Source organism: Rhipicephalus sanguineus, chromosome 7, assembly GCF_013339695.2.
Source record: "Rhipicephalus sanguineus isolate Rsan-2018 chromosome 7, BIME_Rsan_1.4, whole genome shotgun sequence".
Classification (NCBI taxonomy): domain Eukaryota; kingdom Metazoa; phylum Arthropoda; class Arachnida; order Ixodida; family Ixodidae; genus Rhipicephalus; species Rhipicephalus sanguineus.
Window position 1 is genome coordinate 102,512,290 of NC_051182.1, and position 72,089 is coordinate 102,584,378.

At 45.1% G+C, this 72,089-nt stretch overlaps 1 long non-coding RNA gene across 1 annotated transcript; it reads right to left on the reverse strand.

Annotated features, from left to right (window-relative positions):
* Window positions 1-26,082: 26,082 nt before the first annotated feature.
* LOC119399681 (uncharacterized) lies at window positions 26,083-57,930 on the reverse strand. The gene is made up of 5 exons (XR_007416905.1): window positions 57,840-57,930; window positions 54,832-54,918; window positions 48,431-48,514; window positions 44,676-44,879; window positions 26,083-26,128 (listed from the first exon to the last, which is right to left on the reverse strand). It is a non-coding gene; the product is annotated as an uncharacterized LOC119399681 (long non-coding RNA).
* Between the last annotated feature and the right edge of the window lie 14,159 nt (window positions 57,931-72,089).

Here is a 72,089-nt window from a genome sequence, read left to right on the forward strand (position 1 = left end):
ACCAATGATGAACCGCGCTGCCGATAGGAACAGCTCGCGCCGGTCTATCTCGTTGTCGTTCTTTTCTTCGTCTTGTTGACCGTGATGCCACTGGTACGTAGCAATATTGTAATGCAAGACTCACTTTCTTGTTTCAAAAACAGAACTGTAGTTGTTTTGTAGTGTTGATTATATTTATCTTATTTCTGCCTTTTTCGGTAGTCTCGTCTTGTAATATATTATTATTCATCCCGCGGAACTTCCTCCTTGAAATGTGTATTCCCTCTGTTTTTGCATGTTCTAGTATTTGCATTGTACATCTACTTTTCCTTTTTTATTATTTGTTTGTTCGCATCCTTGGTTTATCATTTTACCTGTATGCATTATACTTTCAGCGTCATGTATTTTCTTTGTGTGTCTTTAAAGATACTATGTTTCTTTGATTCAGACCTGCTATTGTCTCTTCTGAGACAGCGGTATACATAAATAAATGAATATAAATAAGTAAATGTTGCCGTACGATTTGCTGAAGCTTCTAGAAGATTGCTGAAGATATGCTTGGAGATTTCCTTAAGATTTTTTTCCAGATTCTGTAGTGCAATTTGCACGTTCATGTCCACGAACGTGGACGCACGTAACGAAATTAGTTTTTTTGACAACCTCTTTTTCCACCGTATAAAATGGAAATATACGTTCTGCTACAGAAACCGGCTGTTCATTCAATTCGGGTGACAAAAACTAAGTTCATGCATGAAGATGTCTGTGTTATTGCGGCTTTTGCAATATAGCGAGACGGCGATCTGAATTTCCTAGGCACAATTTCTCCCCCAGCTCTAAGAGTATCTTCAAAAAACAGCCGAGGTTCGATCACCTTCACTGCTCTCATTCACAACGTAACGACACGTCTGCGCCCTCGCCTTTTACATTCAGTATATTCGGACGAATCACCCCTCAGGTAGCACGTTTCGTTCACATTATTCTTCAAGGATCCAATTGACACCGCACCGCAACCTGCAGCCACACAGCTTGCGCTAATTATGCCAGTCAGAACGGTGTTGGGAAGTGCTTTGTAAGTTTCTTGCTACAGTGTGCCTGTAGATACCCGTCACGATGGCCAAGTGGTTACTCTGCTCGACTGCTGACCCGTAGTTCATGGGATCGAATCCCGGCCACGGCGGCCGCATTTCGATATAGGCGAAAATCTAGAGGCCCGTGTACTTAATTTTAGCTGTAGGTTGAAGAACACAAGATGGTCAACATTTCTGGAGCCCTCAGCTATGGCGTCCCGCATAATCATATCGCGGCTTTGTCACGTATAACGCGAAGTTATTATTAAGCCGGAAGCATGAAATGCTTCATCAAACAAGGAAATCGAGCAGCGTCGGCATTCCACGTCGGCGGCGTCAACACTGGTGCTACAAAAGTCATTATCACGTGAGGATGTCATCATATGACGTCATCATGATGCCACAGACTGCCAAAACTCGTGACGTCATCGTGATGCCACTACATGACATCATTACGTGCTCAAACGTGGGCCGATCCCCGAGGTGCTGCCAAACAATATGAGGGGAAGAAATCTTACAATGCCTCCGATTCTGGAGGCATTGAAACACCACGTTAGTTGAGAAAGCTTTCGGAGGGGGGCGCAGGACGTTCAATACATCGCATTACAAGAAAATAAAATTACGGCATCTTCGTACTCATGGTGCCAAGCTTGAAGGAAGTGCGGAGGTTGGCAGCCTTCCTTGTATCGCTTCGGTTTTCTCTTTCTTTTCTCCTCTCTTTCTTTATTTCTTTTCCGGTTTTTCTGTATTTTTTCTCTCTTTTTCTATTTATTTCTAGATTTCATTTTGTTTCCCTTCCTTTCTCTCTCGGCCTATTTATCGCTTGCTTGCTCTTTTTTTCTATATTTATGCGTGGTTTTGCCTGCGTTACGCCAAGTGACGACAGCATACGGCAGCCCGGGTGCGGACTTTTGGGTCTGCAGTTGAGGCTGAGCACCTAATATCCTTATCGAGACGCTCGAAGAAAAAGGGGGAGAAAGCCTCTTGGTGCGAGCGCGCGCTCAATACGATACAGATATTTAGCTATACGGGGTTTTGCTTGCGTTACGCCAAGCGATGACAGCATGCGACAGCCCGGGCCCCTAAAGTGCTCCACATTTAAAAGAAGATGGCTTTCGCCTTCGAGTCGACTGAGACGGATACATAAGGGACCCTGTGAGCTTTTATTAGAATCTACAAAATACCCCTCTTCTGCATTGTTTGTAGGAGCACTGGGGCTTAGTAGAGATAATCAGGCATGGCATAATCGTACAGACCACAGCTAAAAGCTGAGGCACCATCAAATGTGTTACATAACAAATGACAGCCTGCAGAATGGTGGCAGTAGGGTTCTTGCTTGTTGAGATGAAATAATTAACCAATACCTGAACATTAATTTGGCACCCCTTGCTTGCATGCCATGCATGTTTCTGACTTCTATGTCAGGAAGCGAGCCAATACGCGTTACCAGCCATCAATACGAGCCATCAGCGTTACAGATGTACGTACGCTCTCGTGCTTTCAGGCAAACCAGTTCTTAGGCGCCCTAGAAAACTGCATGGCGAGTGTAGTGTTGCAGCAGAATCAAGAAGCCACACTCAAATAGGTAGCAAACGAAGGAGGTCCAAAGTTCTCTTGACATGATTGATGCCGGCGAATATTTGGGATTTTTAACCGTAAAACATTGGTAAATGTACAACACCTTTTCTTTGAAGGCGTAATGTCGGGTGTTGAGCTGTTCCTTCAACAAAGATGGCAATTTTCATCTCGCTGGAATAAAAGGAATACAATTTCCTTAAATCATTTTAAGAATGGTGCAGTTCATTCATTTAGTATGCGACTAAAAAACGTACAAACTAAAGTTACTGCGAATAACTGCGTAACTTTGAAGCAAGTGTTTTTTTCACCGCATCGCTTTTACACAAGTCGAGTAAATTGGTTTCGAGTCAGCTGATAAATGGCGGGCAGCTCACAAAAGAGACGAATTGTCATCCACCTTAGCTCCTCTGGATTTTCCATATAAACATGTTGCTCTACTTAGGACACACTTTTTTAGATTCGCACAAAGAAAAAAATTATTGTTACAACTTGCGTTATTTCTATCTTTCAGTGGTTGTAGCATCTTGCCTGTATTAACAACTTCTCGTTGTAAAGATCAATTATTTTGCGTACAACTGGGTTTTCTATAATGTCGGCTCCAGGCAAAGGCTGCCGTTGCGACTGTGTTTACGAAGTCCGGCTCTTTATGCGAAAGACACAGGTGCGATCACAACCACGGCAATCCGTTTCCATGGAGACCAAATGCCAGAGGCTGGTGCACTGTGCGATGTCAGCACACTTTAATAACCTCAGGTGGTCGAAATTAACCGGATATTGGTATTGCGGCGTCTGTCATAGCTTAGGTCGCTTTGGCCCTTCGACCAAGTGCCACTGGACCACGCTATGCCACAGAGCTGATCAGCACGTTCAGATGTCAAGCCCCCACCAGGTGGGTGTTTTGTAAATGAGCTAGGTTTGGCTACTTTGCACTTATCTAGGTCGGTGTTAGCAGGAAAAACGCATTGGCTACTCCTTGGCTACATCTTGCTCCTTCGATTTCAACCAAATGGTCAATAACAAGTGATGTCGCAGTTGAGGCTGTTCAAGTATGCAGTGTCAAAACAGAGAGGTTAAAGCGTGTTTCCAGCTCCTAAAACTTAATTTCGCACTAGCGTTACACAACAGAAAAGACTGCTGGATGCATGGCTGGGACTCGGGGAAAAGCTGTTGCATAGAGCAAGGATTCGCAGACCACCTACCTTAAACTTTATTTGTATGTGAACAGGACAATCAAAGACCTCATTATCCAGGCCGCTGTGCACTCGTTCACATTATAAATTCAATATCCGATGAAATACTTGCGTTATTTTTATTTCCTTGCATTATAGGTATGCACTGTGACTCAGGTATATAAACCGCTCCTACTTCGGTGTCACGCAAGAAAAATGGCTGCGAATAAACTACAATTTATGCTTCAAAAACCGCAAATGTCATTTTCTGCACACTCATGCTGATCTCATTTTTTTATTGTTGCCACATGTCGTTACCTCAAGTAATTTTTCTTTACCCTTTACTGCCCATCCCGAGATAACTCAGGCGACCCCACACGCATATGTCCTGCCAATCAAAAGTATGCTCGCTTCGCCTTTCAAAGTCACTCGCTGCTAAAATAATGTGCCCATGTCCGGCAGTCTACGCGTAGGAAATATAAACAGATACAATTTGTAGTAAAACTTTCACATCAGATGGAGCCATTGTTTCTAAGTCCGTGTCTGTTGGCGTCTCTCTGGCAGCGTCTAAGCAGTGCAGCCACGGCGAGTAAGCCTGCCTCAAGCACGCTATTCGACGGACGAAGGAATTCAGGATTTCTTGAAGTATTCGAAGTCCGAAGAAAGTGGATAATTAATGCCACTACCACTTCGGATAAGTGGCAACTTATTTTTTTAGTGTGTTGATTTCGTGAAATTACCTTCTATTCGTTCATTCGCTTGTAATAAGTTCAACATTTCCTTTATGAAAGAAGTTTACATGTCGTAAAAAGCATTGCTGGTGCAAAATTTCCGCATGCAAAATAATGGTAGGAAGTGAGCGGTAGTGCAAAAAAAAAACAAAAAAAAACAACGGCATTGGAAGTCACCCAAGAAGCATTAAGAGTCCTGCACATAATGAGTACTAATGTCAATAATTTTACCTTGAATCTCAGCCATTGTGATTGTCAAATGTTCATGCGTCACTTATTTACATTTTCAGTGAAATGCTTATGCGTTTAGACAGTTAAACAAAAACGTCGCACTCGTTTCCGCACATACGTGGCTACTATTGCCTTTTCTACTGCCCTTGGCTAAGGTTGGCTGGTTTTTTCAAGTTGTTAAATACTTTTTGCCTTTTAGTGCTGGCAACTCTGCATGACATCCGCATTTGCGTCAGTTGATCTGCTGGGCCCTTTTCCTGCGTACGCTACAGGGAAATAGGTGAATGGCAGTACGAAGCGATTCTGCAACACGATGCGCGATCAGATGGGCTCTTTCAACTAGCTGTGCAACCGATGTTGCCGACTTCCTACAACACAAAACCCCTCGCCGGCTCCTCACGGACCGAGGCCGCTACTTCCTTTCCGAAGTGGTTGATGGCCTCCTACGCTCCCGTGCAGCTAAACACAAGCTTTCGACTGCTTACCATTCGCAAATGGACGGCCTAACCCAGTGCCTCAATCGAACACATTATGACATGCTTTCACATGTACGCTTGCGCCGACCACTGTGACTGGGACACTAGCATTGCGGCCGAAGAGCGCAGACAACGGGACGAAGAACACAAAGGACAAGTCCCATTGTCTGCGCTGTTATTCGACAATATTCACGAACAAACTAGCCCATTTAAGAACCCTTGGGGCACTAGGTTCCGTTCGTCACAGTTGCCTAGAATTGCTCTCAAAACCATATCGCTCGGTTGTTGCCATTTTTTCTCTGGTGCGGCCGAAATCTTATATAACCTTTCCACACAATACACCGCATGTCAGAGTACACTCGAAAAGCAACAACAAAAGCTGAGAAGGCGCACGATGTTGTTCAACGACGACTAAGGGACGCGCATCACAATCAGAGGCGTATATATTGTCACGAGGGCGTGACGTCGACGAAGGCAGCAGTCAGCGTGCCCAAGATGAAACTCTTTATTTGGCCGAACTTGTGGCGGGTAAACGAAAAGTCAAACTAGAGCAATACACACTGCACACTGATAGCGGCGAACAGAGAGTCAGCCGTCAATAATCTACTCTGCGGTAAGGCACTTCGACATTTATACATTCGGCATCGAATATTCGAGCTTTATCGCTGGTAGCCGCGTTAGTTCCAGAATAATCGCAACTGTTCGCGTTTGTGCGCTCAAGCCTATAACAAGATTCGAAGATAATCTGCAAGGTTCCCAGTAGTTAGGGCGCGGCTTGCGCAAGGCGGCGGCTACACGTGCAGCGGACTAGTTACATATAAATGACAAAAAAGCGCGCGTGGCATTGTCTCCTTCTGAAAAAGCATCGTCGCGGTGCCCGTATTAGAAAATAGAATGGGGGAAAATAAGTGCATACTGAAATAAAGTACAACGATAAAGGAAAAAAGCAGTCGTGAGGTTCGCTAATGCGTATAAAACGGCCTAAGTCGCACGACATGGCCGACTGAGGATCATGCGCGGCGCCGCTGAGTTGCCGTTAGGGATGACCTTGTAGTTTATAGCGCCGAGACGTCGCAGAACGTTGCGTGGTTCAGACACAAACACGGTTGTCGGGCTGGTATTCCACGAAGCGTCGTCGAAGATTGTAACGGCGACTGTCGGTCGTCTGCAAATTCTTCATGCGTAGGCGGGCGAGTTGTCGGGCTTCTTCGGCTCGCTCAAGGTAGACAGTCACGTCAAGGCTTTCTTCGTCGGTGACGCTGGGTAGCATGGCGTCGAGCGTCGTTGCCGGTTACCTTCCGTACACCACCTTGTATGGCGTCATCTGCGTCGTTTCTTGCACGGTTACGTACGGAAGGATGGCATCCCACGTCATGTGTTCGATGTAGACGTACATTGCCAGCATGTCGGATATGGTCTTAGACGGTCGGTGAGGCCACTGGTCTGTGGGTGGTAGGCTGTGGTCCGACGGTGGCTTGTTTCGCTGTATTTGCAGATCGCCTGAGTAAGGTCAGCAGTAAAGGACGTACCTGTGTCGGTGATGAGGACTTCTGGAGCATCATGACACAGCACGGTGTTCTCAACGAAAAACTTGCCTACATCTGCGGCACTGCTTTTGGGCAGCGCCCTCGTGCCGGCGTAGCGGGCGAGGTAGTCAGTAGCAACGACGATCCACTTAGTTCCGACAGTCGATGTCGGGAATGGCCCCAGTAAGTCAATACTTATTTGCTGGAACAGTCGGTGAGGGTTTAGATGGCCTCAGAAGTCCTGCTGGCCTTGTCGGCGGTTTCATGCGTCGCTGACAGTCCCGGCAAGCCCTCACGTGGCGAGCGACGTCGGCAGTAAGGCGTGGCCAGTAGTACTTTTCCTGTATCTTCGCGAGCGTGCGGGAAAAGCCGAGGTGGCCAGCCGTCGGGTCTCTCGCAGGGCCTGCAGAACTTCTGGTCGCAGTGCCGACGGCACAACAATAAGGCAGTTGACCCGGGCCGGAGAGAAGTTCTTTACGAGGACGTCGTTTTTCAAGAAAATTGACGACAATCCTCGCCTGAATGCTTCCGGAACAACAGCAGTCCTGCCCTCGAGGTATTTCACAAGGCCACAGAGTTCCGGGTTGGCTTGCTGTCACTCAGCGAAGTCGCCGGCACTTACAGTTCCAAAGAAGCAGTCATCATCGTGGTTGTCCGGCTGCGGTGCGTCGACGGGGCCATGAGATAGGCAGTCGCCGTAGGAGTGTTTCCTTCCGGACTTGTTAACGACGGCAGTGTTGCATTCTTGAAGTCTTAGGCTCCACTGTACGAGGCGACGTGAAGGGTTCTTCAAGTTGGCTAGCCGACACAAGGCTGATGGTCGCTCGCAACCTTCAAGGGCCCGCCGTACAGGTAGGCGCGAAACTTGGATGTAGCCTAGATGATGGCAAGGCGCTCCTTTTCTGTTGTGGAATAGTTGGCTTCTGCCTTAGATAGCGACCGGCTAGCATAACTGATAACCTTTTCCAGTCCGTTGGTCGTCTGCACAAGGACGGCGCCGAGTGCTAAGCTGCTTGCGTCGCTGTGGATTACCGTATCGGCGTATTCGTCGAAATGCGCAAGTATCGCAAGCGTCTGCAGGCGTCGTTTCAGTTCTTGAAATACCTCGACTTGCGCCGTTTCCCACTTGAACTCCACGTCGCTCTCCGTGAGGTGAGTCAGGGATTCGGCGATCCTTGCAAAGTCCTTCGCGAATCGTCTGTATTAGGCGTACAAGCCGAGAAATCGGTGTACGACCTTCCTGTTTCTAGGCGGCTGGAAGGTAGCGACGGCAGCTGTTTTCCGCAAGTCCGGGCGAACTCCAGATTTGCTAATGACGTGGCCCAAGAAGTGCTCCTCGTATGCAAAACGGCACTTTTCTGGCTTCAGGGTGAGTCCGGAGGTCTCGACTGCTTGAAGTACAGCTTCAAGCCGCTGGAGATGCTCGTCGAAGTTTGAGGCAAACACAACGACGTAGTCCAAGTACACAAGGCACGTCTGCCACTTCAAGCCAGCCAGCGCTGTATTTACAACTAGTTGGAAAGTCGCAGGTGCCGAGCAAAGACCAAAAGGCATGACCTTCAACTCGAACAGGCCATCCGATTTTATAAATGCAGTCTTTTCTCGGTCTGTCTCGTCGACTTCGATTTTCGAGTAGCTTGTCTTGAGGTCAGTCGATGAAAAGTACTTCACGCTGTGAAGTCGATCCAGGGCGTCATCTATGCGTTGGAGAGGATACACGTCCTTTGTGATGTTGTTCAGGCGACGATATTCGATGCAGACACGTAGGGCTTCATCCTGTTTCACTAACACCATGGGTGGCGCCCACGGACTCTTGGACGGCTGGATGACGTCGTCGCGTGGCATTTCGTCGACTTCTTTCTTTACAGCCTCGCGTTCTCGCGTCTAAACTCTGTAGGAACACTGACGGAGTGGTCGAACATTATCTTCTGTTATAATGCGGTGTTTAGCAAGGGGAGTTTGTCGGACCCGTGATGACGACGAGAAAGAGTCCTTTTATTCCTGCAGAAGGCATCGAAGCTGCTGCTGTTGGCGAGCGGGAAGACTTGGGTTTACGTCGAAGGGTGGCTCAGGTATTGGGGTCATCGTCGTAGCTTCGTCAGAATCGGAAAAGACAAACGCATCGCTGTTGGCCAAGATTTGTTCGATGTGTGCAATCGTCGTGCCCCTGCTCAGGTGTCTGTAATCTTGGCTGATATTCGTTAGCATCACGCTTCCTTTTCCTTCATGCAACCGAGGAATGCCTCTTGCGACGCAAATGTCACGGTCAGCAGCAAACGCTGATCACTCTCGATGACACCTTCGATGCATTGAGCGTTTTCGATGATGTCGGGAATTGTGGTGCTGGAGCGAGGCGGAATGGTAACTTGAACCCACGCTCAGGGCACATTGACATGGATTCGTATCCGGCGGTATTGTTTTATCCCACGATATTATCGACTTGGTTCTTAAGTCGATGACGGCGCCGTGATGGTTTAAGAAGTTCATGTCAATTACGACATCTCTGAAGCAGTGTTGCAAGATTACAAAACTCGCAGGATACGTGCGATTATTAATTGTGAGTCGTGCTGTGCAGATTCCAGACGGCGTTATTAGATGGCCTTCAGGGGTACAAGTTTCGGGGACTTCCCAAGAAGCCTTACCTTTCTTCAACTTCGCGGCGAAGGGCCCACTGACGACGGAATAGTCGGGTTCAGTATCGACGAGAGCTGTGACCGTCAATAAAGACGTCGAGGTCGCTTGCGCGCCGTCTTGCGGTTCGGGTAGGTCGTTGTCAAGTCATCAGAACTTCATCGGTGCGCGAGGTTTCGTCGTCAGGAGACTGTCTGGTTCGCGTCGTGTTCTGAAGGTTTCGTCGTGGCGTCGTCGTCCTCGGACGGTCTTCGATATTTCGTCGTGCCGCAACCACGCCTCCATCGGTTGCTGCCCTTAGTTTTCCGGATATGGGCTCGTGGAACGACCCCGGTTAGGGCCGATGTACTGCTGTAGTCGCTGAGGGGACCGGTAGCGTCCAGGCGACGGCGAACGCGGCGTATGTCGAGTTGCCCATTCAGTAGTGGCCAAGTAGTGGGCGTTGTCACGTGGCAGCTCACTATTGGGGAGGCGGCGCGTTGACGGCGAAGCCACGTAGACCTATCTAGCGGTACTGGCAGTGGCAGTAGGTGTGGTCGGCTTTCACGCAGTGAAAGCAAAGCGGTCGGTTGTCAGGGACACGCCAAACGTCGATCTTTCGGGGGGCGTAGCATTGGCCTTCAGGCGGGCGTGATGGGGTAGGAGGTGGCGGCGGTGTCTGGCAACGGAACTGCGACGGCGCGGGGTGATTGCGTGGATTGGTGACAGCATGGCGTGCAACGGCAGCATAGTTTCTGGCTTCGGGCTCAGGTTGCGGTGGTACAGCAGCTCCCGCGAATACTGAAGATCCTCGCGAATGACGTCGGTTATGGAATGCGCCTGGGGTTGCGACGCAGGAAACATCTTTTGCAGCTCTTCGCGCACGACCGCCCTGATCGTCTCACGCAGGTCGTCGGTGCCCAGCGCATGTGCTCCCTCGTAGTTCGTCGTCGGCATGCGACGGTTGTATTGCGTCGTACCCACTTGAAGAGCCTTTTCAATCGTTGTGGCCTCCGAAATGAACTCCGTGAATGTCTTTGGCGCGTTGCGTACTAGTCCGGCACAGAGCTCTTGCTTCACTTCCCGCATCAGGAAACAGAGCTTCCCCTCAGACATGGAGGGGTCGGCTGACGGAAGAGGCGCGTCATTTCTTCGGTGTGCACATCTCCACGTTCTCTTTTGGGAGATGCACATGGCTTTCCAGCACGGCTTCTTGCCTTTCCTTACGCACGATGCTTGTGAAGGTTCCGAGGAACGTGGTGTCAAATAGATCCCAGGTCGTCAGGGTGGCCTCTTTGTTCTCGAACCAGGTTCTGGCTCCATCTTCAAGGGCGAAGTATACGTAACGAAGTTTCTCATCACAGTCCCAGTTGTTGAATCGGCCAACTCCGTCATTTTTTTCCAACCAGATTTCCGGGTCTTCACACAGTGATCTGCGGAATGTCGGCGGCTCCCTGGGCTGATTTATGACGACTCGTTGAGGTGGCACAGCAGCCTCATGGCGCCTGTCGTCTTCGTCGTCGCGGTCTTGGTCTTGTCGGGTGGGGGTCCGCATTCTGGTGGGAGACCTTGCTGCCTGGGGCTCGCTCGCTTGTTGGTGTCGATGCCCCGTTTACGGTGTGGGCTTGGCTCACGGTTGGCTCACGGTTCGGTACGTGGACCGGGAAGTACCTCCACCAGATGTCACGAGGTCGCGACGTCAACGACGGCAGCAGTCGACGTGTCCAAGATGAAACTCTTCATTTGGGTGAACTTGAGGCGGGTAAACGAAAAGTGAAACTACCGCAGTACACACTGCACACTGATAGCGGCGAACAGAGCGTCGGCCGTCGATAATCTGCTCTGCAGTAAGGCGCGTCGGCATTTATACATACAACATGGAATATTATAGATTTATCGCTGGTGGCCGCGTTAGTTTCAGAATGATTGGAACTCTTCGCGTTTACGCACTGAAGCATATAAGAAGAGTTAAGATAATCTGGAAGGTTCCCAGACATTAGGGCGCGGCTTGCGCAAGGCCGCGTCTACGCGTACAACGGACTAGTTTCATAAAAATGACAAAAAGAAGCGCGCGTGGCAATATGGTGCCCGCCATTGTGGCGTTCACTACGCACCCTGTAGGCTGGTGCTGCTTTGGTCCCCGTCACGCCGCGTTACACTTTAGGAGAAGTTGCTTCCACGCTATCCCGGCCGTTACCGCATCTTACGCCAAGTGACATACCTCACCTACGAAATCGCCTCTAGTTACCTCACCCTAGTTCACCCTCGTACTGATATTGCACGCAGGCACAACTAAATGAATCGAACAGACAATTAGATTTATTTGGCTCTGCCTAACATATAAAACGAACCACTCAGAAAAAATTCCGCTCCTTTCGTTCATTGCCATGGCGCATGTTACGCACCTCAAGCCGTGTGTGTTCGACTGCCTCTTAATTATTGCCGCGCCGTTGCTGCAGCCGCCAGGAAATATTATCAAGGGTTGAAGAGGACAATGAAGACGACAGGAAAAGAGACCACTTCTTGGGACGTCGGGAACTGGGGGCGATTCAGTCAGCTGCTGAAGTTATTGTATTTATAGCGTAAGTATATTCTTCTCCCCGTGTCATTATGGTTATTAGGTACATCGTACTGGCGGACACCGCAAGAGGCAAATATAGAGAGATGAAGGAGAAGGCCGGGAGATTAACCAGATATTAGCAATTGGCTCGTTACCCTGCACTGGGGTGGGGATATAGGAGCAAGAAAGAGCGTTTAGAGAGACAGAAAAAAGCGAAAACACGCACACACAAAGGAAAAATAGAGCAACACACACACATGAAGGGCATTTTGATTACAGTAGTTCAGAAAAGGCGGTCGATCACAAGAAGCGTAATAGCGCCTACAATGCCTTCTTCTGTATAAATGTTTACCGCTTAGGCGCCTAGAGCTAATTATGCAGGTGTTTTTGCACTTCGCCGAACTGAAATGCGGTCACATTTGCCGGAAGTCGGACCCGCGTCATCACGCTTATAGGAGCCACACCTGAACCGCTAAGCTAATATTACGGCCATCGCCGGAAGTCGGTTAATCTCAAGGTTGTAAGGTATGATGAAGTCAGAGAAAGCATGGAGCGCTCGCTTTCCCAAGCCTGCGTTGTCATTGCAGAGTTGTGCCGAAGAGCACTCGTGGCGGTAAAACCAGCTGCATTCATGATTTACTTCATGCACATGCCGCAGTGATAAATTATAATGAACGGAAATATTTACCCCAACTTCTTTGTCTGCTAATCATGGGCAGCAGTTACTCGATTTGCCTGACACTTAACATTCTCTAGGAAAGCTTCATAGCTCTGATGATTATTAACTTATGTCCTCGAGTTACCCATAGATTTTTATTTTTTTTATTGAATTCAGTATTAATATTAACATTCATGTTGAGAAAAATGCATAAAATATTCTTCCACATTTCCTTGAAAATTTTAGAGCTTTGAAGGATGGTAGAGTGCTGCACTCCAGAAAAGGTTCCTGTACTGCACGTGCCTAATGTAACGTATGCAGCCCCAACTTTGTGCCAGTTTTCCATAACAGTCAAATCTGCGGTTTCGTTTCTTAGGCATTGCCGCCTTATGCGGTGCAAGTTATATAATCAATCTGTGCATCATAAAAGAAAAAAAAAACAAGTTTTGCTTGACTCACTATTTTATCATTACGGTGATAGCCCTGAAAGAAAAAAAAAGACAAAATGATTTCAGTTTTTCAAAATCATCAATGTTTGAGTGGTGCACTATAACTGCGCCATGACCGAGCACGGAGCATTTGTAGACCACACTACCAGTAAAGTATCAAGGGAAAAGAGTATTCCAATTCCACCAAATTCGCCGGCAAAAACAAAACCGAATCACAGATGCGCGCAACTACCAGACAACCACAATGATGCCAGTTTTCACAAGTATTGCAGTGCCGTTAGGTATTCTGCATTCGTTAACATATGAGACCCATTTCTCCTATAACCGCAAGTTCATATCATGCACCTATATACCGAGTTCGATCGATGGTCAATATAACGACTCACGTTCATTCTGGACGTCTCAAAAGAGTATGGCAGTAGCTCTCTTTCGCGTTTCGCTTACGGTTTTACAGGCAAAATTGATCGGATTTTACTACTCTAATAATATTACCAGAGTTCGGTTTTGGCAATATTAAAGCTGCCATGGGCTCCTCGTAGGAGGTCTTCCAACTCTCCCATTTGATCCGAATGCTTGTCCCCAATAATTAAAATTGAATTAATATAATATCTTACATAACTACCGCAACCATTGCCTCTAGTCATGTTAAGATGTCTGCCACCACAGAAAAAGTAATTATGAAAAAATCGAACGAATATTGCATTTTGCTTCCTTTTTTGGATTTGCGCGCAGATTTCTTGAAGCATCATGTGCCGCCGCTAAGTGGTGTGCTTCATCACGATCCTAGCACAGACTACCAGGGGTGCCAGGTAATTATCTTCTCCGTACGCTTCTCTTCATACGCTGGGTATTAATGGTTTCACTGACTATTTTACAGTGATTGAATAGGCTATATGTTGGCGATTATATGACCAACTGCGTAAATTTGTATGACGCGAGTTATTCAGTACTTTAACCTAGCCTCTATGCGAATAATCATTTGTGTAGCATCCTGCAACAGGATCTAAATACTCATAGACATACATCGGCGTAATACCTCGCAAAAAACCTCCTTTTCCTCATTCTCTCTAAACAATGGCGATTCTCTGCTAGGTGAATTTACTCCGTGAAAGAACTCAGGTGTGCAGAAAACCACGGTATTTTCCTGACACACTATTAAATACCACGTATTTAGTACCGCTAAATAATATCACTTCACCTCCGTAGGAACTTATTGAGAGTATCATTTGGAATATATATATCTGCCCTATGCATGAAATACTAAGTGTCTGCACAAATCAGATATACTCAAGCTGAACCGTAGTGCACTCCTTTAATTCCTGCAATTATCCCAGTCTTTAAAATGTATACTGGGAAAAAGGCATCTTTATTAGTCATGAAAATGGCCCTTGTGTCTGCCTGGTGAGCCGTTATGTTTCGTGATATGCAAACAACTGCATGGAATAAAAAGTACATGGATGTTTGCACCTTCCTTGCCAAGAACGACTGACTGCAAAGACATCCCCGGCTACACTTTCAAGGTCATTAATATTTACTCACTATTTAAGTCTCCCAGCAAAGACTATGGTACGCATTAACCATTGAATGCCACTATATACTTTTGATCTTCTTGACTGCTCCCTTCGGTGACGATTTTCAGCGTTGAAGGTTTTGGATGAAAAAATAAATAAATTGTATCAAATAAAACTAATCTATAGCATCCATTTGATTCGTTTTTTTCTCTCAGTGAAAGTGGGTGCTTCATCAGGTTTAGTCTTGCTCACTAGATACTTCAAACACAATTTGAATATTTTCATCATTTCAACACACGCTTTGGCGATGGAAGAAGTCCCTTCCAATGATTTGCAATTCAGTCAGACATGTTCTAGATAAGTGCATTTTACTCGAGGAAACTTGTCCATTTCATCACTGCACCCACACGCTGTCGACCTTGCCTCCATTCCACGACCTTTGATGTGCAGTTTGTTGCTTTAACTAGCCGTCTGTTGTCTGTCATGCGTATTGCGTGGCACGTCCATGTGCACTTTGTTCGCATATTGTCGCGTAGAATATCGGCGACCAGTGTTTGCTTTCTGATATGTTATGCTAGCTTCCGCTCTGTTAATATTAAGGCTATCATTTTTTCTTCCATCGCACTTTGCTTGGTCGTTTAGTATTAGCGCCATATGGTACCACTCGCGGTACCAGACGATTGCACACTCTTCGCAAGTCTAGACAGCCGTAAATTTCCTGTGATGACTTGGAAATCCTTGTCTTCTGAGGTTCAGACCATCCTTATCCTTGGGGCATAGCAGACGTTTCACTAATTTCGCACTCTTGTTATTTCGAGAGGTTCTTGAGCATACCCCTTTTCACCACATTCAATTTAACCTTTTGCTTTTACTTTCTGGGTTCATTTCTTAAATAATTTATGGTAGTTATGTCTTAAATGTAGAATGTCAACTGGAAACTAAGCGTTCCTCAGAATTTATCTGTTAATTTTTTTTCTTTTCAATATAGTCGTTTGAATGCCGGCGAAACCGAAACAAAAGCGCCCATAAGTGCAACTACCACGCCCTAACTGCCGATCATAAGGAGGTCACTGTTTCCGACAATGACTGCAGTGATGTTAGTTTTGTATTTCTTAACATATGCGCGCCACGCTTGCTTACGTCACATGCGCAGCCTGGGCACTCACAAACCGAAATGTAGAATCGGCTGATATTGAGACGCTCGCTCATTTTGGGCGTCTTGAAAAGGTATGGCAGTTGGACTCTCCTGCATTCCGGGTCTGGTTTCACCGGCAAAATTGGTCGGATTTCATCACTCCGGATAAGTTACGAGCGCTCACTACTATCAAATTTCAAAGTGGCAATGTGCTTTTCGCAGGAAATACTTCAATTTTCACGTTAAGGCCGACCAGCTGCCTTCTATAAATGAAGTGCTAACTATTTTAATTACTCTAATTACTCATGGGCGTTTGCGGGAAACAGACCCTCACATGACCTTTCGACTCCCGGCTCAAATAAAGCGACGCCGCTCCAGTCTGCTGCACCGGATTCGACTAGGCGTCGCCTTCACTCGACGCTACGCGCACCTTATCGGCCGTGCGGACAGCCCGAATTGTGAGCCCTGCCAAGTAGATGAAACTTTAGCCCATATATTGTGCGACTGCCCTCTGTACGTGTCCGAACGGAAGACGCTGGCTTCAACGTTGGCCGGCATCGGTGTGAATACTCTAAGTGAGACTAATCACCGACTGCTACAAGGGCATTCATAGATTTTTTCAAGAATAGAGTACTTGACGATAGACTTTAAGAAGACCACTGTGCTACGTGTTTATTGTACATACGCATTACCTCTTCCTGTCCCCATCATCATCTTCATTACTCTTTTTTCCCCTTCCCCTTTTCCGCTGTGCAGAGTAGCAGGCTAGAGCGCTGAAGCTCAGGCCGACCTCTCTGCCTTCTAATAAATTCGCTCTATCTATCTATCCATCTGATTACTGTTGTAATTGATGTCCTCAGTAATCTTAAATATCTGTCATGGACATATTTCTCGATTTCGGACATATTTCTCGAAACACCTGGTACAGTGATTCGTTCTGCCCTGCAGATGTTTCTAGTTCTTGATTTGCTCACTTGGCTACGATTCATTGTGGAATACCTCTCTCTTAATCAAGATTCCTCTCCACGATGTTTAATTTGCATCTCTTATCATATTTAAGATACTTTCTTAAGTATTTTTACAAAACTAAAAGTGAGCTGTTGAGTCAGTTTTCTTCGTATTTCGCATCTGCATCCTTACGTATATGCTGGGCGTGTTCTCCCAGCTCACAGGCGCCTTTAAAACCTTCAGGCATTTGTGAAGCATTCCCCCAGCTTCTCAAATAGAGTAACTCCGCCATTTTTAGTCAAATAAACTGTTGTGTCGTCTTCTAGAGCGGCTTTTCAGCCGGGCATATCTCGTATTTCTTTTGTAGCCTGAATGCGAATCATGCATGAAAGGTTCTTGTTCTATTCTGCTTTGAATATACTCCAGGATGGATGACTTATCTGCGCAATCTACTGTTCGGAATGTAAAACTTCTATCACTTGAATTGCTTCTTCGTGCATATCATGACCTTACCCTCCTTACCTCTAAGTGCGTGACCTTTGGTTCCTCGTACAGAGGGCTTCTGTTCGACTATTTTAATACAGCCGCTTTTTCCACTGCTTGCTCTGTCTCATTAACACTACATTTCCGCACGTCAAGGAGTTTCTACCGATTAGCTTTGATAGCTCCGTGAATAATATCTTATCCGTTGAACCGCAAAACTTCGCTTGTTGTAATTCCTTAATTATGCCTTTTCTAACTTCAGAGAGCTGGCTAATTTCCGTTGTGCTTAACGCACAACTTCAATTTCTGCTTCTTGGTACGATCATTGATACGGTTCTGTCCATTTTGCTTGTGCCGTTATCTTGTTCTCGTTCTAAGCAGTGCATTGGTTCCCAAGAGCCGTTCTAGATCTATCTGTTTTTTAATAGTATGGTGAGCTGGGCGAGTTGGTTTGAGGACATTCTTGGAAACATTTCGGCGCGCACACAAAAGACGAAAACGAAAGGCGTCCTTGTTTGTTTGTTTGATTCTTTTTACGCACATGCGCTCTTGAGCTACCCTGGGTTATATATTTCATGTACTTCCTTCAATAAACTTAGTTGTGATTCGCGCCCGTTTCTCTTCTCGCCTTTCGCTTTCGTCTTTTGTGTGCGCGCCGAAATGTTTACAAGAATATCTGTTTTTATCCAGAATATATCTTGGTTGGGCTGTCTTCTAGTGGTTAATTTCTCTCTTGTTTTTTTTTTTTTGAGATCCGAGTTATCCTTAACCAATCTTCGGCCACTACGTTTTACGTTGCACGCTACTTCTATGTTCTCTGCAAATCCATATTCATAGATAAATCGTTTTAAAAATGAATCTCCAATGCTCACCCAAACGTACGGATAACGCTCCATGACAGCGTGCGAAGAACAGCTGAGGTTGTAAGAGTTTGAACGTATTCAGATTCGATGCAGAAACAATCGGTACTTAGCGATTCATTTGACGCAATTAGAACTTGCACGAGCTTTTCCCTTCTCTGAGTGATCTGTGTAAAGAAGAGCTCATGGGTAATAATAATTTCCAATTCTTGAAATATATCACAATGTAAAAAATAATTTGACCTTTATGTGTGCAATGGGAACATGTAGTTTCTAGGTGGACCATTCGCTTCGTTTGGAGTTTACGTGCGTATTAGTAAACTCGCATCATATATATACAAATTCATGAAGGAATGTTCGTTTTCGTAATGCCCTGCACGCACCGTATGCACTCACCACGTGCTTAAAGTAGTAGTAATGACGAAATTCTTGCAACAATACTCAGCAATTTGAGATGTTTCTATCAAATTTCTCTAGGCCACTGCCAATACCACAAACGCACCAAGAGCATCAACCTGTTATCAAAGCCATCTCGAAGCTGACTGTTGTTTAACATTCCGTGTAGTACGTTTTCCTGAACAGGTGGCCACGGTTCATAAGTAGCGTTCCTGGCACGACATGGTTAGCAAGTCATGACTATGATCACTCTGTGTGCTAGGATGACAAAAGTTATACGCACTTTTTAGGATGAAATTTTGAGAAAATCAATACATTAACGTGCCTCGATGCTTTTAGTCCTCTACAAAACATCTTTTCTGGGATCTACGCTTTTACCAAGATAACTTTCTGCATTGCATTGGTACAGAAGGGAGAGCAAAAATTTCCCGAACACTTCCTGGCCACCTGGAGACGCTGTACCATCGTCTTTGACTTAACGTGGCATACACGAATAGTGATCTGTACCGCACAGGGCGTAACACTAGTGCCTGCGGTTATATCTGTGGCAGCAAAGAGACAGCAGATCCCATATTACTTGAATGCCCGGCGTAGCGCGACGAGAGACAATTGTTTGAGCGGCAAATGGACATGATTTGCCACGATCACTTAACGTTGCACATCATATTAGGCCCGGTGCACGGCCCTCCAAAACGGCGGCTGGTTTTAGAGTTACTAGACAATTACCTGGTCACAAATTGGCCTTGTCGGAGAGCTTTAATGATGGAATATTTCACATAGGAAAACGGTAACTTACCCGACACCCTAGTTGTAAATATATTTGTCAGGTTCTCTTGTGCATTTCATCTTTATTTGTAATAGTTCTTGTTACTATTATTTTGTCTCTCCCTTCTGCAATCTTTCCATATCATTCCCTATCCGTACACGGAGTAGCATACGAGCGGTATATAGACACCGGCAAAGATCTCTGGTTTTCTCATTGAGAGTCTCGCTCGCTGTCTTTTCTCCTATACGCTGCATACGTTTCTTGCTCTCTTTGGGGGCGTGTGTCGTATGTTCAAAATAAGATGGTTCATTAGGCAAGTAGACTAACTACGCAGCGTTTCCGAGTTTCAGCGCCTGCTCAATAAGTCATCAAACAAACCCGTTGGCATCGTACTGAGTACCGAAACCCACAGCGGGTATTTGTTTACACAGTTATTATTAATCTTACTTTTTAATGATTCATTATTAGCTGGAGACTGCGCTTATAAAGCGGTAAGAATTACGACCGTGCTTTGGATGCCGAGATGTTTTCGCACAAAGGAATAATTTTAGTTCTTGAAAAATAAATCCGTTCATCAGGCCACAGAAGCATGTACTCGTTCGTGGAGTTGTTTATACAGATAATAAAAATTTTGTTTTTTCGTGACTAATTACTACCAGAAGATGAAATTTTATTGATTTGAACAGTGTGGAAGTATTACCGTGCTCTAGATGTGGAGATGTTCTGGTACAACGAAATAATTTTATTTAAAAAAAATTCTTCTTTGCACTAAGTCGCGCAAAGCATGGCGCACCGAAGCACGGGCCCGTCGCCGCTCTTACTGCCCGTCGACCAGCACGTCTAGCTTCGAGATGCGCGGCTTCCTCCTCGGGAGTACGCACTTTTTTAGAACGCCACAAGACTGCCTGGACACGGTCGGGCGGTTCGTGAAGATCTGTTTCTCAGCAACAATTTCTGTCTTTATCTTTCTTTCTATCTTTTTTATATCTCTACTTCATTCTCTCTCTTTCATTGATATTCGCAGTGTTTCTCTTTCTTTTTGTTCCTGCATTTCTTGGCTCTCTGTTCCTCTCTTTCTCATTCTTTTTGTTTTATGCTTTACTTCTGCCTCTTCTCCTTTCCTTCCTACTGACGATCACATCTTTGCACCTCACGCTCACTTCACTTCCCCACTCCCTTGCTACACTATTCTATACACGGTTATGCTATTCTCCGCTGCTATGTACCGTGCCTGGATATCTGAGTGCTTAGGACGCTCGCTTTCAGATCGAGAATATGCGAAAAAGAAATTTTCTTCGGCAAAAATTTCGCTCTTTCTTTTTCTTTATGTCTGTGTTTATGTTTCTTTCTTTCTTTCTTTCTTTCTTTCTTTCTTTCTTTCTTTCTTTCTTTCTTTCTTTCTTTCTTTCTTTCTTTCTTTCTTTCTTTCTTTCTTTCTTTCTTTCTTTCTTTCTTTCTTTCTTCCTTTCTTTCTTTCTTTCTTTCTTTATCTCTCTCTCTCGCTGTACTCGTCATGTCACCCGTCGTGGTTATTACAGGCGACGGCGTAGCGTTGAGTAGTGAGATTTGCCCAGTTTCCGTGACACATGCCTGTTTATGATTATGATAGTATTTCGGCAGGGTCAACATTTTACAGCTGGCTTAAACAGCTTTGCTGTTAAAAAGAATTGGCCGCCACACCGTTCTGCGAACGTGAATGTCCAGCGAAGCTGTATCAAACACCACCATAATTTAGAGTATTGGTAGTCAAAATCGCTTTGTGGTCGCTGTGGTTGACGGTGATTGGTTGCCCGACCATTGTCAGGCACGCGCATTTGTTCCTGTCGTCGAGCATTGTATTCATGCTGTTCTTGTGGTGTGTTCAATTTCGGTGGTCTACTCAGGGCAGTCATAGGATTGATTGGATGAGTTACTAGACGGGCCTGCCTTTCATATATGAAAGCGGGAAGCACACGCGGGTAGAAGGAAAGGCCGTTTGACTTCATTCGAAGCCCTCGCGTGAAGTGCAAAGCAGCTGCCACCTAATCTTTATCGGGAGCACGTTGAAGGGCGCCTTATGATCCATCGCGCGGATTTGATGCATGTTTTTTAGTTTTCTTTATTGAACGAATACTGATCTCTATGCTGTATGCCTGATTACAAAGAGAGATATGCCGTCTGCCTTCAATTGCTAAAGTGCCTAGATAGCCGAGTGGTTGAGGTGTTGCATTCGGATCACGGGTACTCGGGTTCGAATCCCGCCCCCTTGTGATAACGTTTTTCTCCTCTCTTTATCTTTCTTTCCATATCTTTCCATATCTTTCTTTCCACACCCTTGCTATACGCCGCCCATCTGTTGCCCAATTACTGGGGCACATACCCGTTCATGATGATGATAGTGTTTGGTGTTTACGCCATGAAATTTTCCTACCAACGAGAGGTATACAGCTTCGCTGTAAGAACAATGTTCTAAAAAGGTGTCTTTAAGTGATAACCGAAGAAGCACTCTGTACAGATGCTTAACCAGCGGAGCGTAAACGTGCGGCCCTGGTGTTTGTCACTGGTGTAACGCCGACTTTTCATTAAAGTCTTTCTACGTTATTGGGTGCATCTGTCCTGATATCTTAACTCGTCTTTGCCGTCTGTGTGCTCAATTCTTCTTTTTAGTGGACCAAACACTCCGTATAGTTGGTCGACTAGCGGAGCCGAAACCTGCGGCCCCGGTGTTTGTTACTGGTTTAATCTCGACTTCTCATTAAAGTGCTTCTCAACGCATTTCATCGGGCACTGCATTCACACTGTTCTACTGGTTTCAGTCCTAGCAACATTTTAGGCTAGTGCAAAAAGCTTGATGGACTTTGTGCAAGGAATTTTCTTTGATGATGGTGATGATATAATCTTTTATTAGGCAAAATGAGAACCGAAGACCACTGATGAAGATATTGGGGGAGGGTAAGGGCTTGTAGGCCTACACTAAATCACGCCCACCAAGCCGCTACTAACCAAAGTGGGCTAATGTGACAAGCTGGTGAGGATGTTCGAGTATGTCTTTTATAGTGCTTCCGAATGGGGATGCATAAAGTGGCGCTGCTCCTTCGATGAAGATGTAGAGCAGGACAACCTAAAATGAGGCGCTCCATGTTGGCTATGCATGAACAGCGGCAACAGGTAGTACATATACTGGGGGCGGAGGTGTTTATGGCCCTCTTCTGATTAGCAAGAGTCTGCCATTGATGAAATGTGAGGGGTATTGACTGTGTTTGCCAGCACTTTGTTAATAAATATTTCCTGGTATAGGCTGAGGGCGAGGTTCTTAAAGATACGAGGAGGAGTGACATCTTTGAATATCTCCCGGTTAGTGTACTTGACGAAGCATTGCAGTCGTGCCACTTCAGAATGAGAGCTCGGTGGCAAATTTGCGTAGGAGTGGCTACCAAGATCTCCAGCATGTGAGCACGTAGAACTCCGGCATGTGAGGCGGTGAGACTCTGTGCCACATCGTTACCTCCCCCTTGGATCTCCACGGGACCCGGCGTCCAGGCGACTCGTGTCAATGTCATTCTTCTGTTTGTGCAGGAGAATTTTGCGGATTAGCTGCGCCTGAATAAAGAATAATATGGTCTTCTTTGTGAGGACGCTGTTGCTTCGTGTACATATACCTATTATCTACTACATTTCTTTATCTTAAAGGCAGTTTGCATAATTATCAGCAGAATATATGAAATATTTTACTTCATTCAAATGTCATAGCAAAATTTACTTTCCGTAAAAGCAACAATTTACTGAGGAGACTCTATTATATAGAGGACTTAGGAGGCTGCAGTATAATATTCCTATATTACTGTTTTCTCTGGCGTCCTTCTTCGACAAGCTTCGCCAAGTAGGCTAGATGATTGTCATGTACAAACATTGTCAATGCTTCTCACGTACTCATCAAGTCAATGCCGTACTCCAATGTTCGTTTTATATAGCATGCTATGCTGGTGGTATGTTGCATTTGATAATGATGCGTTGAGCAAATATTCAAGTGCAAAATCCTACCTTCTTTGCGCCTTCCAGGTTGTCATTTTCATCAATGACTTTTGTTGTACCTAAAAGAGCAAAGGATATCTGAAAACTTGTGAGATATTTCTACCTGCACAATCACTCTGTATCACAGTATTCCTTCCGGAATGCGGGGAAGCTTCTCAGTAAAACATTTCTCTAGAACGTTCATCTGGCTCAGAAAATTCCTGCCCTGTTTTTAGAACCCATGTGCTCCCTTGGCACATCTGCCCCACGTCCGCTCAATCAAACAATGAACTTAATGCCAAGCTGCCAGGGACGGCTTACGTTCATGGACTACAACACTATTTCGATGGCTACGAAAGCTGTCTGGTAAGCAGTGGTAAACCAGTCCACCTACTCGTTTTATTACTCTAATATAGTCAAAATTAGTAGACGAGTGCACCCCATTGTGCTATTTATTCTAGATAATGTTTTTATATTATGGTAATAATTAAAGAAGCTTACTGGAATGATTAACGCATACGACTAGACTAATTGGTTTTGAACGGGATTTCGATGCATCTTCTAGCGCACAAAACACGCATGGACAGAGTATAAATAGATACAACCAATATCGGCGTTCGTGGGGTCCTTTTCTTCTCTGTCTGTGCGTGTTTTTTGTGGGCCAGAAGGCGTGTCGAATTGCTGCATTGAGCACATGCTCCCCGAAATGTTTTCAGCGGCTTGTGCAGAAGGTGAGAATTATGGAATGTAATTTAGGTAATGAGAATTGTTGTGCATAATATTTTTCTGCAGTTTGTCTATGCTGATATATGTCGCGCGACTCACTGAAACTCGACTTTCTCATCGCTATTGCTGTTATAGCATCCACAACAGTACCGACGAGCATCTGTCCACGTATGACTGTCATTTATATTGCTACCATGTCGCTACCATTTGTTATACACATCTGCAGCTCTGCCTTCAAGATCCTCACATAATATTGCACTGTCAGGAATTTTTCACTATACTTGAAAACGTGATAAAGGGACAACAGTTTGTCAGGAAATTTTCACCTACCCCAAAAATGAAAATTTTGTAAAGACAGAGCTCATAATGCCTGATTGAATACCTACACATGTAAAAATTGTCACTTCATTGGTGATGTAACTCCGTCATCCGGAAGTTAAATGCTTGGGGGAGTATAAGGTATGATCCCCCGCACGCCGCAGTGAATTCACTGCCTCTCTTCTCTGTTTTTTTTCTTCTCCTCCCTCCTGCCTCCCTCTCTCACCTTTTTATTCCCCTTCCCTAATCGGACTGTGTAGGGCAGCCGACCGGAGCTTTTTCTAGTTAGCATTCTTTCCGTCTCTCTTTCTGCTTCCTTCCTTCCTTCTCCAGATACAAGGCTGAATGTCGATAGTACGTCGTCCCTTAGCTTCGTTATCAAATGACACAATATTGCACCAGCAGTTGTAGCACGAGGGGCACAGCCTGTGTTGACTTTGTTAGGAAAACACATTCAGGGGAAATAAAACACATCAGGCCGCTTAACACGCTCACCTTTCACGCGCTAAATTGTTAACGGCCTACTGCCAGCATGGTCGGCATTTTCCAAATATTGCACGTGCCACTGCGGAGGCTCACACCCTTGCAGCTACTTTCCACTGTCTATCTTCAAACTCTACACTTCGCCTTCATCTTCAACAATTCTGTAGAAGCGTTGGCTAGCTTGCACACGTTACGTCTTTTTATCCACTTTCTTGGTGTGTCTATACTGATTCCCTTCCCAACCCAGTGGAGCTTGTGTCGATCCCTGGTCCCGATCCCGTATGGAGACAGTCAGGTCGAGGAGTTTCCTTGTGGCACGCTAAATGCCTGATTGGGCAAGTTGGTGATTCATGATACTTGGAAATACGAGCGCGTAACTTACCGATCGCAGCGCCGATTGCCGATCTACCGAGACTACCGAGCCCTGAGACTACCGATCGCAGCGCCTAAGGGAATTGACCCTGTTTGGGCTTCACTTTTTGTACGTTGGTGCTGCCGCCGTTCCGAACACTCCTCTGTTCTAGATTACTCTACTAGAAGTAAGCTGCTTTCATCGGCCAACGTGTTATGCTTGGTTGAGTTTTTATTATGTAGAAAACCATTCTTACAGTGAAAGCAGGTGCACAAAGCATACTTAAGACCAAATTGTGTGGTCTGCGAGATGAGGGATAAAAAGCCGTGCCATTAATGTTTTCTGTCTGGGATGATTACCTCAAACAACTATATGATTGACTTGGACTGACAGCGAGTAATGTTTGGATCCTCTGATAGTGAAATAAAATCGCGTATGAGCATGCGCGAATGCTGCCTACAATAGGCGACGGACAAATTGATGCCAGACGCAGTGTTGGCGTTTCTACCTGCGCCACTGCGTCGAATTTATTACTTTGCAATTTGCAGCGTTCCTAAAGTATCCGAGTAAGCACGTTAAGATAGATATATAGAGGCCTCAACCAATTATTTTTTAGATCGGTGTTTGAGTATATGGGAATTCGCGTAAAGCGGCCTGCGATAGCAAGGATGGACGGGCGTTGACAGGGGGAGGGGGGGGGGGCTTCAAATTTCTGACTTTCCGAAAGTGTTCAATTTTGCATCTATATAGAAACACTCACGCATAGAAAAGTGCGTACGAAACGGTCGCATGGTTGAACCTACCCCCTGACCGAAAACCATTCTAGCTAAGTTGCTGCAGGGATACATAGTTTGCGTTTATTTCACCAAATTTTCTCTGCATTGCTTACACTCTAAAGACACTTATAGATATTGTGTAATGGAAACTGTGGTGTGAAATGCAATGAAAAAAGCTGCTAATCAAACGCACCCCACAACCCAACAAATAAAGGCAGAAAAGTGGCCGCAATCAAACGGTCACACGGACATAACACACGTAAAATACATATATATTTGAACTGCAGCTGAAAGAATGACCCCACCTTTACTGCAGGGAACCTGCTTCCCTTGTTCTTCACAAAATGAACCTGAAGGAGGAAAGAAACATTGTGAATTCGAAAATAAACATACCGGGATGCGTGGCCTTCATGACAAAAGGAGGTCCGAGAATGGACGAATAATACATCAGTCATGAATTTCCACTAAAAGCTTAAAATGCATCACTTTACGTACAGAACACTTCAAGATGTGTAACCACAAGGTGTCCCCGAAACCAACCAAGATTTAGGTTAGCCAATAGCAAGTGTTTCTCTCATTTTGCCTACCTTTGATGTTTTTGCTACAATACTCCTTTGCGACATAGCTCTCGTTCGCAGGCATGATAGAATGTGGAATGCTTTTTAAATGTGTTAGCACAGAGCTGTTATACCGGGATCCACCAAGGCTTCACTGACGTCATTTACGTCACGGAAATGACGTTGGTGAAATGCACACGAACATATGACACAGAAAAACTAGAGGTAAAGCTTTGTGCGCACGGATGACCTTGGGCGTCGAACGAACGACCTCTCGCTCCGCGGAGATAGGTATCGGGTGATTTACCCACTGCGCTACCGACACACATACACGAGCCTGTACAGACGCGCCTTGTAAATCGCGCGCCTTGTCAGCGAGAGACAATACCAGCGGGAAGTGAAACGCCTTCGCGCGTTTCACTGCCTCTCGAACAATGCCTCTCGCGCTCCTAAAGCTCTGTGTGGTAGTGTATGCATGAGCAGCGGCGCAGGTTACCCTATTGCTAGCGAGCGTACACCTTCCTGTTTCTCCCCTTGAGTGACGACACTTTGAATGAGTGCATATCGAGTAACAGTGTTTTTGTGTGCTTGTTGGTGCCATATTTGCACGGGATTCACCACATGTGGTGTCCAGGTATATGCTAACAACTTCAGCTACCGCAAGTGCTAGATCATGACCATGGGCGTTAGTCTTCGGGGCGGAGTTGTGCCACTGCTCGTCAATGTGGGTGCGTCCCCATCAAGCTGTGCTATATCTGCCAAACACCAATGGACATTGTACAAGCTCTCATATTTCCATGCCCTATGAGCAATCAAGTACTACTGTGAAGACACGTTTCACTTTCGTGTTATACCGATTCCTGTGACATAGGGATGAGCCATGTTTTTTGTTAAGACCTGCTATATGAAGAGCATTGCAATTTTGTACAAAGGTAGCTATCAGCGCTTTACAGAAGTGGGACTCAAATTCTGAGCTTAAAACAAAAAACACATTTGTAATGCTTTTTCACATTTGTCGATGTGTAAAAATTGCCACTTATGAATGGGTTTTTTGTACTAAAATTACAAATACACCTAGGCTATTGGTTATAGTTCCAGTTACGTACGGGCCACTAGTTAACACGGGTGGGAATTTGTGCTTGTTTAGGCGTCATAGTTTCGGAGAAAAAGTCAACAAACTACGAAAAAACGCAGCGATTAGGAGATACACCCACATTACTCTCATCGTGTCGAAGAAAAAGGACCAACATTTCTTTTTGAAACCGTCAGTACCCAAGTGTGATATATTTTCTGAAAGGTAAGGAAATTCTCTATCAGCTAATTCTCTACCCAACCTTGAAACAACCCCCACACATTTTCACAAATTTGGTATGATTTTTCACATTGAGCAATGCGCCGCAATGGTGAACAACGTATCAGTTGCTGTTAGTGAACTCAGGATGCCATGTCCTAAGTGAACTGCGCACTAGCTAGGTGTTAGTGTCGACATATTTTCACAGTGCAAAATTAACGCGGATGGAACAGTACACCACACAAGCGCCTGTGTTGTGTTCTCTCTACGTTCCCGTTCATTTTATGCTGTACAAGTATGCCGATGCTAAAAACGCATCCAAGCAACCGTTCTTTCAGGTGTTAATGGCTCTTTCAAATGGAGCTTTCTCTAATTATTCCTATCTGAGGGCAATGCAACAATTCAAGAGAATGCAAAATTTAGGTGCCCCTATATACATGCGCCTAAGTGGCGCAATGTTCAGTTGAATTTTTCAGTTATTTCAATGCCTGTGACTTTGTTGCAGATACATGAACATTGGCTTACAACAGATCATACAATGTGTTATACACATCAGTTGGCAGTAGGAAAGATCTGCGTTGGTGTAATCAAATATGCATACTGAAATAAAGTATTCACACTGCTGCTTGGATTCGTTTTTAGTGCCTTTTGTGGGTCATCAGTTCCACATTGTGTACAGATTTCGCGTTCACAGTAAACTGTAGGGCTATCTTGCCTTCCTTCTGCTCTGGATATCACCTACTGGGGTTAGCTCTGTTGTGCCACGTGAGGGCGTGTTTTGCACGCCAGAACGTCACTGCATACCAGAGTGGGATAAATACTACCACACTAACCTGATATGACTTGGGCTTAGACACCGCACCAGGCTGGCGTTCCCCCCAGTACACTACACCAGCCTGCACATGTTCCCACCAGAATACATCATACCAACCTCGTGTTCCCACGAAGAAACACCACAACAGGCTCGTGTTACAACCAGAACACGCCACCCCATGCATGTGCTCCCACCAAAACGCAGGAGACCAGGTTAATGACGCCAACAAAACATACGACACAGAGCATGTGTTCCCACCATGCCACAACACACCAGACTGGTGTTCCCCAAGAACGCGCTAGTATAGTCCGGTTTTTCCACCAAAGTACATCACAACACACCAAACCCTCTATGGTGGGTTTAAGAACGGTGCACTAACGCACGCTCAAGACGAGCAACGCCTCGCACTGCTGCTCAGCTCTCCTGGAAAATAGAAATGGTCACACAAGCCACGTGCAACGCCGAACTGGTTCCCCATAAAATCCCTTTGAAACGTACACGTTCCCACGAGAAGCGACGCAGGTTGGCGGGATTGTGTACACGTCGACGGCTCGCCTTGTGGTATTCCGAGTCCTTGACGCGCGATACGCTTAGCTTAGCGGCCTGGTCATTCTCTTTACTGTCCTCCCGACGCCGGCGTCCCCATTCACGTTTGTGTTGCCGATGTCGCTGTTCAGGGGCATGCGCTGTTCTTCCTTCGGTGTGAGTGTCCGCCGTTGACCCGAGCCGTCGACCAGCATGGACTCGGCGTTAGCAGCCTCCCGCCGCCTTCACGCCCATTCCGGCTTCTGCGTATGCCGTTTTTGTTCCTTGGTACGCGCAGTACATGGCCTACCTATTACACGACCTCTCACAAATCAGATAACGCCCTTGGCCTGCGCGCGCAGCCATCCACTGAAAAGTAGCTGAGAACAACAGGCAGCAGCCATGACAAGCACACCGCCGCAGCAGCCAGTCGCGAGACGGCAACAACTGGGGCCGAATTCACAAAACTCACTTACGAGCAAATTGTCGCGTAAGAGAAATTTTGTCGCGTAAGTCGATTCACGAAGCGAAAAAAACGTCGTAAGAGGCCATCGTTATCACATCGGCCGCTGCGGTAAAGCGCGCTGTGACTGCCCAGGAACATGTCAGCGATGGTGATGCAGTTGCTATATTTGGTGACGTCACTGAAAAAGGCTCGTAAGTGGATTCACGAAGCAAAAAATTGCGCGGAAACAGCGTGGCTACGAGAAAATCCCAAGAGTGGTCCGGACCACTCTTACGAACAATATGGCTGTTTAGAACATGCAACTGCGGCGGGTATCTGGGTGCCGTGGCTAATTTTGAGCTAGTTCACGGCCATTTAAGGCTTCTTGACGATTGCTGGTACGTTTTAATTTATTTCGGCGCTTTGAGTTTCGTGTGTTGTTTTGCTTGTACGCTATGGACTGTATTGGCACTCGTAGTCGTCCAATAAACTGGGAGTCGCAGTAATTAAAGAAGCCTATTGGGTGTCAATGGCGAAACATTATGCATGCAAAGACTTGTGGTTGGATTAAAACCAAAGGTCTACATGAATGGTCGATGAAGTCGAAAGAGGCGCGGTATTTGGTCAAGATTTTTTTGTTATGTTGTTGTGTTGCGTCCGACTTCCTCCAATGAGACGTCCAACTTATCATGATGTACGCAGCATTGGTCGAAACCACCACCAAAGAGGTTCAGAGGAGCACATCAGCTGCACGCTATTGGAAATAAAATTGAGCGTAGCATTTCAATTAGCCGTTATTAAAGCCTATTATGTGATTCCACAACTTGTCTAGTTGGATAGGCTTTAACTGCCCAATAGGCACGATCGCTGAAACGCAGCTGTCGCTATGCGCTTTGGGTCGATCGAGAGCGGGCTCGTACATTGCAAATCGCAGCATATTATAGATGTGCGAGATTATGCATGAAATCTCAAACAAATCAAGCTTTTCGATCTTCACTGTTCGGAAACCGAAACGGAACGCGTTTATACGGCGAGCAGTCAGAAGTAAATGGATCCAGTAATTTGAAATGGCATCAAAAATATGTGCGAATGCTCACGATTCTCGAGTATAAACAAGCCTTTGCCGGATTCACGTCCCTTTGATTACTAACTGCCATTTAACATGGCGTGAGAATATCAATTGAAGGTGGCTTCACCCACTCATAAATGTATTTTGTGCTCATAAGCGTCAGCTTGACCTAGAAATCATCGCGTAGATAAGGCGAAACCCCCGCTGGAGGCTACTATCGTAGCAGACGACAAACGATAGCAGACGACGGCTTGGGCGAGAGGTGCAACTCGTGATTGGTTGGGAAGCAGTACTCTCTACAACAGCCCATCTTATGACGTTGACAAAACATTTCTTTCATCGCGCACTCCTGTCGTGTTCGTCATATCTTCCCCCTCGCACATAAGAGAACTTTTTATCTTCTCGCGATCAACGCGCAAGAGCTTTTTATAAGTTGTCTTAGCGCCTACCCCCTGCTGCGCAGTTTGTAAGAACAACATGGCGCCGTAAACTGTAGGTGTCGGCGCCGATTTTCGCAAACGCATGAGTTCCTTCAGCGTTCGACTGGATGTGCTGTGAATACCGCTGCTTTTCCGGTGCGCGCAAGCAGTGTGAAGACCGACGGCAGTGTCTCTTGGTGTGCCGTGAAGCGTAGCGAAGTCTGTGCCACGGAGTGTTCATGAAGCGGGGATCGGCGCCTGTGTACCGACGGTAACTAGCACTGGAGGAGCCTGCAACGTGTGTTTGAATGTCGGTAACACAGTTCGTTTGCATCGCTTTCCAGAGTCTCAGTAAGGTGCAGTGCGGCATTTAGAATTGACAGCATTTTGGCGCGTTACTTGAGTGATTCCGTGCTTCCGTGATTCCGTACGGTAACGCATGAACTACGCTCTGTATTTGGTTCTTGCTTCGCCAGTGGTTAGCCCGTGCGCTTCTATTTTCTTGTGAGCAGTCCAGGCAAATGTAGTGTTCGGGAGTGAAACGATGTGCGTTGTGAACAGTGGTGCTGTGTTGACATTTCCAAGACTTGTGAAGAGGCTGTGCCCGTGTGACAGAAGATTAAAAGCGTTGATAACCGTGTTTCGTCCTACGAAGTTGCGATGGTGCTTTATGAGGGCTTTAAGGATTTGGCGCTGGGCTTGGCGCTTTCTTTTTTAACTCGTTGCTTCTCCTTTTTGTGATAACCGTAATTCGAGCGTCATAACGTGTCGAACCGAAGTCGCTCGCCGAGGCATTGTGCTGTAAATGTGGCTGCTTTGGCAGTATGCCTTGACTGTTCTCCGGTGAAAACTTGGACTTGTACCTGGCAGCGAAAGCACGCGGACGTCACGCTTCGCTCCGGACAGAACACAATTCTCACTGGATGCTTTGCCTTGGATGAAGTCGTAGACCAGCACCTGCTAACTACAGGTTTTCGAGCCCATCTGTCGTGTCGTTTTGCACGGCACTGGAGTCTTGACTACAGCGGCCCACGGCGATTTCTCACGCTTCACCAGTGGACGTACACTGTCAATTTTTATGAAAGGGAACACGCGAGCGTGTGGCCGGCGAGCTCCGGCGGCTGCTTGTAGCGCCTTCAGGCGTGCGCGAGAGCAACCACGGTCGCTTTTCGCGTCATCTAGTGGCGAATAAAACAACCAGTCATGGGTAAAATGCAACTAGCTGCAAGATTTCAACCCCCTCCCCCTTCAAGCCGATTACGCAAGAGGCCGGGCCAGCGGCGTGTCGTCTGCTGCTTGTAAACTGTGTTTGGCACGCGGGAGCAATCGAAACGCCGAAACTCTGCCGCTTGGCTTTTGGTGAAACGCCGAAGCTCTGCCGCTTGTCATTAAAGAGGAGTGGGAGAAGCTGAGAAGAGACAGGTCCCTAACCGCCGCTCTTTATCAATCCCTACCAGCTAGAATGGCAGCTGTCAGGGCCGCAAACGGTGACGCCACCAGGTACTAACAATTCTCATAATCTGTTTTTACTTTTAATGTTGACGTCAAAAGCAAGACGACGTTTTTCCAGTTTCAATAAACGCATTGAAATTTTTTTCATGTTTCATGCTCACGTCATTTATGTTACTGATAATTATCGATCAAAATCTTTACAACCATGACAAAGCCTTTTATACTTCTCTTTGATGTGCAGTGCCATTTCGCGCTCTCATCACGAACCCAGCGTAAGTCACTATGCATGACTTTAAAGCATCGAGCTCAGACATGCCAGTACATTTTTTAACGACAGGTGACACGTTCTCGGCCAAGTGGGATTCTACTCAGAAAAATGTTTTCCACAGCATTCGATGCGAGATTTGAAAACCGGAAACCAGGAACGAAAGTTCACTTGACTGCACCGCTGTCGCTTAAATCGCTCTAAATCGGCCGAAGTGCAACGCGCGAAAGCCAAGCGGCAGAGCTTCGGCGTTTCGATTGCTCCCGCGTGCCAAACAGTTTACAAGCAGCAGACGACACGCCGCTGGACCGGCCTCTTGCGTAATCGGCTTGAAGGGGGAGGGGGTTGCAATCTTGCAGCTGGCTGCATATTACCCATGACTGGTTGTTTTATTCATCACTAGATGACGCGAAAAGAGATCGTGGTTGCTCTCGCGCACGCCTGAAGGCGCTGCAAGCAGCCGCCGGAGCTCGCGGGCCACACGCTCGCGTGTTCCCTTTCATAAAAATTGACAGTGTACACGTCTTGCTAGCGTTGCATTTCTACGTCAACGGCAGCTTCCAGTCCACGGACGTCTTTTGCCTGTGGCTGCAGAGCACATTCCATTCCCGATGACGCTGACGGCTGCTAATATCGTTGTGCCATCGGTGAGTTGAACTTGCGCAACTAATTTCGTTGCTATTCGTGTAGTGCTATAACGTACGTTTGTAAGTTTTTCATCCCAGCAGATGTACTGTCACCCCATATTAAGTTCCAGTACGAAAAGTATACTACCGCTTTGTATATACGTATATATGGCCAATATACATATATTGCAATATGAGCAAGTACACCAGCAGTTTTTATGATTTTGCTTAAGCAGGCTTTTATCTGATTATTAAGAGGAGCCTGTCTGTTTACCACGCTTGACAGTTGAGAGAAAAATATTTGATACGAATTTATCTTTCAGGAGCCATTTAGCACTTTTTCAGGAATTCCCTTTATATTGCAAAATTACTTGTATAGAAGATTACCGCTGTGGCAGCACTATACTTTACCAGGACATATACATTACAGTATGTAAAGCTTACATGGGGCTTTAGTTTGTTTCAAATTGAATAAAGCATATTTGATAGCTATGACTAAGTGATAATTTTTGTGTTTCTGCCAAATATGTATTAAGAGCGCTTTCAATGATGGTTTTTTTAATATATCCTTTTTGGCCTCTTCACAGATTGCAGATTTTCGTAAGATCGTGGGATACATCGATTGCAAGCACTGGCAAATCAAGCCACCTTATGACTTGGAGCACCTGTACAGAAATAGGAAGGACTTGTGCTCCCTAAATCTACAAGTCTTTTGCAACGGTGGGGGTGTTATCATCCAGCCGACCTCAAAGGGGCCTGGAAGCACGCATGGCAGCCTCATCTGGATGGACTGTGCACTACCTGGGAGCTTCAAGGGTAGAAAACTGCATAATGGCTGGTTGCTAGGTTAGTTTTTTTAGGTGTTTTAGGTGTTTAACCACAGTAAACACCGGTTAATGTACACACCTTCACAACCAAAACATTGTTACTAACAGTGGATGCCTTTATTATTTTCACACAGCGATGCTAACTGGACGCGTAAAGAGAAGCAAATTATAATAGAATTGACAATGTCGAAAGTGTAAAGTCTACAGCTTATGAATTTTACTCCATACATGTGAGACTGGAAAGTTGTGCTTTTGAAATAGCACAAGTACTTTTATTGCTTATTGAGCTCTTGTACTTGTCACTCACACAGTGTATCAAGTGCTCTGCATGGAAATAGCAAGCGGGAGAAAATCGCCTGGCTGTTCGCAACATGCAGGGAGAAAGAACTCTAGTTCAAACCTCAGGCCACACAGGAGCAGTAAATGCGCATTTTACCTGCCGTAGCTTATCTTTTTTCAATGTTGTGGCACGTTGTATTTCCGCCGTACATGTTCTCAGCACAATTGCATAGTGGCACGGTTATTTCTACAAATCGTATGTGACCTGAGTACACGCTTGTTGATCTCTGAAGGTGACTCTCGCTATGCCTGAGAGCCATTGGTGCTCACCCTCCTGTCCGTGGCTGGCCCAGCTGAGCAGCAGTGCAGTGCAGCCCCCACCCATGCAAGACAAGTCATACAGTGCACCTTTGGTGTTCTGAGAAGGACCCAGCGTATCCGTCCGGCATGGCATTGACATCAATAATAATGATGGTGAGTGTTTGTGGAAGCCATAAGAGCCCATTAAAATGCATTTATGGATTATGAGTGTGTTTGTTGCTCGCAATCATTTCTCCTAATCAAGTGCATTTTTTTGCAAAGTGTAATTTTGATGGGAAAAACAGTTTCGAGCAACAAAAACACACATAATCCAATAATGCTTTGTGTTTTCAAGTCTTCAAAATTGCTCCTTCACACTGTATGATGAGGTGGCTATGTTAGATAACTTTAAAGTGATGAACAATAGCTGTTGTCTTGTAACATAGAAATACTTGAGTACACCCTAAGAACAAATCGTGTATTTGGGAGTATTTCTGCTACACAGCAGTAATCAAAATCTTGCTTGCTCGCATTTCCTTTTTTCGAAACCCCGCTCTTGGCACTTTTCTATCAAGAATGCTATGTCACTTTGATAACACGCGCGTCATTCGTGACCCGGAAGTCCCGGGACCGTGGTGATAACGCGAGGAAAGTACGTGAGATGGATGACGTTTATAGTTGTGGGGTAGCAACACTCCCCAAATACTTGTTTTTAAATGCGAAGCATTTCTTAGCGAACTTCTGCGAATTTGATCTATCTATCTATCTATCTATCTATCTATCTATCTATCTATCTATCTATCTATCTATCTATCTATCTATCTATCTATCTATCTATCTATCTATCTATCTATCTATCTATCTATCTATCTATCTATCTATCTATCTATCTATCTATCTAGCCGCCTACGACTTTGTGCTCTCCTGGCCGTTTCGTTAATCGGATGTATGCCAAAATTGGTATGTCATAACATGGCCTTATTACGAACATAAATGACAGGTCATATCATGAAAATCATGACACGCATGTCATGAACAGCACGATTTACATTCCAGGCCTTTGGGCTCTTGCGGCCGTTCCGTTAATTTCGTATATACCAAAGTTGGTACGGCGTGACAAGAGTTCATGACGAACATAATGACAGGTCCTAACATGCAAATCATGACGCATGTCATGTGCAGCATGATTTACATGACATGGTCTCGGGGCGCTCGCGGCCGTTTAAATGAAGGAATATATACGAAAACTGGTATGACGAGACATTTCTGTATGACGAACATAACTGACACGTGGTAACATGAAAATCATGACATGTATGTCATGTACGACATGATTTACATGCCACCTCATGGCGCACTCGCGGTCGTTTCGCTAGATTGATATGCACCAAAATTGGTATTGTGCGATGTGACTGTATGAAGAACATGAATAACAGGTGGTAGCATGAAAACTATGACATCCATGACATGTACGTCACGATTTACATGCCACGCTCATGGTGCATTCGCGTCCGTTTCGCTTGCATGATATACACCAAAATTGGTATTGCGCGACACGACCGTATGACGAACGTAATTGAAAGGTGGTAACATGAAAATCATGACATGCAAGTCATGTGCGACCTAATTTACATGCCACGCTCATGGTGCGCTAGCGGGCGTTTCAGTAGATTGATATACACCAAAATTGGTATTGCGCGATGTGACTGTATGAGGAACATGAATAACAGTTGGTAAGATGAAAACCATGACATGCATGTCATGTATGTCATGATTTACATGCCACGATCATGATGCATGCGCGGCCGCTTCGCTAGCTTGGTGTACACCAAAATTGGTATTGCGCGAAGCGACTGTATGACGAACGTAAATGACACGTGGTAACATGAAAATCATGACATGCATGTCATGTACGACATGATTTACATGCCATGCTCATGACGCACTCGTGTCCGTTTCGCTTGCTTGATATACACCAAAATTGGTATTGCGCGACGCGACTGTATGACGAACATGAATAACAGGTTGTAACATGAAAGCCATGACGTGATGTCATGTATGTCATGATTTACATGCCGCGCTCATGGTGCATTCGCGGCCATTTCGGTATCTTGATATACACCAAAATTGGTATTGCGCGACGCGACTGTATGACGAACGTAAGTGAAAGATGGTAACATGAAAATCGTGATATGCGTGACATCTACGACATGATTTACATGCCATGCTCATGGCGCACTCGTGGCTGTTTCACTAGTTTGACACACCAAAATTGGTATTGCGCAATGTTACTGTATGCCGAACATAAGTGACAGGTGGTAACATGAAAACCATGATATGCATGTCATGTATGGCATGATTTACATGCCACACTCATGGTGCACTCGCGGCCATTTCGCTCGTTTGATATACACTAAATTGGTATTGCGCGATGTGACTGTATGACGAACATAAATGAGAGGTAACATGCGAATCATGTTATGCATGTCATGTACGGTATGATTTACACGCCACTGTCATAGCGCGCTGCCAGCCGTTTTGTTAACTGGATATATACCAAAATTGTTATGGCATGACACGAGTGCGTGATGAACATAAACGACAGGTCATGCATTGTATATACCAGAATATGCGTTTCATTGGCATGGTATATACTAGATTGTGTATGCATGCGTGCATGGCAAACATGCGATATATGGTGGACTAGATGCCATGGCATGAATGATTTCATTTGGCTCAAAGGCAAACAGGGCGATGTATGCAGCTCTTTGCTGGCTGCTTCGCATTACATCGATTCCCACAGTGCGTGGGATCTGCCAGATTTTTTTTCTTAGATTGTAGCATGGTGAACTCATTTTTGGTCGGCTTCTTGCACCTAGTGTAAAGTCGAAATAGAAGACAATTTATTGGCTTATGTCTCACTATTGGGCAGAAGTTTGTTGCCTTCAAAATGAACATCGTGGTTATAAATTTATATCATAAAATACTTTTTGAAAGTCTTCATTGTTGATGGTTCTACGTTCAGACCTTTTTTCTTGTTTTTTATTATTTCTTCATACTTGTCATCGGCTTCTGAAAATTCGACAGCTAGAGTTGTTAGCACATATCAGCTGTCCATTTTTACACATAGCACGGTTGTAACAATCATGTGTATTTTTCTATATTCCAGCAGTATCACTGGATCAGGTGCCGCACTGTCATGTAATTGCACAGTGTATCTCGGACAAAACACACAAGGCCAACAAGTAGAGAGCGACTACCAGTGACTGTGTCCTGCTGTTCAAAGTGCACGTCAACAGAAAGAATGCATTGTGATAGTTGGAACAGCTTGAATTGTATGGTGAGAATCTGCACAGCTGCAGTTTAATCGTTCCGCAGTGCATCATTCAGCAATTCCTTGCACCTGAGCATTCAAAATTAATTAAATTCTGCATTTAATATACCAAACCTTGACGTTAATGTAAATCACACTGTAGTGGTAATGTGCAAATTAATTTCGGCTACCTTGAATTTTTAACATGCACGTAACTCAAAGTGCATGTGTGTCTCTGCATTTCACTGCCATTAGAAACAGCAGCCATGGTCGGCAACCAAAACCGTGTTTTCATGTTTGGTAGTGCAAGAATGAAACCATTGAAGCGGGTAATTTTGCACTTGGTCGATATAGTCGTTCAGGATACGCGCATTAGTATAGCACAAATGATTTTCTGTTTATATAAGCTCTGGAAAGTCCTTCTCCACGGATTATTTAGATGCAAGAGGAGCGTCACTATTCCTAGTATGTCCAACAGGCTTTAGCACCTCTGTAATGTTATCCTATCGCATGCTTGTCCTCTTCAACGGTCAACCTTTCTGCATGTACTTTGTAAGTTTTAATTTTTTTTCATATAGTGTTTGCTGCCATAGGTTTCTCCATAATGTACTTGTATACTCTGCAAATAGTTTATCATCTATGCAGCTTTGCTCATATTACTGCTGAAAGTATTTATTGCTTTTTGTATGGTGACTATGCATGCATTTACTTATGCCTTTTGATGCGCCTGTGCAATGGTTTGGCCTGAAGAGGGCTGCTGGTGTGCTCTAAACTTGAAACTGGCGACTTCGAACAAATTTGAAGGCTGATAACCATTACTACTATATTCAGAAAAGCTGCGATAGCTCCTCGAAAATGTATTTAAGATTCTGTAAACTGTGCCAGGTAAATGTTCCTAAATTCCTTTATTGTTGTCCATGTTTCATGCACCTGAAACATAATTACTTTGTCATGGCACATTATAAAATGTTATTCTGCCCATTTGTGCTGATCAACATTGCAGCTGAGGCCAGCAGCAAGATATACGTACATGCAAGGTACTGAATCTTTGCATCGCATTCCTTGCCCAGCAGTGCACTGAAATTTTTTTCAAGCGAAATGAGAGACTGCTATACAGCAGTCTCTCATTTGAAGGAAGTCGGCACATGTGCACATTTTGAAACCTTTTTGAGGAGTGTTTTCAGAAGAAGGAATAGGGTATTTACATGTCAACAGCAGCATTATTTGTACCGAGGAGCTTAGTAACAGTGAATTGTTTTATTTATGCATTGTCCAGAATTTGTCCGAGCTGTGCCAATCTTCCAGCCCACGTCACCTGACATGGCTTGTTATAGTGTTGTCAATATGCCGGACTATGTAAATAAACTATGTGTCATCTTGCAGACATGTACCAAAATGTGATGCATTGCATTTTTCCTTGACATCACATTGTCGGGGGCTCTTTTCTTATATATCGTCGTAGGCTGCCGCCCACGAAAATGTATAAAAACTGCTTGTGAGTGGGCAGAAGCAAAAACTATACATGAAATTGTTCCAAGAGGGTTCGAGAAATGCCGAGTTGGCACATAAGAGTGGTGAGAGATTTCTCTCGTAAGTTACTGCCTTGAAACCTCATGTGCTCAAGACTGCGTGTATCAGCATTGTTGTTTTATAGCAGTTCATCCTATTAACTACTACTCAATGTATGTATGTATGTATGTATGTATGTATGTATGTATGTATGTATGTATGTATGTATGTATGTATGTATGTATGTATGTATGTATGTATGTATGTATGTATGTATGTATGTATGCATCCATGCATGCATGTATCTTTTAAACAAAAACTTACGTTTTTTGTTCAGTGTAACTTTCATAAAAATTTTACTATTTGATTTGTAGTTCTTTTTCTATCTCATTTTCATTTCTCAAATATGTTTTCTACTGCGCAAAAATTAATGTAACCTTACAAAAAATGTGTGCATTCAAACAAGATGTTTCACTTAACAACGTACAGTTCTCAGCAAGAAGTTGGGAACTTTGCAACCAACCAGCAAAAATAAGTTTATAGGACAGCTCCTCTGTGTAACATTGCTTCTACACATTGCGTTTGTCGAATATGTACAACAGACTTGTCGACTTCAACCAGCAGAACCAAGCTTTCGCCCGTGGCTGTACATACTTTTACATATGTGCGTGGTATTTCTATGTATTGTCATACGTGTTGCCAATTACTATTAAGGGCACAAAACTAGTCAAGCTGAATATGCGGATTTTCGTCTGTTCACCTGTCATCTATACTCTAACTGCTGTCGATAAAGAATAAACTCGCGTTTAAAATTTTCATGTACTTACAAGGGAAGAGTAGCCCTTTATGACCTAAATGAATTTGCCGTAATGTTTTCGCAGGCGTACTGTTTTGCCCTCTCCTCAGAACTCGATAGCCTGCTGGAGTTCTTTATAACCATTGACAGAGGCATTACACGGAGCTGCGCAACACGACAGAGACCGAGAGAGAAGACACAAACACATCACTGTGTTTGTGTGTTTTCTCTCTGTCCCTGTCGTTTTGCGCAGCTACTTGTAATGAATCCCACCCAACTAGCACGGAAACGTGTCCCGACAATGGCAGTCATCTTGGCCGCAAGCATTTTGGCCGCCGCGTGTCTCCTGATGTTCTTGAAAACACCGCGATGTCTGACCGGCGGTCGAATAGCCAGAGTCGTGAAAAGTAATGCCCAGGTATGATAATTGGGTTTCGGGACTGCGCACCCTTGCGATAGTAGTGGTTAGAGCAAAAAAAAAAAAAAAAGATACTCTTATTTCTATGATCCGTGAGGGAGCACGGCGCAGCGCATTTGGGTATAAAGGGGCGTGAAAGAAGAGAGCGGAAAGGCCACCTTCTCAAGAAAAGAGTGCTCGCAACACATAACCTCAGGCCGTGCTATCCATTTTTCCATTAAAAAAAAATACGTGGGTGCTTGGCGACACTGCGAATCGAACCCAGTACCTCCCGCATTGTAGTCTGACGCTGTAACGGCTCGACCACCGCTGCAGTGTTTCAGAAGAGAGCTGGCCACTGTAACACTTACTTCATTGTATATATATTATCTTTCCCTCGAAAGACACGTAATTCAAGACGTCCGGTGAAAGTCGATCAAAAAAAGAAGAAAAAAGCTCGAGATCCTAATGTATTCGCCTAAGGTGACTCGAAGGTTAAAGCCATCAAATGGGGCTATATTACCGTGCACTTTGTATCGAGTGCGACATCACTGATTAACTATCGCTAATTGACTGTCACTAATGTCACTTTCACTAATTGAATATTCAATGTGTTTCGATTATTGTCGTTTAAATAAACTTTCACTAAACAAATCACTACTCACTTAATTTGCTTCGATTCTCATATATAAGCACAATCACGCGTTCGCTCGTTTTTGTATGGCTTTCGCTCCCATAGACGTTAGTAAGTAACGCGAACGCCGTCTCTCTTTTTTTTTTTCTTATTAATCGTGCGAACGCGCAGCACGCGCGCCCTGTGAATCCAGGCGCATGTGTATAGTCATGTCACTTCAGGCCGAGACAACACCGCTTCTTTTATGTTTGCTCACGCAAACTCCGCAAGGACGAAGTGACTGCGCCGTGTTTTCTGAAAAACATTAGCACGTAGAAACCTCCCGACGAATCTTCCTTCTTTTACGCGTGCACATATCTAAGCGTATATGATTGCTCTCTCATTCCAGCCCTGTCAAAATGCTGCGGTGAATCGGACCTGCGGCATTACGCTATGATACCTTTCTTACTGCTGTTTGTATTTCTGTACAGTTCTCCGTAGGCTCAAAAGCCGCTCCTATGTCTTGTACTGAGATCTTCGTAAGAAATGCAGCATTTTACGTCTAGCTACAAAACACCCTAATGGCAACCACCATACCGTGCTCGAACATGCCTAGTTAGTTTAGTGGCAGCGCAGCTTCATGAAAATGTAACTAAACTGGTTGTGGTAAAGAGGGGGAGACGTTTCGGTCACATCTTCAAACCTTCAATGTTTCAATTTACGCGCGGTTTAAAGATGCAGTGTGTCTGGAGCGTTGTTCGCCTGCACTTGACGGGATAGCACACGGATTATTAACGCCATCGAGCAACTAGATTTTTGTTAGCTATGGTCATCGATGAAACCCGAGCACTGGGCTTCGCGCAAGACCCCAGGACGTCTGCGGCAACGCGGCAACGCGTAAGAGCTGTAGCAGACGCCCGGAACTGGAAGCTCAGATGCAGCGAAAATACATTGGCTATCATCGTACACCCTCGATGCTAGACGCTTCGCGTGCTGCCCCTCTGTCACCTGCGCGCACTTCATTCTTTCCTTGTCGTTTTATCGGCCTTCGCGTTGCCTCCTTGCCCTCAAAAGTGGCTGGTAAGTTAAATCCGTACCATTGCTATCGTAATCCCTCGAGATACGAGAATTCTTGGCTAAGAAATTGCGTAGGCAAGAGAAAGCTTTGTGAATTCGGGCCCTGTTGTTTTATTGCGATATATGACACTGCAGGCGCACTTATGACGTCGCCTTCATGATCTGTGTGTAGTCCAAATTGCTGACATCGCCCTGCGCGTTGTGTGTTCGTGCACTCGCGAAAGCTTGCGAAGGCTGAAGGCAGGCGCGGCTCGGGCTGAAATAAAACGCGCAGCCCGGTGCCGTAGGGCGAAGGAGCATGGGGTGGGCGTAGCAACTGCGAAGTTTGATCGAAGGAGCGTGCTTGGCATCTTGACCACTAATAAAAAGACAACGAAAGTTGAAGGAAGAACGGCTGGCGGCCGCTGTGAATACACGCGTGGCGAAAATGACTCCGCAGAATAACCATGAAAGGTACCTGTTGACTGTCCGCAAGAGTGTTTCTAGGCCGTCTTCTATGAGAACTCCATCCGCTATACAGAGGACTTTGACTTTACCAAAGATAATGACCTTCTTATTTTGAAAGCAGACGCGCTCGTTTTGCATCGATGAATCGGGTTCGAGTGCTTTTGAAGTGGTTGTTTGGCGCTAAGGCCTCTGTGGTCTTGAGGAAGAATTTTAAACCTATTAGACGCTCTCACGTCTTAGTAAAGAGCAAGATTGTAAATACGTGGAAGTCTTTTATTCTAGATATATTAGTCAGAGACATCCATAGCACTTTGAGCAAGACGGTAATTGGTTTCTTTATTGCGAAGATACATAAGCCCGATATTTCATTCAGAACAACTGTTAGGGAGCACAGCCATGACAGCCTCATGTTAGCCGCTTCCTTTTTAAAGAACCCTAAAAAAACCTCTAAAAATACAAAGAACGTGCTGTTTATTTTCTCCTGGCGTTCCCCGTGTTTTCAGCATAATTCGCGACGCCAGCAGTCTGTCCACGTGACATCATAAGGAAGTGAGCTCTCGATTGCTCCATATACGAGGGATATCGGTTGTGAATTGTATCCTACAAAACTCTGTCATGCAAGCGAAAACTAAAGGCAGCGTGAGAAAAACGACGACAAAACCGACTCGCTCAAACCTACAAGTTGTTGCTAACATCTGTCATGCAGTGTCGCGCCCATTCTGCCTCGTCTCGCATGACTATCACGAGCGATCAAGTGATGCCACTTCTTTTTGTTCATTTTTCATTGCGCAAGCGAAGATAACAGGTGTCCGAGAAGGACAAAATCCTGATCCGCTGAGCGCTTAGTGCTTATATTGTCCTCTTTTTTATGGATCTATAATTTGCAAGGAGGACAAAGCTTCTGTAGGAAGGGTAGTGAAGGTAAAAAGAAAGCACTCTCTCGTTTTTAACTGGGGTGCTTTAGGGGCCTGATAAGAGTTTGAATAGACTGGATATAACCGATTCCTCTTTGACTAGAAGCTCGGTTGATGTTGCTCTTTTGAGGGGCAAGCAGGTCAGAGGCCTAGCCTTTTCTGTACATGTAAAAGATATTTTAGACCGCAGCTCTAACGCACCCGTTCTTCCGTTGAGTGGCGTCACCATCGTCGGCGTAACCGATAGAGCGAACGAGGACAAAAGAGAGCTAACGCCGAGCACAGCGAGCCGCTGCGTTAGTGTGTGAAATGCCCCGTGCCTGCTCGCGCTTCTTGTGAGAGCGCAACGCATGCCTTTCGCGCACGAGCAGGAGAAAGTGGTTTGACGTGCGATGCTTGGGAGAAGACGTGCGTTGGTCGAAGGAACACTTTGTGTGTCCTAGCGGACTCTTAGATTTTGCATCTAGTTTTCCAGGCACAAGTTCACCCATAATAAGCAAGAACACAGCTCTTCGGTGTCCGTTCTTGCGTTGAGAGGCGTCGGCGTCGTCGTAACCGGCAGAGCGTACGCGGAGCGCCGCGGATGGTGAAAGACGGTGACAGCAAGCAGAGCGCGAGAAGCAGGGAACGATAGTGGCGAGACGACAGGTCTGCGGCCGCCATTGCTAGCCCCTAAAGAGCTCTGCTGTTAAAACAATGCGGCGCGCTCGGGAGCAGCCCGGTCTATGCAGGGTAGTTTCAGTTCTTCTTTTCTTACTGAGTCTGGAGCGGGAGTATTCCAATCGCGGATACAGAGCGTGTGCTCGGCGCCGGAGAATCGTACCATACGCAAGAAATATGGCGACCGGCTGCGGACCTGCCGTTGAAATTCAACATAGGTTAATCACAGCGTCAATTGATTCAGTCATAATATATTTGATTATGCAAAGCAATTGTGGAAAAGAAACTGCAAGATCACTCACCATTTACGACACTGAGCATTGTCGGCAAGCATAGAAGAGTCCCGTAGAAAATATGGCTTAACATTACCACGGGCATGTATATGCGATTTCTGTGGTTGCAAAAAGTGAAATGATTGCACTAGTAGTTATTGAGTCAGGATTGTTTACCACAACTGTCAAAACTTTGCAGAACTTTCACCGTAGATAGGCGTAGAGGGTTCCCTTCTGCGCAAAGATGTGAGAGGTAGAAAACATATTGAGAATTTCGGTAAAAGGAGCTGAAAACAAGCCGTCCCATTTCACGCAACAAAATGCAGTGAATAGCTGTTCATCCTGCAGAAGTCAAGATGCATGTTGTCACTTTATGAGTAGAACAAGTAGGCGTATACCATATTTACTCGAATCTAGGCCGGCCCCGATTCTAAGCCGACCCCCGAAATTCGCAAGACCAGAAAAGTAAAAAAACCTATTCATTGTACTCGAATCTAAGCCGACCCCCCGCCCCCCCACTTTCGCACATCGTTTTTTTCGAAAAAAACATCGGCTTAGATTCGAGTAAATACGGTATTACCTTTCGTAAGATTTTCCATGATGGTCGTGTGCTGCCACTCGATTATTTGTTGGACCGAAACAAACCTTCGGCTTGTGATATGACCTTTCACAATCATGCGAACCCCTCACTGGCGCCAGCACGTCGCGTTCACTATCTCGTGAAGGATAGGAAAGCTGTGACGAAAGAATATTTTTGACCGCACTAAATGATATGCATGGGCGTCTCCCCATATGACCTTTAATCAGATGGACGTTGCTCCCATATACAAGGATCTATTTCATGAGGTGAATTTCAATCATTGTTTCTCCTTAGACCAGTCAACCATGCACTATTTCTTCATAGGGAAACCACACTTTACACACACACAAGTGGAGAGAGAGCAGCTTTTCGATTGGCAACTTTTCCCGACAGTCGAAAAGCCACTGTGAATTAACGACAAATTACGCTGACACATGTCAGAGCTGAGCAAGCGTTTTCCGACTACTGGAGTGTCAAACTCCGATATGCGGCGACGTTTCGGTGGGTTTGAGAGCTATTTTACAAGACTGCATTGTCAAATATTACAGCTATAAAACGACAGAGACTACTTTAAATGTTTTATGGATGATTTCATTTTTCGCGTGTTTTATAAAACGCAACAGCGGATATTTAAGTGTTCTGACGCGGCTTAAATTTTCAGTGATGTTTTCCACAGCCAAACGGGAAATGTTTCAGAAATAAATCGAGCTTGAAATTGTCTGGTTTTCCAAATTCAAGGAAATAATCGCCAGGCCTGCGCTGAAACCGCAGCACAGTCACAGCGAAAGCTAGAAGAGCGGCGTTTCTAGAGCCCGTTGTAAGCTCTCTTGGGGCTACAATACAAGTACACTAGAAAGGTACCCACTACGCCATAAAACACAATTTTTGTGAAGTTGGGAAGCACCTACTAAGCCATTATTCGTCATTCGGCGGAGAAGTGAGGCACCAGCTACACGTCTGTAAGGCATTAGGTGCACTTTGTTGACGCGACGACTGATGACGATGAAGAAGTATGGCTCAGCCCTTTGTAATGGGTTGGAAGCTTTAAACGGCCCACCAGTTATGTAATTTGCATTGGGTGACGCCCGGTCGCTATTTCACTCTCCGATCATGCATACGTTGACGTGAGAAAGAGAGACAGAGAGAGGAGGGAAGAACTTTATTGAGACCCTGAGGAAATGGATGATGGGCTTATGGGCTTCCTTGGCAACCAATGCAAGTGCACTTGCGAGGAACCCACTACGCTATAAATCATTGTAATTTTACTGAGACCCCGAGGAAATGGATCATGCGCTAATGGGCTTCCTTGGCAACCAATACAAGTGCACTTGCGAGGAACCCACTACGCTATAAATCATTATAATTTTACTGAGACCCCGAGGAAATGGATCATGCGCTTATGGGCTTCTTTGGCAACGAATACAAGTGCACTTGCGAGGGACCCACTACGCTATAAATCATTGTTATATTTGAGAAGTAGGGCAGCAGGCACTGTGCCATTTTTCGTCATTCTACGGAGAGCCGTGGTACCTGCTAAACGCATGTCAGGCATTATGCGCACTTTGTTGATGCTGTGCCTGATGACGATGAAGAATTATGGCAGAGCCCTTTGTAATGGGTTGGAAGCATTGAACAACCTACTCGCTGCGCAATTCGCATTGTGTGACGCCTGGTTACAGAATTCGCGTTGTGCGACGCTTGGTGCTTCTTTTACTCTTCTACCCCGCTATATTGCATATGCTAATGTGGTTCCTTCCCGACATGAAGCCTGTATAGGACCTTTTTGCAAAGCAGTTTCAAGCACCGGCATGGCTCAGAGGTTGAATACTGGGCTCCCACGCAAAGAGCCCAGGTTCGAACCTCGTTCCATCCTGGAATTTTTTTCTTATTTCGTTTTTTTTATTTCGAGCGATACTGGTTACGGACACCGGCGGCGGCGGCGGACAACTACGGCGCCAAAAACGGCCGGTGAAATGATCTCATAACAGCTTTCGCTGTAAAAAAACAACTGCTACGTAGAACTAAAACGCTTTTGCTCAATTCGACAGCTTAACAGCTATTGTAAATTTGCATGCACGTAGATACCTTCGACAAACGGTTATTGCGGCCATAATTCGAATACTAGAGATACGATTCCACTTTTTGTAGGATAGGCCTTGTCATGCCCTTAATTTATTTCGTAACCATTAAAACCATAAAATATTACTTGATGAACCTAAATATCAAAGTGACACTGTGGTATCTGGCAGAGTTCGTCGTTCACCTCTTCAGATCCCATTTTTTTAAAAATATACGCAATTAAAGAGCTCCGATATAATCCTGAATCTTAAAGGAACTGAACTAAAAGACCCAAATAGGTTCCAGGAAATGACATTCTCCAGAAGCACACATTTGTAATGTGTGTACAACAGAGGCTGAAAATGCTGACCCTCTTGATCACTAATAGTTGTCATCGTAATAAAAGTGTTACGCCGTCGAATATAAAAGCCCCAGTTCGTTAGATCCACGCTGACTTATACTGGATAATTGCACCTACACCAGAGCAGCCTGCGAACACTTCGCAGTGCGCCTTCTCAAAAGAGATGTCCCGCTCCCTAAAACACTGATCTTATTAGATGCTCACTAAAGCAAGCTGGACTTCCTTAAGTAGAACTCTGACTAGGACTTGTAATATTTTTGCCAGTAATGATTGGCACAACATGCACAAATTGCTGCAATAACAGCTTAGCAAACGGTGCAGGGCTAGTCGGTTCATTGAATTCGCATATATCGCATATATATATTCGCACTTTGTATTCGCATATATCGTAATACAAAGTGAATTAGCGCACACACAAAAAAACGAAGTGTCAAGAAAACAAGCAACGAGAGCTATAGTTGACATTCTCTGCGCTCCTCTTTCTTCTACCCGTTTTAAGACTATTTTTGTGCAATGGGTTGCCATAGCTCTATCAAATCTTTGAATGCAAGTTCGGCCCACACGAATTTTGAGCTAACATCTTAAAATCAATATTTCGAGGTATGATACTGAAATAAAGAATGTACCAACGCCAGCAGCAGCTACTATACCCTAGTAGAACGCAATGATGCCATAACGGTGAAGCAACTTTCTAAATGTGTCGGCAACGTTGTGGCAATACTTGGTCCTACTGGGGTAAGAGCTGTTAGTGCTAGCAGATTTTAGCCAATCGAGCAGGATACTTACGCAATTTTTCAACTTAGAATTGGAGAACCGCTCGTACGCAACACCTATATGATTTACCAATAAGCCTGTGGCAGAGTTTGATGGCTGAAACGGAAAGTCAAAATTATGCACATTTAACTCCGATGTAGCGAAATCACATGATGCAAGATTTAATATTCACTCAAAGCTGAATGAATGAATGAATGAAAAAATAATTTGTCCCTGCTTAAAGGGAAGGGGGCAATTGGGCACAGGGTGGAGGGAGGAATTACTTAAAGTAGGCCTCGTCTACCCACTCCGCCCACACCCGGATGACCTCCTGAACGTCGGACGTCAAGCTGCACAAAGCTGTCTCCCACTGCTCCTCACTAGAGATTAAGTGCTTCAGGCAGGATCATCGTTGGGTAGATTTGCCAAGTAGCCAAACCTCAAGTTAAAGGAGCCAAAGTAGACGCGCCATTTAAATTTATCGCCATATTTGCAGCCAAATAAAACTGAAGTACGATTTTGAACAGAGTTTTCATTATTGAACAAAAGATAACATCATTATAAAAAAATTGGGGGACCCTTAAGCTTCGCCTTTAAGAGTTGAACGCGATAGCGAAATCCGGCCCCTAGTGCGCACTTCAACCACTAAGTGCATACTTATTAATGTGTATTGTTACACACACACACGCACGCGCGCGCGCGAATTTTACAGGCTTTCGATCAAGAAGGTTTAAAACAAAATTCTGGAGTGGAAGCTCTCGAAACGCCTTGCCATTGAAAGTGAAGCCAGCTTTTGCCCACCAAAGAGTTCGCAAACATGCTCTTTTCTGGTGGTGCCTACTTAGAGATCAAATGGCTTTGATCTGTTATTGTAAATGCTACGTCAATTATAAAATAAAAGATCCTTGTTGCCGACAAAAGTAACCCGTCGAGTGCAGTATTGACGATTGATGTCCAATAAAATTTGCCATGACTTTGAAGCTTACTTACGAAAACTAGTAACACAAAGACACACTTACAGCAGTATCTGACCCATAAAAGTTACCATAATTAAACTTCTCTGGCGTGCGTGGAAAACGTTCGCTTTCCTTCGCCAAACGCTGATGGTTTATCGTGCCCCTAGAAAGATGGCGGGTGCAGCCGCCATCTTTTGGTGGGCACGGCTTCACTATTGCGCAATAATCGCCACTCCAGCAATTTTTTTAACCTCCTTGCTTTCGATCTAAAGCAAGAGTCGCATGGCCTCCAAGATATACGCCGCGCGCCGGCCCTCTCGGATGCAATGAAAAGTCGAGACATATTTCTCACAATGCCTCACAGATGGCAGCACATTATCTAGCGTTTGCTGCGTTGGCTTGATATGTTTTCCTCTAGATGGACATAGTTGTCCATTTTTAGAGCTGTTTGAAAGTTCGTGTGTGTATTTAGCGGCGATGGCTGCACTATCCCGGCGTTTTTCGACGTAGTTTGATTGCCTCGCGAATGCGCCTACCGTATGGGCTCGTTTTCGTCGTGACACCTGCCGAACAAAATGCGTCGAGACTCCTTTCACTACATGACATTTATGTAGTGTTTTTGTCCGAAGCAGCTGCAAGCAACATCGTGGCTTTGTGGTAAGACACCTGCTTGCCACGCGAACGGCCCGGGTTCGATCCTCATTGGGGCCGAAGATTTTATCGTTTATTTTATTTGCTACTTTCTCGATTTTTCGCTCACGGATGATTTTCCGCTCACAACCAACGGTGCCGACGCCGACAGCGGAATTTCTGCGACACGAGCTCTCTAACGCTACCGCGTTAAAAGAAAGAATGCAGAGATAGGAGAACACAATTTTTTGCCTCTTGCCTGGACTTCAAGCCACACAAAAGTCGCGAATAGATGAATACGTTATTGTAACTTCAGTGCGTCTGCATATAGTTTATGCAGACTAGGTGGAGTTTTCCCCTAGACAGAGTAATTGTGAAAAATTTCAGCCATAGAATGATTAGGAACAATAAATTTTGAAGCAGTTTTTCCTTGAAGCCGCAGACTTAAATTGATTAGTACAGTTTCCATGATACCAGTCCAGCTTCCAGTAGTGGAATCTGTCCGCCGCGGCAGTGTAATGGTTATGGTGCTGGGCCTCTGAGCAGAAGGCCACTAATTCGATGCCGGCCGCGGCGGTCGTATTTCGATGGAGGCGAAATACGACAAGAGTCCCATGTACTGTGCGATGTCAGTGCACCTTAAAGAACGCCAGATGGTCGAAATTTCTGGACACTTCCGCGACGGCCTGCCTCATAATTACATCGTAGTTTTGGAACGTAAAAACCCCCAGATAATATTAAGTAACAAAATCTGGTTGAAGATGAGCAGTCCTGCCTCGTTTTGTTGCGCATCTCTGTTTTTGTCAGGTTTACACAAGAACACACGCTGTGCATCAGCATTACAAACAAGCGCGCGGTGGCAGCATGTATATGGTGAGCAGCGTCCTAGCCACACGTTTGCCAACATGCGCGCAACTTCGTCACCCCGTCATCACACGCGCGCCGCGCACGTTGCACTGGGGTGTCTCGATGTCCACCAGCCCGCTGTCGGGGGAAGGATATGTGCGCTCATTGGCTGACGCGACCGAAAAGCTAGCGAACGATGTTTTTTATGCATAAATAACAAAAAGAAGGGCTACTAAATGCACCTAAATAGAAGTTCAAAGCAGCCAGAAAGTAGCCATCGCGCCAACTTGAAATTTTCTTCGCCAGACAAGGTCGTAAGATAGCCATTTTTGCGCAAAGTAGCCACCAACGGCAACCCTGGCTTCAGGAAAGGTGGAAAACTGTGCTCAGGGCAGCCCCACGTGATGTGGTTTGCCTGCTGTGAGAGCGGCGCGGAATTTACAAGAGGGAGAGGTTTAACTGGAGGGATGAATGCGGTGGAGCAGATAAAGGGAAAGAAAGGTGCCAGTCTGCAGCTGTCACCACGTAACGCCACGCCAAAGCGGGGACAGCCGCATGAGTGGCGGAAAAGAAACTGAACATCTAAAGAATAAGAGAGAAAGAAACAACTTTATGGACGGCACAGCGAGGTCGTTCAATTTAGCTTGCCGGTGGTTCGAATGGTGGAGGCGAGTAGCTCGCCACGACCTTTTCGGCCCAGTTAATAACTTCTGTCTGAATACGTTGGTCATTTGATGGCAGGAGTAACTCCCACGCCTTGAGGGAGGAAGCTGGCAGTATTGCTTTTGGAGGCGGGTTTCCCTCGCATTCCCAAAGAATGTAATTTTGGGTAGCCTTCAGGCAGCCGCAATGTCGGCAGTGTGGTTGCATTGAATCCGGGTAAATTTTAGACATCCGATGAAGGCTAGCACAAGAACATGACTGTTTAATACCATTGACTTCGGGAACGCTCAAAACCTAGCACAAAACTACATGCTAGACCTACAAGCGGTTGTGACAAACTTTTTAAAAACTACAGATTGGCTGACATTTTCATTTCAATCAATCAATCAATCAATCAATCAATCAATCAATCAATCAATCAATAATTTAATAAATTTATTTCCTTTCGATAGGAGGAGTACAGGACTAAAAGCTCGAGAGCTTGACGAGGTCCCGACCCCGTTACAAGTTGGCAATGCAACAGGATGGCGGACAATCATGCATGCAAAATACAGAATACATTTTACAAGTTTAACATGGCGTCAAGTAATACAAAAATTATGATACAAAGCGCTGAAAATAGAGGGAATAGTTGATGTGGATAGTCATGAAGTGGCATGAACATGAAAAGCAACAATCAATAATAAGAATGGCCAAAATTCCGAGAGATATATTATTCCGAAAAATGAGTGCAATGGGCGAAGCGTTTAATGTGACAGTTTTCATTAGACGAAGGACCAAAATCTTCGTGATTTAAGAAGTTTAGTAGGGAAGGCAGTCTGTAGGACAATGATTGTTCATCATAAACACTACTATAGGTGGGTACAGTCCACATTTCTTTGTGCCTAGTCAGTCGAACACTCGAGTTTACGTTTAGCTTAGCAAGATTAATTATGGTATTGGTACCATGCTTAATAAACTCCATGCCTAATAATCTCTAACTAACCTGCCCGTTTTTGCGCGTCTTCTTGAAGACATACGCCCTCATCGTAAGTATATAGAACTAAATATCACACAATATGTTAAACTAATGTACAACAGATCTGTTTTAATGCCGAGCAAACTGTGATCACTTGTGATAGCGTCGGATATGTTTGCGGAGGAGCAGTATTGCGCCATGAAACACCAGGAAGAAACCCCCAGGAAAACTGGTTGCACTTATCAAAGAAATCGTGCTCATAGAAGACAACAATCTTATCGTCGCTACTCACCACAAGCAGAAGCAGATATATTTCTGTAGACAACGCCAATTTGGCGTATATTCTTCTGCCGTGTGTAACAAAAATAGCCCCGACTTCGATTGACAATACAGCTTAAGTCTCCATCAAAAATATGAAATTTTGGTGTTTTACGTGCGATCCCACGATGCGATCATGAGACACGCCGCAGTGGAGAACTCAGGATTACTTTTGAGCAGCGGAGGTTCCTGAACGCTTTCGTGGTCGTAGGAGAGTTGGCCCCATTTTGTATGCTGTCTGACATTATCGAAATAGGTGCAACCATGTCTGTAAGTTCTAAGATGTAAAAATATTCTAAGATGTCAAAAAGAACAGGGGTCACAAGTGGTATTTGTCCGGTCGTCAAGTTCCTTGTCCTCTCAGCACTTTTTCTATTATTTCCTCTTTGTCTACCGGTATGACTTGTTCTATATGCGCTAGTTTTGGAGAGGTGTATTTGTGGAAGCTCGGCGGTGCCCATATTGATCAGCAGATAAATGAAATTCAACAACTATGTGGCCGTGACCATTTCCAAAGAAAAATAATCTTCGGCACAAGACTACTTCTGCAGGATTTACAACCACGCACACTTATTTTGTTAACACAAATCCTGTTTATTGCTTCCCTTGTGAAAAAGATGCCCACAACGCCGATTTTCTTTGTGACACATATCGCTTCACATTGCGCACCACTACTCTGAAATCACGGCCTGGTAGTCTTCTTGAGCTGGATAGTACTCTCTTCTGGTTGAAGGTTACGTCACCAAATTTTTACCACATACTGTTGAGACACAACCAATAAAAGTTATTATATTGCCAACATCCTCACGATACTTCAATCGGAATACAAAATTGATGAGCCAGAAAGCGCGACGTACTGATCAACACCTGACCACGATCCCTGCTCGTTCTACGGTTTTTTATCATCCAAACTACAATTGCATAATTTGATAATTCTCAAATTCACTCCTGTTAGAAACAGTAGAAAAATCACTTGCGTATGCAGCAGAATTGTCCCAGGAACCACATTTCAATGAGGGTTTCGCTATCACCATTTTCGCGAGCAAACCAGGCGAACTGAGTTGCTATTAAAAATCGTCGCCGCTCGGGAAAAAAAGAAACTAACTACGCAGGAAACAAAGCATTAGTGCTTACATAATGTGCTAAATGGTGCAAGTTGTTCACAGGAGCGCCCGTATTTTTAAATTCTCACTTGACGCGTTCGGGTCACCGGTGACGTTCTATAGGCGCGGTCACGAAATAGTTAGCGTGCGCCTAAATGTAAGTGCACCGGAATTTTTCGCATTTTATCTTCGCCCAAGTTATCGTTAGACGAAGCTGATTAAGAAAATGATCTTTCTAAAAGAAAGTTTCCAGTGAGTACGTGTGAACAGGGCTGCAAAAACAAGTGCCAAAAGAACGCGCGCTAGGGTATACCCCATTAGTGTAGCCGGATGGGGGGGGGGGCAGTGTTGTTCGAGGGTTTCAAAGCCCTCTCCTCAATTTTTTCAATTTTGCATGTGTATATCTATATATGTATACACGCCCGAACATACATGATTGAACATCCCCCCCCCCTGAAAAAAAATAAAAGATATTCTGGCTACGTCCACGCATTATACCATGTTATGTTAGAGTACCGCGTCAATTACCTTGATGCATGATGTAAAGAAAGATCATACGATAATATTCCACCCTATACTGCAAAAGCCACGTGTATGTGGTTGTGGGGGTGTCCGCGTTAACGTTAACACGAAAGGATATGCTCCGTTAGCACTGCCAAAGTGAAGAGCACCTGACCGATACCAAGACGGTGTCGTTATGCGTAGGAGGTTGTCCTAACGCTACACTACGCTCCAATTTAAACTACACTTTCAAACGCTGAGCGAAGAGAAATTTCTCCAGCGCAATTTTTGCAACGTGCTGGAACATAAGCTAGAGCTGTGCGAATAACTGCACATCATGCTTGACGCTAGTGCTATTCTCGAGTGCGCGTTAACTTTCGCGTCTTCCGTCGGCACGGCACTTTAGGATAACAGAACATTTGTACACTGTAACGATTCCACAAATATAAACAAACTTACCGGTTATTCTTTCCAGATTCCGTAGATCAACTTTTTCTAAGGAACTGATGCTTGCAGAGTCTTGTGTCGCTTAGATTTTCACAAGCACTAGAAGAACAAAATGTTCCGCGCAATTGAGATACTTTCGCACATATATTGCAACAATAAGTTCCATTTTCGCTGAAATAATATGCCAACTTAGACTCAAGCTATGATTAGTAATGCTTCGAAGCCATGTGTCAGACTTTTCTGCAACGTGTGTATTAATTAAATGTATTCTACACAAGGTCATGAAAGAGCACTCTCCGCAATGGGCCAATGTTCTGCAAATGCATAGTGGGGAAGCTTTCGAGAAAACTAGAAAATATCAAATTATTCAAGCATGTCCAAGAAAGCAGTTCAATGACGCAGCTTTAACACTGAAAACGTTTCATAGCAACTGAAGTCGAAGATTACAAAAGAAAGCTATTCGCATTGAGTAAGACTTCTTTGACGTATTCGCCGCTTCAGAGTTTTCTTGGAAAATTTTCATCAGATTGCAAGTGTCCTAATGAACTCATGCATACGGTCTCTTTTACAGATATTCAGTTAATGCTTGAATAAACCGGTGTTCACAAATCAGCCGACAGCGTCAAGCTGTGTTCACGTAGGAAGCGTGCCAGCGTAGCGAGGCCGCCGGCTCCTCGAATTACAGGGCACTATTCCGAAACCTCAATTCTAATAAGATTTTTTGCGAGTATATTGCTCATAGGGACGCTGGCGCGCGTACGAGGACATTGCTCTTTTTTCTTGCTGCGACAATGTGAATGCATCTGCTGCTCTTTTCGTGACGTATTTTATATCTTCTTGTACACCTACATCTCATGTCTGACATTTTGCCATGGCTCTACATTGCCCTTTTGAGAACATGACTTTTACGAGCGTGGCACGGCAAGCTGAATATTCAAGCCTGCAAGTATATCCGTTTTGACTCACTGTTTCCATGAGCTTACCGAATGCAATAAGAATAAAACGAACGCAAACAATGATCTCGATAGGCAATAGCCACGTTTCTTGTGTCAACTTCGCTGTTAAAACATTCAGTAAATCAAGCATCGTTCTTTTACGCTCATAGTGAGTTGATGTGCTAATGTCTGTGCCACATGTGTACTCCCTCCTTCATGGCGGCAAAAACAGTGCACTACAACGCCCGCATACTTGAACATCTAACATACAGAATGACCTACCTGTGTATAGCCGCCAAACACTCAATGAAATTCGGAAACACGCCCTGCTGGTTTCAAGGTTTCAAGAAAAACAATTTTTTCTCTACGGTAGGTGTGCAGTTACAAAAAAAGTTCGGCAGGTCCCACGCACTGTGGGAATCGATGTAATGCTAAGCGGCCAGCAAAGAGCTGCATGCATCGCCTTGTTTGCTTTGAGGCAAATGATGCCATTAATGTCATGGCATCTATTTCACTGTATACCGCATATTTGTCATGCTTTCATGCATGCACAATCTTTAATTTCAGGAAACGTATATTACGGTATATGCAATGCATGACCTGTCGTTTATGTTCGTCACACACTCATGTCATGCCATGCCATGCCAATTTTGGTGTATATCCAGTTAATGAAACGGCCGGAAGCGCATCAAGACAGTGTCATGTAAATTGTGCAGTACATGAAATGCATGTTAGAATTTGCGTGCTAGGACCTGTCATTTATGTTCGTCATACAGTCAGGTCACGCTGTACCAGTTTCGGTACATATCAAGTTAGGGAAACGGCCGAGAGCGCACCATGAGCGTGGCATGTAAATCATGCTGCACATGGAACGCATCTCATGATTGTCATGTTACCACCTGTCATTTATGCTCGTCATAAAGTCACGTCACGCAATACCAGTTTTGGTGTATGTCGAGCTAACGAAACGGCCGCGAGCGTACCATGAGCATGACATGTAAATCATGCCCTGCACGACATGCATGTCATAATTTTCATGTTGTCACTTGTCATTTATACCCATCATACAGCCACGTAAATACCAGTTTTCGGGTGTACCAAGCTAGCGATCCGCACGCGAGCGCACCATGAGCATGGTATGTATATCATGCTCTACATGAAATGCATGTCATGACTGTCATGTCACCACCTCTCATTTATGCTCATGGTACAGTCACGTCATGCAATACCAATTTTGGTGTTTGTCAAGCTATCGAAGCGGCTGCTATCGCAGCATGAGTGTGGCATGTAAACCATGTTCTACATGATATTCATATCATGATTTTCATGTTACCAATTATGATTTATGTTCTTCATACAGTCATGTCACGCAATACCAAATTTGGTACATGTCAAGATAGCGAAACGGCCGCAAGCGCATCATGAGCGGGCATGTATGTCATAACGTACATGACACGCATGTCACGATTTCATTTAACACCTGTCATGTATGTTCGCCGTACAGAAATGCTTCGTCGATCCACTGCGCTATGCGTTCATGAGTTCATGCACGCATAGCGCAGTGGATCGACGAAGCATCTGGGACGTACGTGCCCAAATCCCTTGGTCCAATAAAGTTTTACCTCCTCCTCCTTCGTCGATCCAATTTGGTATATGTCCATATAACTAAACGGTCGCGAGCGCCCCGAGATCATGTCTTGTAAATCATGTTGTACATGACATGCGTGTCATGATTTGCGCGATAGAACCTGTCACTTATGTATGTGGAACAATCTTATCACGCTATACCAATTTTGATAGATATCAAGTTAACGAAACGGCCACAAGAGCACCAAGGCCGTGGCATCTAAATCATGCTGTTCATGACATACATGTCATGATTTTCAGTCATGTAAAATATTTTCATGACAAATATTTTCAGTCATGTAAAATGAAATGTTCGTCATACAGTCATGTTGTACCATAGCAATTTCGGCATACGTCCTATTAACGTAACGGCCGGCATTATTTGCACTAATGCATTGTTGATATATAAGAACATTTATGTGCACATGATGCCAAACACAAGCGCAAACTTGAACTTACTGCCAACTGCAGCCGTAAAGAACCTGCAGCAGTGGGTGGCACTGCCAAAGTGTACCAAAGCTTCTTTTTAAATGAGGCTACTCAGAGGCAGTTCCAAACAGTGTTTGAGCCGCAGCTGTGAACCGTTGTTAAGAGCAAGCCATACAATATTTCATTTACTGGTGACATATGACTGCACGCACTACTATGGAAGGTGCTTGACGCTAGTGTTAGCCATCGTTTCACATTTACTCTCTTAACAGACATCCCAATAGCATTTAGAGTTGACATTAGCTATCGATCTTGCAGGAGTCACAGAAATAAAGCCCTGTTTCTTTTCCCGATAATAATAATAATTGTTGGGGATTACCATCCACGATATTATTATGAGCGACGCCGTAGAGGAAGGCTCCGAAAATTTCGACCACCTGAGGTTCTTTAACGTCCACCCAAATCTAAGTACACGGGCCTCAAGCACTGCCGCCTCCAATGAAAATTCGGCCGCCGCTGCCGCCATTTGATCCCGCGACCTTCGGGTCAGCAGTCGAGCACCTTAACTATTTGACCACCGTAGCGGGTACCTCCTTTCCTGGTGTCACACTTCGATGGTATAATACCGTTACTTCTGAAAGCAGGGAAGGACGGAGGCTTCCGAATAACTGTTAATGAAAGAGCCCGAAGTCAACTGCGAACAGGGGCTCGAAGTCTGGGCGGCTCTGCTCTGGCTCACGGTTGTGGTTGCGGGTGGTGGCGGAGGCGATGAAAGCGGTATATGACACTCTTCCCCCTTTAAATGGGCACTCGTGCCACAGTGGGGGTTGACGGTTCTTTAGAGGTTAACTGCGCGGAATGCGGAGCGGGTACGCTGCTGAGGACAGTGTCTCGGCGGTAGCGCTTTGCTCGCGAAAGGCCTGTTCTGTTGGGGACTCTAACTGCTGTTGTTCTTAAACCACCGTTGGACGTGCTTGCTGTGTGCTGTGACGCCTGACTTCGCGCAGCCTTTTCTCAACAATCCATGAGAAGAGACACTTTACTTTTCGGATGATTCCTGGAATCGAGCGGGGACCCGGTTTCAAGTTATGAGCGAATAATAGTTGGAAATGCTTCACAGATCGCTGGATCGGTTTCGTGTTGCTCTGCGTGGGTGTCAGGAGCGACTAGAAGCCGAGTTTGCAGGTTGCAGCGGAGTTCTCTCGTACATTAATTGCGCTGGTACTTACCCTGTTGTTGAGGACACAAAGTATGCTGCTTGAATAAAAAGCCGGCATTGTGAGAATCGATGTAATGCGAAGCAGCCAGCAAAGAGCTGCATACACCGTCTTGTATATCATTGAGGAAAATGCGTGTCATGGTTTTCATGTTAATTCCTATTATTATGTTCGTCACACAGTAACGTCGCGCAATACCAACTTCGGGGTAGATCAAGCTAGCGAAACGGCCGCCAGCGCACCATGAGCGTGGCACGTAAGTCATGCTGTACATGACATGTGTCATGACTTTCATGTTAACTCCTGCTTTTATGTTCGTCACACAGTCACGTCGCGCAATACCAATTTCGGGGTAGATCAAGCTAGCGAAACGGCCGCCAGCGCACCATGAGCGCGGCACATAAGTCATGCTGTACATGACATGCGTGTCGTAATTTTCATGTTAACTCCTGCTATTTATATTCGTCACACAGTCACGTCAGAAGATACCAATTTTTGGGTAGATCAAGCTAGCGAAACGGCCGCCAGCGCACCATGAGCGTGGCACGTAAGTCATGCTGTACATGACATGCGTGTCATGATTTTCATGGTTACTCCTGTTTTTATGTTCGTCACACAGTCACGTCGCGCAATACCAAGCACGGCGATCTTCATTACTTGGCTATTACGTCAGACAGACACTTCAATAAATAGGCTATTGAATCTAAAGAAGTTGGGGGCGTAGGCTGAGCTCCAAATTTTGGCTCCAAAAAGGGCAGCGAAATCACTAAAGGGTAATGGCGGTGATGTGGATTTTGTAAGTGAAGAAATAAACATAAATGCATTCCGACGGTGGTATTTGAATCCAAATGCCAATGAACTATGATAAATGCACAACGCTAATGGGGCATGTGTGCATTAGATGGAATAGCACAGCTGTCAGTAAGTCACACGTGGAAAAGGGCGAGTTCAAGCACTTGGCGCGTTTTACCATATCCTGACGCATTTCCTTTGTTGATTAAGTACAGTGGCATGCACTCTTAGGGTGAACATGATGCCGCGCTCCGCGGAGCGCCATTGCATCCGGCGTGGTCGCGCACCAAACTGAAGTGGCGCAGGCGCACACGTACGCATCGCTCTTGCTGCACTACAGCCAGGCAAGAGCGGCGCCACGGCAGTGGTCCAGCTCTGTTGCAGATAACGCGAAGTCGCCCCCGCGCGTCCCTCTGCGCATGCGCCACTATGCTTCGATGCGCGGCCGCGCCAGATGCGCTGGCGCTGCGCGGAGCGTGGCCACGCTGCGCCGTGTTCACCCTAAGAGTGGGCGACACTGTACATTATAACGCTTGTCGTGCGTGGCCAAGGCTACCGCTTTGCCTTTGGTCTACAGGGTGATGCGAAAAGCACCAATTTGCGGGTCCCGTACCCCCACTGGAGGCAGTACTAATTTTTTGCGGCCTCTATTGGAGAGTATAGATTTGATACTCTCCAATAAAGGTCGCAAAATAGGGTGAGGCCGGGTGCGGCCTCTCCAATAGAGGCCTCACCCAAAGACGCAACGTCGACAAATTTATTTTGCATTCACGGCCAAGTCGACTGACACTTTTTAAATGTCCTATTTTCAAATGGAGTATTAGAAAGTAAACAATATTGTAGTAAACTGCAGGGCATGGTAGCTGAAAACAAAACATGCGGCAATTTATTAAAGCGAAAGCCTTAGATGCCTCATCAAACTCGAAAATGGACCGTCGGCGTCAGCACGAGCGATGCAATAAAATCCACCTATGACGTCATCATGACGTCATAGGTGTATTTTGCGGTACATCACCAAAATGTGTGACGCCATGATGACGTCATAGTGACGTCACTATGGCGTCAAATAACATGACGTGATGTGATGATGTCATGGCATTGCATCGTCGCTTTTTCATAGATGGGTCGATCCTGGAGGCACGTGAGCTGCAGAAAACTTAGCGGGGTGGGAGGATCGATACGATCGACAGAGAAGAAAAATAAGATGGCTTTCGCCTTCGTGACATCTTCTCTAAATGCGTAAAGGACCCTGTGACTATTATAGAGTGCGTAGCGCTTTAGGGTCCCGGCTTGTCGTCTATTCACAATCTCATGTGACATGGTCACATCGTGGTCAATACGATCCTTAAACAAGGCTAGCAATGCTCAAAACCAGTGCAAAATAAACTATCAGGGTCTAAAATAATGTCAACTTTAGAAATAACAGAGAAATAATCGCAATAATCAACCTAAAATCGCGAAAAACGCTTCTGAGAGATCTGGCTGATATTCACGCCGCGCCAGAGAGGGCGCCACCACCTCGGCAAGAGCGCGATCGCCAAAAAAATCGCTAGGTTACCCGTGCTACGCACTTTATCAGGTTTTACGGTAGTCGAGCTGCATTAAGCGCAAGATTTAGAACTACACCAAGACGTATACAAGAACAATATTAGCGCGAAATTTTTTTTTTTCACAAGCACACTAGGAAGTCATTGCCAATGCGCCTTGACAATCCAGGCTAAGCGTGCTCGTTACAGGTATTCTGCACAGTTCAGTGGCGCATAGTGCTGTTGAACATACCGTTCAAACTGTTTACGGTCATGGATACTAGTGTTTTAATATCTCAGGCAGCGCAGATCAGCCAAAAGCGTAAATTTGGCTTCAATTAGCCAGATCGTGAGCGCCGCGCGACAGATGAATCCCCTTGCTGAAGTCAAATGCGAAGCGGCGCCACTCAGCGGCGCCACTCAGATTTTTTCAGAATGTATGGTTCACTGGGACGCACAAGGCGCATGAAAAATTTACCCTTTTAGCTTGCTGTGATGAGTTAAAAACAGAATCTCTTGCTCTTTTTCGTGTCTTCTCGTGCGTTATTTCACATTTCCTGATACCGCTACGCCCACTGCCTAACATTTTACCGGGGCTTTAGTAGCTGTCCTTTCACAACTTCACCTTTAGGAGTGCGCCATGGAAAGCTCATTATTCCGAAGTATTTCGAAGTACATCTGTTTTGGCTAGTTGCTTCGATGATCTCATTCATTACGCACAAAAGACTTGTGAAAGCTCGAATACAGCAGTGCCACGTCTTTTCTACCCAAGTCGCTGTTATAGATTTTATTAAGTGAATCATCGCAGTTTCGCACTTGTAGTTCTTGTAGCTCTTGATGCACTATTATAGGCCGCGTTATATCCACTCCCCTACATCTCGGGGAAGCAATGTATTGCAGCGTCTCATCTTAAAGTGACTAACATGATCGTATAATTACGTTTAAATCGCAGTCAAGCTTACAAAATAGTTGATAAATATTATCTTACTGCTTCCACTAAACGAAAACAAAATATTTTCACAATTATAAGTGCAGGATACAAACAAAGCGGCTAATATATTTCGTTCAGTTTTTGTCTGTTCGACACTTGGGGTCCATGCATAACACCGACGCTGTCGTAGACATGATTGGAACAAAATTTAATATACGGGGTATATTCCACACGTTTTAGCATGCATCGTGTGACATTGACGGCTGTCCTTTCTTTATATACAGCACAAAAGCACCGAACAATATTCTGCTGGGACTTTGCCGTTTGAAATGCAGGCATGTAATAACATCACACATGTATTTGAGCCACGGGCAAAACGACCCTTCTGAAACAATAAATTCTTTGGTCTCCACCTCACATATCCACCGCTATATACTTCTCATTTACATCACAGAAGGGACAGTAACTTATTGCAACAACAACATTGCGGCACTGTCGGGGTGACCATTTAACATGTAGTCCCAATCAGCACCTCGTTTTTTTTATCTGCTACATCGTTAGCCTATGTGATAATAAATAAGGCTGTATTTTAGCTCATAAGTACGAAGTGTTCTTTAGGTAGCGATGTTCTTCGCATGAAGACGTATTGACATCCTCTCGACACAAGTTTGACATAAACCCACAGCTCTCCATACGTTACACATGTGATTTATAAGTGACGTCTTATTCACAATACCTATATGATCATGAAAGAAGCGCTACATTAAAAACGAAATGTCCGCACTACTCTTACTCCCTTAAAGCGAAAGAGGTGGCCTTTAACAACCACATTTTCCCCGGAAAATCAGTGCTGGTACAGGCTTTCGTTTCTCTTCGTCTGGCTTCGCTGTTAAAATGTAAATGCTATCGCAGAACCTTTCTTGCGATTAAGGACTTGGAAGTATCGCGCGGAAGGTGTCAGACAGCATAACTCACACGTTTCGCATGAATGCCGAGAAATAATTAAATGTAGGAGTGCGTGCGGTGAGGCTTCGAAAACATGGAAAGAGCGTTTACGCGAATAACACATGTGCTTTAGTACACCGCACGTCCATCTTCTCGTCCTCTTTTTTTATACTCTCGTAAATGTCATTAAGCTAGCGCAGGCTATAAAAAGTATCTGAACTATACAGGGTGTTTTAGCACAATGCAGATTTTTTCTAAAAATACTCTTACAGTCAGGTCACTGTCGTCTTCGCGGACTAAGCCTAAGCCGGGGCGGACAAACATTGCCGCACCTAAACTTACATTCAAATGAGAAATGAACAAACATTTGTTAATTAACTTTTTAATTAAAAGCTTCAAGGCAGTTTATATCGAAGAATCGTTCGACGTGACAATTTATGACATGTTCATTTTTTTAAATCGCAGAAAAACGCACATATTTTAAGGTAAAAATTCGGCACATCCCACACCTCTTGCGAATCGGCTTGATGCATAGCAGTCGGTGAGTAATTCTCTATGCTGCAGTTTTTCGGCTTTCAGCCAAGCGTTACGAGGTGGATCGACGTGTTTTTGTAAGCGTATTAGCTGTGTAAATATCGTGGGCTTACCAGGAACGCCAACTTCCCTGCAGTTTAAAGGGCAACTCATCATCTGTAGTAATGTCAGCACTCACGTTAGAGCACAGACGTCAGTATTAGCGAAACGAAGTGCACTTAACGGTTGGATGCTGTAAATATCATACGTAACTTTCGTAAGCATCTTCCTCCGGGATCAACAAACGCTTAAATAGAGCTTGCTGAATCTTAGGAATACAAATTTAATGTTTATTAGACTGCTATAAAAGCGGAGCCAACACTACAACCACAATTAACGTTAATCCGACATCACGCCTGTACCATAGGAGTACATAAGTAATGTTTATTGCTTTGTGATAAACTATATAGCCAGCCCTCCAACCATATCTGGCGTTTCACTGACATTAGGCGTGTATAGGATCTCATTCCGATGCAAATTGAACACCTGGCGTGGCTTTGTAGTAAATAATACCGCGCATAATGGTAGCGTTCGATTCCTGCTGGGATCCTGATTTTTTTTCTTAGCATTCGTGGGCTCGGCACTCCCGATGTCCGTTTTTCTTAACGCTCTCGCATTTAAATTGCCAATGTCTGTTCTCGCCATTCCTGGGTAGATATAAACTGTCAGTGACCTGTGGCACATACACGCCTACCGCCCCCATGGTATACAAATATGCGCCACACGTGTCCGGACAAAAGGGTTTGGCGACGTACGCGAGAGGATTTTCACGTTATTCATGTCATAACCAGACAGACATACTCGTGAAACCATCTGACACTTCAATACGGATTTTGCTCGACACCGTACTAAGGAGGAGATCAAGAGAGCACCCAGACGTTGGCGGATAGATAGATAGATAGATAGATAGATAGATAGATAGATAGATAGATAGATAGATAGATAGATAGATAGATAGATAGATAGATAGATAGATAGATAGATAGATAGATAGATAGATAGATAGATAGATAGATAGATAGATAGATAGATAGATAGATAGATAGATAGATAGATAGATAGATAGATAGATAGATAGATAGATAGATAGATAGATAGATAGGAAAGGTGCGCTTTTTGGTTCGCTAAAAATGCTTCACATTTAATAATAATCGGAATTCGAGGCCCTAATCTGGGCAAAAACCGAAAAAAAATGCACCGGGCATGTAGGAAATCCTTGAGCCCTGTTAGGTGAGACAGGAGGCTCACATGAGAACTTCTGAAAAAAAGGCGCGCCGCATCAGAATATGGTGCGGAAAAACGGCAAGTCGTCCCAAATACCCACAAATGTCCGCTAATTCTTTGCATTTGGAGTGTAGTCCTTATCAGTTTCTTTCCCGATGTACCCGAGAAAACTGAAATTTCCACTTTTTCTTTCACTGTACAGCCTAACACTAGGCGGCAGCCACTACTACGCTGCTTCTCACATATAAGGGAACGAGTTATTCGAATTTCTTTTGAGTTTGTCAAAAAAACGAATAAGCACTAGACAGCAAACGCAAACATGACCGGTCCAATTGGGTATTTGGGAGACGGCTTGCCGATACAGGCGTCTGCGTGAAACAGATCCCGAAATGAATTTTCGCCTCCCGGCTAGAATGAACCGAAGCAACGCCAGTTTGCTGCACCGGATTCGTCTGGGAGTTGCATTCAATCGCCACTATGCGCATCTCATCCGCCACGCGGACAGCTGGAACTGTGAACGATGTCAAGTGCATGAAAAAACAGAACAGCAGCACATCTATTTTGTGATTGCCCACTTTACTTGTCGCAACAAAATACGCTCGCTTCAACGTTGGCAGGAATCGGTGTGGCAACTAAGTGAGACTGGTTTTTTGTCAGCAATGTGCGATCCGACAAATTCAACAGTTGCTGTGAATGCTGCTATAGGTTTTCTGAGTAGTACATGACTGGACAAGAGACTGTAGCGAAACCACTATGGTACACGGTTATTGTACACACGCATTACTCTTTCCACTCCCCATCATCACCCTCAATCACTCCTTTTTTTCCCTTTCTCTTTTCCCCTGTGCAGAGTAGCAGGCTAGAGCGCATTTGCTCAGGTCGACCTCTTTGCCTTTTAATAAATTGTCTCTCTCTGGCCGTTTTGCCTGACCATATTCTGCTGCGGCGTGCCTTTTTTCAAAAAGTGTCACTGGAACTTCCGGTCGCACGTAACAGGGCTGACGGATGTCATGCGCGCCCTGTGCGCTCAGTTTCTCTTTCGCCTAGGTGGGGGCCTCGAATTTTGATTGATTATTATCTCCAATTACTGGCGTTTTTCGTCGTTTTTGAAAAATGGGCGTTTCATAAATTGTCACGTCCTACAGCTCTTCCATATAAACACCGGCCCTCAAGCCAATGATTTAGAAGTTAATTCACAAGGTTTTGTTAATTACTCATTTGAATACGTCTTTAGGCGCGGCAATGTTTTTCCGCCTTGGCGTAGAGTACGTTTGCAAAGGCAACAGGGACCTGACGTCATAGCATTTATATAAAAATTCTGTATTGTCTAAAAAAACGCCCTGTATATGTAACCAATGAAACGATGAAAATGGCCCCCTCTTCAGCTGACCTTCGGTAAATGGAGCTCGCACTTAAGTTCATTGTAACTTGTAAAGGGGCCGTGCAACACTTTTCCCGCCTGGTCAGAAAACGCTGCCGACCGGTAGTCGAGGCTACTGAGAACACGCGAGACATACAATATAGCGCAGCACGCAGCCTATAATTCACATTTATCGAAGTGAACTAGAAACAGCTCCCTCTTCTCTTGAGAAATGATGTCATAAACCCAAGTGACCGCGCCATAAACCGAAAGTCCATCTCCATTAGCTGATATGAGCATCGTGAGCTGCATAGTTACTGTGGCCGCCGCAGGATGACGCCACGTGCCCGCGCGCGTGCCAGGGATCACACTGAAAGCAAGCAGCGCGTGCGAAGAAAAAAGAAGAGAATGCGCTCAAGTTCATCACGCGCGCTGGCGAAGTGACGTATCTTTTCGCCCCCCTCTCATCCCCCTCACTTCGTAGCTTTCAGCGTGCTCGCTAGTCCGAAAGGAGAGAGAAAGCGATTGAAGCGTGCGGCAAATCTCTGTGACTCCGCTCGTAGTTGATGGATTCTGAAAAATTTTGCGGCTGCCAATTCATGAGGCAATAAGCTCTTTTAATGAAGCCATTTGACGCTTACTTGGAGAAGTGTAGCAGGGGCCCTTTAAGAAAATTATGAGTGCGTGTTCTTCTCGTGTTACGCTTTAAAAGCGTGCGAAGTTTACGCATATTAGCGTGTCGGAGATTTTTATTATCTATTGATTTAAGGTTGGAATGGTTGTGACATGTGACCATGTAGGAACGTGCTTATTTGAAATATGAGAGAGAATACTCAGATAAATTCTTTTTCTTGAAACGAATCTTGTGCTGTCTAGCACTAGAGTAATTTCTAGCGATGTACAATTTAATGACATCTATTAGCTCATTCTCAAGAATAATATACTTTTTGTATTGCCGCAGAGCGTGTAGGGACGTTTCTGCTAAGGGTACCTTTTTTGGATTGATTTTTTTAACAAATTCAGCCAATTGACGCCGTCTGACAGCGATGCTATAAGCACGCGAGTGTATGTGATTGACTAGCGCGGTCACTTGGTGCCATAATTCATCTCTTGACTTCAAATACACGCGCTTACACTTCATAGATTAGAGCGAGATCACGTGACCTACAGACTCGGTCAATTGTGTTTTTCCCCCTTTCATTGCACTGTGTGTAAATGTGTCTATGTATTGCCTTTACGAGTACACTTTTGCCCCTCCTGCTAGGGCCCAAGACGGGCCTGCAGTATCTTGTAAATAAATAAATAAAATAAATAAATAAATAAATAAATAAATAAACAAATAAATAAATAGGCTAACGCTACCCGCCCCCACGGTGGGAGCAGCCACTGCTGCCCTACCCATTGTAACACTGACCACACTGGTAGCATCCACAAGCTTCTGCAGCAGCCAAGGCAATTTTGAGGCCAAGAAGCGCAGGCAGCGTCGTAGGAACGGCGAGCTTTTCTCGACCGCTTCAAAAAAGTCAGAACACCAGTTACAGGTCCTAACAGAGGCCCTGTAAAGTAAGTAAGTCTAGTACTTTTGACACAGGCAGCATTTATTTTTCCAGCATCTACAAAGTTGATGCAATCGAACATCAGATGATTACTGCGAAACCTAAATTACATCCAAGATCTTCAAGCAAACTTCATCCCAAAAATGTTCCGTCTTCAAGAAACACATATAAATTCTAGGCAGACAAACTTTCTTCGACAACACGCAATTTTCCTGAAAGATCGCGAGGATGCTGTCGTATCCTTGGCGCTTTAGTCATCTTAGCTGACAAACGTTTGGTATGTCAGCATCTGAAGCTCAAAACAGCCCTTGAGGCAGTGGCTGTACGGGCCGTAGTTTTCGATAAAGCCATTCCCATCCGTTCATTGTAGATACCAGCACATTATGAGCTCCACAAACCATTTAGAATCGTATTAGAACGTTTAACTGGGCAAGTTGGTGTGATTCCATCTCGAATGGATAAATCGCGCAAAAGAACGAGGACGAAGAACGAGGTCTGTTGTTTCTTCTATTCGTCCTCGTTCTTTTGCGCGATTTATCCATTCGAGACATTTAGAATCATTAGTAGCAGAGCTCACAAAACCATTTTTCATTCAGCAGCCTGTGGAGCTGATTCTCGGTGCGATGCGCGAGGTCGCCTTATTGAGCGACTTCTTTTTTCCTCTGGATCATGCATCTTCTGACCACAAAGGAGCCCACATATTTTAACCTCGCGAACACGTCATACTCTGCCATGGATCTTAGTATTTCATCGCACATGCGTTTACCTTATTTAAATGGAATGTTCTTGAAAACCCGAATGGGAGTGACCACTTTCCAAAACCCTGACTAGGCTGCACCAACATGAGCTTGCTCTTCACGTTGCTCGGTGGAGGTTGACTCAGCCAATGGGAACAGAAGCTGATGAAAAGAGGACACCAATATAACGGCACACAGGAAAAGATAAACACAGGACGACGCGCTTTTCTCTTGTGCCGTGTTATTCACGCCCCCTCTTCATCATTAACCAACACCGGCTCACCCAACCTTTTATTATGCGGAACAGTACCGAACTCTTACATGACACGGGCTGAGATGTCCGCTGTAACGACAGATGATGCTGTAAAGCATTTTACTGCTCTTGCAATCCGTACTGATTCTAAATGTATTCCCGAAACGGCCAACATAGGTTCCCGATGGCGTGTTTCCTGGTGGAATGGTGAATGGAGGAGTGCGCGCAAAACGCAATATAAAACTGTGGAGGTTGGTCCGCAGCTTCCCGACAGTGAAGCATTTTAAACATGTAAAATCTCAAGGAAGGAGGACACGCCGGCGGGCTCGAAGAGAGAGTTGGCAGAAGTTTTATTCTGGTATCAACTCGGATACAGACGAACGTAAAGCCTCGAACAGGTTTAATAAAGCTATCTCGGCTAGTGCACGATGAATGACGGCCTTGTGGAGGGAAAGAAAATCCCATCCCAGGATGTCGTCGTGAGAGCGCGCAGAAAATTGTGAAGAATAGGACGACGACAGTGGCGTAGCCAGGGGGAGGCGGGCACATCTCCCCCCCCCCCCCTGAAATTTTTTTTCTGCCATGGTATACAGAGCACAAAATGACACGACCACACTTACCTGCCCGGACCCCACGTCGGATCAACGGCGTGCCCCCCCCCCCCCCTCCGAAAAAATTTCTGCCTACGCCACTGGACGACGAACAGAGCATCCTGAATGACGACCCGAGGTGTGCATACTGCTATAGGGTGAATACTTTATGCGCTTGCTGTACGGACCCAGGCAGCACAGCACATTGGTCCAATATTGTTTATACGTTGGCAAATGATGGCCCAATGATGGTCCATACAAACCACTATAAAACCAATGTTGGCAAGCCAGCCTACAAGGATGCCAATAATGGTCCATCTTTGCCAGCCAACATACAATATTGGTCGTGCTATTCCTTGAGGTTGGCAACAATGGCCCATGGTTCCCGAAGTAAATACGATATTGGCAGAACCAGGCCGTATGGATGGCAATATTGGGCCAGCTTATCCGTTGGTAAAACAATATTGGTTAAGTATTGTCAGTAGATTGGATATATTGTCCAGTCAATCTGGCTGGTTAAACAATATTGGACGGCCAATGCTACGCGCCGGACAATATTGTCCAGACTTACACGTTGTCGCTCCAATGTCTTAAACACTGGGAAGCATATGCATGATTAATCGGCAAGAATGTTTTTTCCCCTTTTACCATCACCGAGGGAAGGTTAGCCCGAATCGAGCCACCACCTGCATGCACGCTATTATGAAAATCACTTTGTCCGGCATCCAGCGCACCTCAAAGAAGATTTCTGGTTACTTATCACCATAGGCGTGCGCAGGGTTCCCCATTAGGGGGGGAGGGGCAAAGGTTCGTCGCAGCGTCCCCCACCCTACTAAGAGGTTCGTCCGAATTAACCGGGTTGCGGACAGGTATGGCCGAATTAACGAGAGTGTGATGCCGTTAAACAATAAACATGCTTGCAGGGACCAGAGAACGCGTCCTAATTATCCGACTTTCCGAATTAATAAGTGTGGAATTAACGATCTTTTACTGTATAAAGATGGCAAAAACAGTCCATCGTTGTCAGCCAACAAACAAAACTGCAAATTCCAATCTATAAGAAAGGGAACAATGGCGCACACAGGGTCTCGATTTTTAGGTTGGCATTTAGTGAGGCACAAAATATATGCAAAATAGTTGGACAAAATTCGTTTTACAGATGTTGAGCAATGTAAAATAAGTACCAAGTTCTCAACTGAGTTTTGCGCGCTGTTGGAAATACATCTATGAGAAAGGAAACACAAAACAAAATCTCACTTTGCAATGCTTGTTGAAAGTTAACGTTAATTGTGTGATACAGCCAGCGTATACATCGCAACTGTATAAAAACAACCAAAAACCCTACTTTTACATTGATTGAAGCTGTACATAGCGTTGACGAGTTAATGGAGTAGAATAGAAGTCATCTGCTTCGCAATGGGCCTCTGCGCTGGTGCGCCTTCTGCGCACCGGACACGCACCGAAATTATTCTCACGGCTTTATTAGCGGCAAACAATCAAAACATTTCATGTGACTTCAACCACGCTGTGTATTTTCGTGTTTGCTACACGACTGGTTGAATTACAGGATTATAACTTCTTTGTGTGCGCGCTACAGCGACGTGCTGTCCAAGACTACGGTATCGCCCGCGGAATCTTTAAATGATCGATGAGTTATGTTTGCACTTTCAACGCTTCACACAACCAGACGTGTTCACTTTGAATAAATGTTCTCGGTGATCGGGAGGCCGGAGAAGCAGCGCGGCGCCATGTTTTGCTCCGGAATTCGTCCTCTCCTCGCGGCAATGGGGCAGCGCGGTGGTCGCTGGTCATAAAACACTTGTCACTTGACGGCTGCTCCGCCCACGACGGTTCGCTTCAATGCCTGTGACAACGAGGGGGGGGGGGGGGGGGGTTGAGGTTGATGGCGGGAGACAACGGCAGCTCGGAAGATGCGTACGCGTTTCGGCCCCTTCTGGCCGGCGGCTATTCTTCGTCAGTCAGTGGCGGTTACTTTCCCTCGTTCGGGCTCCCAGCTTCGGCGGGCGCGCGCCCCTCAGTATTCAGTCGAGAGTCATCGGGAAAAAACGGAGTCGGATACCGAGACAGGATGCCACGATTCTACGGATACCGAGATTCGACGGCGATGCCACAGTGAGAAGGCAGCTGCCCTGTTCTTCATCGGACCTGACTGTTTTGACTTTTGAAGAGCGATCCGCAGATGAGCGCCGATGTGTTCTGACAACTCGCAAACTTTCCGCCGGATTTTTGAGTTCGTATCGCGTTCAGTAAGTCGTTTTTCTCCTTCGTCGCATGTTACTTTCCGTGTTGTTCGTAAGTGAAATGTGTGCTGCGTTTATTATTGTCTACATTACCGCGTAAGTTTTTTAAAATTTGCTAGTTTGTGAATACCGATGTGGGGGGCTTTATTGTGCGCTTCGAAGTAGGTTGGTTAAGTTCTCGCCCTCAGCGATGTTGACAGCATTTGCGTGTGCTATTTTGTTCTTTTCTCGCGTTGTAGTGCGTCAGCTTAACACACTTTTTTCATTTGCCCTTCGCCGCTGGATTCGCGCAAAGAAATGATGGATTTGTAACAC